The sequence below is a fragment of the Centroberyx gerrardi genome, chromosome 23 (assembly GCF_048128805.1).
Source record: "Centroberyx gerrardi isolate f3 chromosome 23, fCenGer3.hap1.cur.20231027, whole genome shotgun sequence".
NCBI classification, from domain to species: Eukaryota; Metazoa; Chordata; class Actinopteri; order Beryciformes; family Berycidae; genus Centroberyx; species Centroberyx gerrardi.
In genome coordinates this window covers 24,722,643-24,794,731 of record NC_136019.1, presented here as the reverse complement: position 1 = coordinate 24,794,731, position 72,089 = coordinate 24,722,643, and positions in this window count along the sequence as shown.

The window sequence follows — 72,089 nt, the reverse complement described above, 5'->3', positions numbered from 1 at the left end:
TAGATATCAAACTGTTCAGCTACTTCTTCTGCCACTCACAATGTCAATATCTAACTCATAGCTTTTATACTTTTTGAGTTAGGGACGTTTGTTCAACACTAGTGCAAAACTGTGTTTTACAGTACTTTTCTCTCCTTTGAACAGCCTTGTCTTGTACACTTTTCTAAACTGTCACTATTCCCACAATTTTCACACTACAGACATATATTTTACATCAAATTCTTTGGCTATTTCTTCTGTCACTCACAATGTAAATATCTAAGTGATAGCACTTGTAGTTTTTGAGTTAGGGACGTTTGTTCAACACTACTGCTTTACAGTCTTTTGACTACTTTAAACAGCTTTTTCTTTTTACACTTGCAGTATTTAAACTGTAGTACCTCCCACAATTTTCACACTACATACTTATATTATATATCAAACGCTTCACATACTTCTTCCGTGTATCACAATGTAAATATCTAAGTGATGGGATTTGTAGTTTTTGAGATATGGATGTTTGTTCGATACCAGTGCTATATTGTGTGTGCCTTTTTTGAACAGATTTTGTCTTTTAACCTTCAATCACTTCCACAACTTTAACATTACATACATATGTTATATATTAAACTCTTCAGCTACTTCTGCTCTCACTCACAATATAAATATATAAGCAATATGATGTATAGTTTTTGAGTTATTAACGTTTGTTCGACACTAGGGCTCCACTCTGTCACACTACTTTCTGTTCCACTGCTGCTCTCTTACACATGCAGCTCTTCTCCACTTGTCCTTTTTTCACTCTTCTCCATTTTAACATGTCTTTTACATATTTTCATACCTTTTTACTTGTTAGTATTATTACATTTTAGTACATTTCTAACATTACTACTTGTCACTGCCTTCTTACTCTTCCTACTTTTCATACTTACCTTCCAGCATTTCTCTCACTCACGTTGTTGGACACACACACTTCTCATTTTTTCACTCTTCTCCATTTTAACGTGTCTTTTACACATTTGCTCACCCTTTTCTTCTCACTATTTTTACATTTTAGTACATTTCTAACATCATTACTTATCACTTGGACACTCATTACAGCTCCTTCAAAGAAGTGTTTTAAACTGCCACATTTCCCACAGTTTTAACATTACATACACATATACTTTGGTTCAGCCGTTTCAATTTAAACAGACGATCCACGGTCAGTCATGTTAAGAAACACGCACACGGACACACCCACGCCCACACGTGCCTACACACACCACGTATGCCAGTTTGCACGCTCAGCAATCACACGCATTTTCTCCAGAAAATGCACCTTTCTAGTTATTATTATTATTATTATTATTATTAATCCGTACACTTTTTTGGCACCTATCTACTCCTTCATACTTTTAGCTAGAAACTCCGTTCAAACTTTAAAATGTTCAGCTTGTTTAGGACATAGGCGCGTGTATTCAACTTTTTGATATCTATTCTACTTTTTAAACTATTCTACTTTTTTCTACTTTTTTTTACAATGGAAGTCTATGGGCGGAATGTTAAAACCATGCCCTCTTTGAACTCTAACTACTCTTTCATACTTTAAGCTATTAACTCCATTCAAACTTTAAACGGGTCACCACTTTTAGTACTTTATCACTTTAATTCAGCTTTTTCATACCTTTTGTACTTTTTGAGTAATCGCAGTTTACGTTTTATACTTTTTTCAACCTTTATAATGGGACCCTATGGAGCTACGCTAGAGTGCGTGATGTCACAATTCACTCTAGCAGACTTTACAGGCTGCACTTTTTACTAAATTCACACATTTTAAAACTGTGACAGTTCACACAACTTTAATACTACATACACATATTATACATCAAACCCTTCAGCTGCTTCTGCTCTCACTCACAATGTCAATATATAAGCGATGCGATGTATACTTTTTGAGATATTAACGTTTGTTTGACACTAGTGTTCCAGTCTCTTTCACAGTAGTTTCTGCTGCTCTGCTGCTCTCTTACACATGCAGCTGTTCTGCTTATTTCACTCTTCTCCATTTCAACATATCTTTAACATATTTTCATACCTTTTTTACTTGTTAGTATTAATACATTTTAGTACATTTTTAACATTATTACTTGTCACTGCCTTCCTACTCTTCATACTACTAGTACCCTCCAGCTTTTCACATCAGCCTTCCTAACAGATAGTTTGTTCGCCTTCATAGTCTTCCTACCAACTACATGTTTTTATACCTTTTTGCTTCTTAGTATTGTTACATTTTAGTACATTTTAGTACATTTCCACTCTTTCACAGTAGTTTCTGCTGCTCTGCTGCTCTCTTACACATGCAGCTCTTCTGCTTATTTCACTCATCTCCTTTTCAACATGTCTTTTACATATTTTCATACCTTTTTGACTTCTTAGTATTATTACATTTTAGTACATTTCTAAAATTATTACTTGTCACTGCCTTCCTACTCTTCATACTACTAGTACCTTCCAGCTTTTCACATAAGCCTTCCTACTCTTCCTACCAGCTGCACATTTTTATACCTTTTTACTTCTTAGTATTGTTACATTTTAGTATATTTTAGTACATTTCCACTCTATTTCACAGTAGTTTCTGCTGCTCTCTTACACATGCAGCTCTTCTGCTTATTTCACTCTTCTCCATTTCAACATGTCTTTTACATACTTTCATACCTTTTTTACTTCTTAGTATTATTACATTTTAGTACATTTCTAACATTATTACTTGTCACTGCTTTCCTACTCTTCATACTACCAGTACCTTCCAGCTTTTCACATAAGCCTTCCTACTCTTCCTACCAACTGCACATTTTTATACCTTTTTTACTTATTAGTATTATTACATTTTAGTACAGTTCTAACATTATTACTTGTCACTGCCTTCTTACTCTTCCTACTTTTCATACTACTAGTACCTTGCAACATTTCTCTCACTCACGTTGTTGGACACACACTTCTCATTTTTTCAATCTTCTCCATTTTAATGTGTCTTTTACACATTTGCTCACCCTTTTCTTCTCACTATTTTTACATTTTAGTACATTTCTAACATCATTACTTATCACTTGGACACTCATTACAGCTCCTTCAAAGAAGTGTTTTAAACTGCCACATTTCCCACAGTTTTAACATTACATACACATATACTTTGGTTCAGCCGTTTTAATTTGAACAGAAAATACACGGTCAGTCATGTTAAGAAACACGCACATGGACACGCCCACACACACACGTGCCTACACACACCACATATGCTAGGTATTCGTTACTATGGGCTGTCGCGAGCAACAGTTTGCACGCTCAGCAATCACACGCATTTTCTCCAGAAAATGCACCGTTCTAGTTATTATTATTGTGTGATTGCTGACTCAGCAATCACAGGTATAATATTCCCACTATTTATTATTATTATTATTATTATTATTATTATTAATCCGTACACTTTTTTGGCACCTATCTACTCCTTCATACTTTTAGCTAGAAACTCCGTTCAAACTTTAAAATGTTCAGCTTGTTTAGGACATAGGCGCGTGTATTCAACTTTTTGATATCTATTCTACTTTTTAAACTATTCTACTTTTTTCTACTTTTTTTTACAATGGAAGTCTATGGGCGGAATGTTAAAACCATGCCCTCTTTGAACTCTAACTACTCTTTCATACTTTAAGCTATTAACTCCATTCAAACTTTAAACGGGTCACCACTTTTAGTACTTTATCACTTTAATTCAGCTTTTTGATACCTTTTGTACTTTTTGAGTAATCGCAGTTTACGTTTTATACTTTTTTCAACCTTTATAATGGGACCCTATGGAGCTACGCTAGAGTGCGTGATGTCACAATTCACTCTAGCAGACTTTACAGGCTGCACTTTTTACTAAATTCACACATTTTAAAACTGTGACAGTTCACACAACTTTAATACTACATACACATATTATACATCAAACCCTTCAGCTGCTTCTGCTCTCACTCACAATGTCAATATATAAGCGATGCGATGTATACTTTTTGAGATATTAACGTTTGTTTGACACTAGTGTTCCAGTCTCTTTCACAGTAGTTTCTGCTGCTCTGCTGCTCTCTTACACATGCAGCTCTTGTGCTTATTTCACTCATCTCCTTTTCAACATGTCTTTTACATATTTTCATACCTTTTTGACTTCTTAGTATTATTACATTTTAGTACATTTCTAAAATTATTACTTGTCACTGCCTTCCTACTCTTCATACTACTAGTACCTTCCAGCTTTTCACATAAGCCTTCCTACTCTTCCTACCAGCTGCACATTTTTATACCTTTTTACTTCTTAGTATTGTTACATTTTAGTATATTTTAGTACATTTCCACTCTATTTCACAGTAGTTTCTGCTGCTCTCTTACACATGCAGCTCTTCTGCTTATTTCACTCTTCTCCATTTCAACATGTCTTTTACATACTTTCATACCTTTTTTACTTGTTAGTATTATTACATTTTAGTACATTTCTAACATTATTACTTGTCACTGCTTTCCTACTCTTCATACTACCAGTACCTTCCAGCTTTTCACATAAGCCTTCCTACTCTTCCTACCAACTGCACATTTTTATACCTTTTTTACTTATTAGTATTATTACATTTTAGTACATTTCTAACATTATTACTTGTCACTGCCTTCTTACTCTTCCTACTTTTCATACTACTAGTACCTTCCAACATTTCTCTCACTCACGTTGTTGGACACACACTTCTCATTTTTTCAATCTTCTCCATTTTAATGTGTCTTTTACACATTTGCTCACCCTTTTCTTCTCACTATTTTTACATTTTAGTACATTTCTAACATCATTACTTATCACTTGGACACTCATTACAGCTCCTTCAAAGAAGTGTTTTAAACTGCCACATTTCCCACAGTTTTAACATTACATACACATATACTTTGGTTCAGCCGTTTTAATTTGAACAGAAAATACACGGTCAGTCATGTTAAGAAACACGCACACGGACACGCCCACACACACACGTGCCTACACACACCACATATGCTAGGTATTCATTACTATGGGCTGTCGCGAGCAACAGTTTGCACGCTCAGCAATCACACGCATTTTCTCCAGAAAATGCACCTTTCTAGTATTGCAGATAATATTCCCCACCGTACATTTCTTCGGCACCTAACTCCTTCCACATACTTTCACCTAGAGACTCCGTTCAAACTTTCCACTGTTCGGCTTCTTTAGGAGATGCGTGCTTGTATTTTTATAAGCAATCTGATTTCTACTTTTTAAAATATTCTACATTTTTCTATTTTTCTATTTTACAATGTAAGTCTATGGGAGGACTGTTCAAATGCTAGAGTGCGTGATGTCATCACGCACTTTAGCAGACTCTACAGACTGTAGAGGCTGTGATTGTCACTAAATATTCAATTTTCTTAAACGGTCATGACACCCACAACTTTCACACTACATCCACATATTAGATATCAAACTGTTCAGCTACTTCTTCTGCCACTCACAATGTCAATATCTAACCCATAGCTTTTATACTTTTTGAGTTAGGGCTGTTTGTTCAACACTAGTGCAAAACTGTGTTTTACAGTACTTTTCTCTCCTTTGAACAGCCTTGTTTGTACACTTTTCAAAACTGTCACTATTCCCACAATTTTCACACTACAGACATACATTTTACATCAAAGTCTTTGGCTATTTCTTCTGTCACTCACAATGTAAATATTTAAGTGATAGCACTTGTAGTTTTTGAGTTAGGGATGTTTGTTCAACACTACTGCTTTACAGTTTTTTGACTACTTTAAACAGCTTTTTCTTTTTACACTTGCAGTATTTAAACTGTAGTACTTCCCACAATTTTCACACTACATAATTATATTACATATCAAACTCTTCACATACTTCTTCTGTGTATCACAATGTAAATATCTAAGTGATGGGATTTGTAGTTCTTAAGATATGGATGTTTGTTCGACACCAGTGCTATATTGTGTGTGCCTTTTTTGAACAGACTTTGTCTTTTAACCTTCAATCACTTCCACAACTTTAACATTACATACATATGCTATATATTAAACTCTTCAGCTACTTCTGCTCTCACTCACAATGTAAATATATAAGCAATATGATGTATAGTTTGTGAGTTATTAACGTTTGTTCGACACTAGGGCTCCACTCTGTCACACTACTTTCTGTTCCACTGCTGCTCTCTTACACATGCAGCTCTTCTCCACTTGTCCTTTTTTCACTCTTCTCCATTTTAACATGTCTTTTACATATTTTCATACCTTTTTACTTGTTAGTATTATTACATTTTAGTACATTTCTAACATTACTACTTGTCACTGCCTTCTTACTCTTCCTACTTTTCATACTTACCTTCCAGCATTTCTCTCACTCACGTTGTTGGACACACACACTTCTCATTTTTTCACTCTTCTCCATTTTAACGTGTCTTTTACACATTTGCTCACCCTTTTCTTCTCACTATTTTTACATTTTAGTACATTTCTAACATCATTACTTATCACTTGGACACTCATTACAGCTCCTTCAAAGAAGTGTTTTAAACTGCCACATTTCCCACAGTTTTAACATTACATACACATATACTTTGGTTCAGCCGTTTCAATTTAAACAGACGATCCACGGTCAGTCATGTTAAGAAACACGCACACGGACACACCCACGCCCACACGTGCCTACACACACCACATATGCCACAGTTTGCACGCTCAGCAATCACACGCATTTTCTCCAGAAAATGCACCTTTCTAGTATTGCAGATAATATTCCCCACCGTACATTTCTTCAGCACCTAACTCCTTCCACATACTTTCACCTAGAGACTCCGTTCAAACTTTCCACTGTTCGGCTTCTTTAGGAGATGCGTGCTTGTATTTTTATAAGCAATCTGATTTCTACTTTTTAAAATATTCTACTTTTTTCTATTTTTCTATTTTACAATGTAAGTCTATGGGAGGACTGTTCAAATGCTAGAGTGCGTGATGTCATCACACACTCTAGCAGACTCTACAGACTGTAGAGGCTGTGATTTTCACTAAATATTCAATTTTCTTAAACGGTCATGACTCCCACAACTTTCACACTACATCCACATATTAGATATCAAACTGTTCAGCTACTTCTTCTGACACTCACAATGTAAATATCTAACTCATAGCTTTTATACTTTTTGAGTTAGGGACGTTTGTTCAACACTAGTGCAAAACTGTTTTACAGTACTTTTCTCTCCTTTGAACAGCCTTGTCTTGTACACTTTTCAAAACTGTCACTATTCCCACAATTTTTACACTACAGACATATATTTTACATCAAAGTCTTTGGCTATTTCTTCTGTCACTCACAATGTAAATATCTAAGTGATAGCACTTGTAGTTTTTGAGTTAGGGACGTTTGTTCAACACTACTGCTTTACAGTTTTTTGACTACTTTAAACAGATTTTTCTTTTTACACTTGCAGTATTTAAACTGTAGTACCTCCCACAATTTTCACACTACATAATTATATTACATATCAAACTCTTCACATACTTCTTCTGTGTATCACAATGTAAATATCTAAGTGATGGGATTTGTAGTTTTTGAGATATGGATGTTTGTTCGACACCAGTGCTTTTCCTTGTGTGCCTTTTTTGAACAGATTTTGTCTTTAACCTTCAATCACTTCCACAACTTTAACATTACATACATATGTTATATATTAAACTCTTCAGCTACTTCTGCTCTCACTCACAATGTAAATATATAAACAATATGATGTATAGTTTTTGAGTTATTAACGTTTGTTCAACACTAGGGCTCCACTCTGTCACACTACTTTCTGTTCCACTGCTGCTCTCTTACACATGCAGCTCTTCTCCACTTGTCCTTTTTTCACTCTTCTCCATTTTAACATGTCTTTTACATATTTTCATACTTGCCACTTTCTTACTTTCTGTTTTTTTCTACTGAATATATACCTACTCTTCATACCTGCTATTCATACTCCTTATTCCTTTCAGATTTTACAAAATAGTCTTCCTACTATCTCCTTCCACCTTTTACACATAAGCCTTCCTACATATTCTCTTACTTTTGTACTTGTTACTATTATGAAATTTTAGTACATTTCTAACATTATTACTTATCACTTTGACACTCATTACAGCTCCTTCACAGAAGTGTTTTAAACTGCCACATTTCCCACAGTTTTAACATTACATACACATATACTTTGGTTCAGCCGTTTCAATTTAAACAGACGATCCACGGTCAGTCATGTTAAGAAACACGCACACGGACACACCCACGCCCACACGTGCCTACACACACCACATATGCTAGGTATTCGTTACTATGGGCTGTCACGAGCAACCGTTTGCACGCTCAGCAATCACACGCATTTTCTCCAGAAAATGCAACTTTCTAGTTATTATTATTATTAATCCGTACACTTTTTTGGCACCTATCTACTCCTTCATACTTTTAGCTAGAAACTCCGTTCAAACTTTAAAATGTTCAGCTTGTTTAGGACATAGGCGCGTGTATTCAACTTTTTGATATCTATTCTACTTTTTAAACTATTCTACTTTTTTCTACTTTTTTTTACAATGGAAGTCTATGGGCGGAATGTTAAAACCATGCCCTCTTTGAACTCTAACTACTCTTTCATACTTTAAGCTATTAACTCCATTCAAACTTTAAACGGGTCACCACTTTTAGTACTTTATCACTTTAATTCAGCTTTTTCATACCTTTTGTACTTTTTGAGTAATCGCAGTTTACGTTTTATACTTTTTTCAACCTTTATAATGGGACCCTATGGAGCTACGCTAGAGTGCGTGATGTCACAATTCACTCTAGCTGACTTTACAGGCTGCACTTTTTACTAAATTCACACATTTTAAAACTGTGACAGTTCACACAATTTTAATACTACATACACATATTATACATCAAACCCTTCAGCTGCTTCTGCTCTCACTCACAATGTCAATATATAAGCGATGCGATGTATACTTTTTGAGATATTAACGTTTGTTTGACACTAGTGTTCCAGTCTTTTTCACAGTAGTTTCTGCTGCTCTGCTGCTCTCTTACACATGCAGCTGTTCTGCTTATTTCACTCTTCTTCATTTCAACGTGTCTTTTACATACTTTCATACCTTTTTTACTTGTTAGTATTATTACATTTTAGTACATTTCTAACATTATTACTTGTCACTGCCTTCCTACTCTTCATACTACCAGTACCTTCCAGCTTTTCACATAAGCCTTCCTACTAACAGAAAGTTTTTTTAGCCTTCGTAGTCTTCCTACCAACTACATATTTTTATACCTTTTTACTTCTTAGTACTGTTACATTTTAGTACATTTTAGAACATTCCCGCTCTATTTCACAGTATTTTCTGCTGCACTCCTCCTCTCTTACACATGCAGCACTTGTGCTTATTTCACTCTTCTTCATTTCAACATGTCTTTTACATATTTTCATACCTTTTTTACTTGTTAGTATTATTACATTTTAGTACATTTCTAACATTATTACTTGTCACTGCCTTCCTACTCTTCATACTACTAGTACCTTCCAGCTTTTCACATAAGCCTTCCTACTAACAAATAGTTTGTTAGCCTTCGTAGTCTTCCTACCAACTACATATTTTTATACCTTTTTACTTCTTAGTACTGTTACATTTTAGTACATTTTAGAACATTCCCACTCTATTTCACAGTATTTTCTGCTGCACTCCTCTCTTACACATGCAGCACTTGTGCTTATTTCACTCTTCTCCATTTCAACATGTCTTTTACATATTTTCATACCTTTTTTACTTGTTAGTATTATTACATTTTAGTACATTTCTAACATTATTACTTGTCACTGCCTTCCTACTCTTCATACTACTAGTACCTTCCAGCTTTTCACATAAGCCTTCCTACTAACAGATAGTTTGTTAGCCTTCGTAGTCTTCCTACCAACTACATATTTTTATACCTTTTTACTTCTTAGTACTGTTACATTTTAGTACATTTCTAACATTATTACTTGTCACTTTCGTATTTTCTGTTTTTTTCAACTGAATATATATCTACTCTTCATACCTGCTATTCATACTCCTTGTACCTTCCAGATTTTACAAAATAGTCTTCCTACTATCTCCTTCCACCTTTTACACATAAGCCTCCCTACATATTTTCTTACTTTTGTACTTGTTACTATTATGAAATTTTAGTACATTTCTAACATTATTACTTATCACTTTGACACTCATTACAGCTCCTTCACAGAAGTGTTTTAAACTGCCACATTTCTCACAGTTTTAACATTACATACACATATTATACTTTGGTTCAGCCGTTTCAATTTGAACAGACGATCCACGGTCAGTCATGTTAAGAAACACGCACACGCCCACGCCCACACGTGCCTACACACACCACATATGCTAGGTATTCGTTACTATGGGCTGTCACGAGCAACAGTTTGCACGCTCAGCAATCACACGCATTTTCTCCAGAAAATGCACCTTTCTAGTTATTATTATTATTATTATTATTATTAATCCGTACACTTTTTTGGCACCTATCTACTCCTTCATACTTTTAGCTAGAAACTCCGTTCAAACTTTAAAATGTTCAGCTTGTTTAGGACATAGGCGCGTGTATTCAACTTTTTGATATCTATTCTACTTTTTAAACTATTCTACTTTTTTCTACTTTTTTTTACAATGGAAGTCTATGGGCGGAATGTTAAAACCATGCCCTCTTTGAACTCTAACTACTCTTTCATACTTTAAGCTATTAACTCCATTCAAACTTTAAACGGGTCACCACTTTTAGTACTTTATCACTTTAATTCAGCTTTTTCATACCTTTTGTACTTTTTGAGTAATCGCAGTTTACGTTTTATACTTTTTTCAACCTTTATAATGGGACCCTATGGAGCTACGCTAGAGTGCGTGATGTCACAATTCACTCTAGCTGACTTTACAGGCTGCACTTTTTACTAAATTCACACATTTTAAAACTGTGACAGTTCACACAACTTTAATACTACATACACATATTATACATCAAACCCTTCAGCTGCTTCTGCTCTCACTCACAATGTCAATATATAAGCGATGCGATGTATACTTTTTGAGATATTAACGTTTGTTTGACACTAGTGTTCCAGTCTTTTTCACAGTAGTTTCTGCTGCTCTGCTGCTCTCTTACACATGCAGCTGTTCTGCTTATTTCACTCTTCTCCATTTCAACATGTCTTTTACATATTTTCATACCTTTTTTACTTCTTAGTATTATTACATTTTAGTACATTTCTAAAATTATTACTTGTCACTGCCTTCCTACTCTTCATACTACTAGTACCTTCCAGCTTTTCACATAAGCCTTCCTACTCTTCCTACCAGCTGCACATTTTTATACCTTTTTACTTCTTAGTAGTTACATTTTAGTATATTTTAGTACATTTCCACTCTATTTCACAGTAGTTTCTGCTGCTCTCTTACACATGCAGCTCTTCTGCTTATTTCACTCTTCTCCATTTCAACGTGTCTTTTACATACTTTCACACCTTTTTTACTTCTTAGTATTATTACATTTTAGTACATTTCTAACATTATTACTTGTCACTGCCTTCCTACTCTTCATACTACCAGTACCTTCCAGCTTTTCACATAAGCCTTCCTACTAACAGAAAGTTTTTTTAGCCTTCGTAGTCTTCCTACCAACTACATATTTTTATACCTTTTTACTTCTTAGTACTGTTACATTTTAGTACATTTTAGAACATTCCCACTCTTTTTACATTTTAGTACTTTTCTAACATTATTACTTGTCACTTTCTTACTTTCTGTTTTTTTCTACTGAATATATACCTACTCTTCATACTATTCATACTTCTTGTACCTTTCAGCTTTTAAATATAAGCCTTCCTACTTTTCCTACTGTTCATACTACTAGTACCTTCCAGCTTTTCACATAAGCCTTCCTACTAACAGATAGTTTGTTAGCCTTCGTAGTCTTCCTACCAACTACATATTTTTATACCTTTTTACTTCTTAGTACTGTTACATTTTAGTACATTTCTAACATTGTTAATTGTCACTTTCATATTTTCTGTTTTTTTCCACTGAATATATACCAACTTTTCATACCTGCTATTCATACTCCTTGTACCTTTCAGATTTTACAAAATACTACTATGTCCTTCCACATTTTACACATAAGCCTTCCTACATATTTTCTTACTTTTGTACTTGTTACTATTATGAAATTTTAGTACATTTCTAACATTATTACTTATCACTTTGACACTCATTACAGCTCCTTCACAGAAGTGTTTTAAACTGCCACATTTCTCACAGTTTTAACATTACATACACATATTATACTTTGCTTCAGCCGTTTCAGTTTGAACAGATGATCCACAGTCATGTTCAAAAACACGCGCACACACACACACACACACACACACACACACACACATACAGCTGCTGGTACGTACACATCCACCCGCACGCACACACACACACACACACACACACAGACAGAAATATGTGACATAGATACAGCCATAGGATAAGAAAGAGGGAAAGAGGAGAGTGATAGACCAGTCACAGACAGCCAACAGAAAGGGTGAGCTGTACCCACACTAAACTGCACCAGTGCCACAGTTTGCACTCTCCGCAATCACACGCATTTTCTCCAGAAAATGCACCTTTCTAGTTATTATTATTATTATTATTATTATTAATCCGTACACTTTTTTGGCACCTATCTACTCCTTCATACTTTTAGCTAGAAACTCCGTTCAAACTTTAAAATGTTCAGCTTGTTTAGGACATAGGCGCGTGTATTCAACTTTTTGATATCTATTCTACTTTTTAAACTATTCTACTTTTTTCTACTTTTTTTTACAATGGAAGTCTATGGGCGGAATGTTAAAACCATGCCCTCTTTGAACTCTAACTACTCTTTCATACTTTAAGCTATTAACTCCATTCAAACTTTAAACGGGTCACCACTTTTAGTACTTTATCACTTTAATTCAGCTTTTTCATACCTTTTGTACTTTTTGAGTAATCGCAGTTTACGTTTTATACTTTTTTCAACCTTTATAATGGGACCCTATGGAGCTACGCTAGAGTGCGTGATGTCACAATTCACTCTAGCTGACTTTACAGGCTGCACTTTTTACTAAATTCACACATTTTAAAACTGTGACAGTTCACACAACTTTAATACTACATACACATATTATACATCAAACCCTTCAGCTGCTTCTGCTCTCACTCACAATGTCAATATATAAGCGATGCGATGTATACTTTTTGAGATATTAACGTTTGTTTGACACTAGTGTTCCAGTCTTTTTCACAGTAGTTTCTGCTGCTCTGCTGCTCTCTTACACATGCAGCTGTTCTGCTTATTTCACTCTTCTCCATTTCAACATGTCTTTTACATATTTTCATACCTTTTTTACTTCTTAGTATTATTACATTTTAGTACATTTCTAAAATTATTACTTGTCACTGCCTTCCTACTCTTCATACTACTAGTACCTTCCAGCTTTTCACATAAGCCTTCCTACTCTTCCTACCAGCTGCACATTTTTATACCTTTTTACTTCTTAGTAGTTACATTTTAGTATATTTTAGTACATTTCCACTCTATTTCACAGTAGTTTCTGCTGCTCTCTTACACATGCAGCTCTTCTGCTTATTTCACTCTTCTCCATTTCAACGTGTCTTTTACATACTTTCACACCTTTTTTACTTCTTAGTATTATTACATTTTAGTACATTTCTAACATTATTACTTGTCACTGCCTTCCTACTCTTCATACTACCAGTACCTTCCAGCTTTTCACATAAGCCTTCCTACTAACAGAAAGTTTTTTTAGCCTTCGTAGTCTTCCTACCAACTACATATTTTTATACCTTTTTACTTCTTAGTACTGTTACATTTTAGTACATTTTAGAACATTCCCACTCTTTTTACATTTTAGTACTTTTCTAACATTATTACTTGTCACTTTCTTACTTTCTGTTTTTTTCTACTGAATATATACCTACTCTTCATACTATTCATACTTCTTGTATCTTTCAGCTTTTAAATATAAGCCTTCCTACTTTTCCTACTGTTCATACTACTAGTACCTTCCAGCTTTTCACATAAGCCTTCCTACTAACAGATAGTTTGTTAGCCTTCGTAGTCTTCCTACCAACTACATATTTTTATACCTTTTTACTTCTTAGTACTGTTACATTTTAGTACATTTCTAACATTGTTAATTGTCACTTTCATATTTTCTGTTTTTTTCCACTGAATATATACCAACTTTTCATACCTGCTATTCATACTCCTTGTACCTTTCAGATTTTACAAAATACTACTATGTCCTTCCACATTTTACACATAAGCCTTCCTACATATTTTCTTACTTTTGTACTTGTTACTATTATGAAATTTTAGTACATTTCTAACATTATTACTTATCACTTTGACACTCATTACAGCTCCTTCACAGAAGTGTTTTAAACTGCCACATTTCTCACAGTTTTAACATTACATACACATATTATACTTTGCTTCAGCCGTTTCAGTTTGAACAGATGATCCACAGTCATGTTCAAAAACACGCGCACACACACACACACACACACACACACACACACACATACAGCTGCTGGTACGTACACATCCACCCGCACGCACACACACACACACACACACACACAGACAGAAATATGTGACATAGATACAGCCATAGGATAAGAAAGAGGGAAAGAGGAGAGTGATAGACCAGTCACAGACAGCCAACAGAAAGGGTGAGCTGTACCCACACTAAACTGCACCAGTGCCACAGTTTGCACTCTCCGCAATCACACGCATTTTCTCCAGAAAATGCACCTTTCTAGTTATTATTATTATTATTATTATTAATCCGTACACTTTTTTGGCACCTATCTACTCCTTCATACTTTTAGCTAGAAACTCCGTTCAAACTTTAAAATGTTCAGCTTGTTTAGGACATAGGCGCGTGTATTCAACTTTTTGATATCTATTCTACTTTTTAAACTATTCTACTTTTTTCTACTTTTTTTTACAATGGAAGTCTATGGGCGGAATGTTAAAACCATGCCCTCTTTGAACTCTAACTACTCTTTCATACTTTAAGCTATTAACTCCATTCAAACTTTAAACGGGTCACCACTTTTAGTACTTTATCACTTTAATTCAGCTTTTTCATACCTTTTGTACTTTTTGAGTAATCGCAGTTTACGTTTTATACTTTTTTCAACCTTTATAATGGGACCCTATGGAGCTACGCTAGAGTGCGTGATGTCACAATTCACTCTAGCAGACTTTACAGGCTGCACTTTTTACTAAATTCACACATTTTAAAACTGACAGTTCACACAACTTTAATACTACATACACATATTATACATCAAACCCTTCAGCTGCTTCTGCTCTCACTCACAATGTCAATATATAAGCGATGCGATGTATACTTTTTGAGATATTAACGTTTGTTTGACACTAGTGTTCCAGTCTCTTTCACAGTAGTTTCTGCTGCTCTGCTGCTCTCTTACACATGCAGCTGTTCTGCTTATTTCACTCTTCTCCATTTCAACATATCTTTAACATATTTTCATACCTTTTTTACTTGTTAGTATTAATACATTTTAGTACATTTTTAACATTATTACTTGTCACTGCCTTCCTACTCTTCATACTACTAGTACCCTCCAGCTTTTCACATCAGCCTTCCTAACAGATAGTTTGTTCGCCTTCATAGTCTTCCTACCAACTACATGTTTTTATACCTTTTTGCTTCTTAGTATTGTTACATTTTAGTACATTTTAGTACATTTCCACTCTTTCACAGTAGTTTCTGCTGCTCTGCTGCTCTCTTACACATGCAGCTCTTCTGCTTATTTCACTCATCTCCTTTTCAACATGTCTTTTACATATTTTCATACCTTTTTGACTTCTTAGTATTATTACATTTTAGTACATTTCTAAAATTATTACTTGTCACTGCCTTCCTACTCTTCATACTACTAGTACCTTCCAGCTTTTCACATAAGCCTTCCTACTCTTCCTACCAGCTGCACATTTTTATACCTTTTTACTTCTTAGTATTGTTACATTTTAGTATATTTTAGTACATTTCCACTCTATTTCACAGTAGTTTCTGCTGCTCTCTTACACATGCAGCTCTTCTGCTTATTTCACTCTTCTCCATTTCAACATGTCTTTTACATACTTTCATACCTTTTTTACTTGTTAGTATTATTACATTTTAGTACATTTCTAACATTATTACTTGTCACTGCTTTCCTACTCTTCATACTACCAGTACCTTCCAGCTTTTCACATAAGCCTTCCTACTCTTCCTACCAACTGCACATTTTTATACCTTTTTTACTTATTAGTATTATTACATTTTAGTACATTTCTAACATTATTACTTGTCACTGCCTTCTTACTCTTCCTACTTTTCATACTACTAGTACCTTCCAACATTTCTCTCACTCACGTTGTTGGACACACACTTCTCATTTTTTCAATCTTCTCCATTTTAATGTGTCTTTTACACATTTGCTCACCCTTTTCTTCTCACTATTTTTACATTTTAGTACATTTCTAACATCATTACTTATCACTTGGACACTCATTACAGCTCCTTCAAAGAAGTGTTTTAAACTGCCACATTTCCCACAGTTTTAACATTACATACACATATACTTTGGTTCAGCCGTTTCAATTTAAACAGACGATCCACGGTCAGTCATGTTAAGAAACACGCACACGGACACGCCCACACACACACGTGCCTACACACACCACATATGCTAGGTATTCGTTACTATGGGCTGTCGCGAGCAACAGTTTGCACGCTCAGCAATCACACGCATTTTCTCCAGAAAATGCACCGTTCTAGTATTGCAGATAATATTCCCCACCGTACATTTCTTCGGCACCTAACTCCTTCCACATACTTTCACCTAGAGACTCCGTTCAAACTTTCCACTGTTCGGCTTCTTTAGGAGATGCGTGCTTGTATTTTTCTAAGCAATCTGATTTCTACTTTTTAAAATATTCTACTTTTTTCTATTTTTCTATTTTACAATGTAAGTCTATGGGAGGACTGTTCAAATGCTAGAGTGCGTGATGTCATCACGCACTCTAGCAGACTCTACAGACTGTAGAGGCTGTGATTGTCACTAAATATTCAATTTTCTTAAACGGTCATGACTCCCACAACTTTCACACTACATCCACATATTAGATATCAAACTGTTCAGCTACTTCTTCTGCCACTCACAATGTCAATATCTAACCCATAGCTTTTATACTTGTTGAGTTAGGGACGTTTGTTCAACACTAGTGCAAAACTGTGTTTTACAGCACTTTTCTCTCCTTTGAACAGCCTTGTCTTGTACACTTTTCAAAACTGTCACTATTCCCACAATTTTCACACTACAGACATATATTTTACATCAAATTCTTTGGCTATTTCTTCTGTCACTCACAATGTAAATATCTAAGTGATAGCACTTGTAGTTTTTCAGTTAGGGACGTTTGTTCAACACTACTGCTTTACAGTCTTTTGACTACTTTAAACAGCTTTGTCTTTTTACACTTGCAGTATTTAAACTGTAGTACCTCCCACAATTTTCACACTACGTACTTATATTATATATCAAACTCTTCACATACTTCTTCCATGTATCACAATGTAAATATCTAAGTGATGGGATTTGTAGTTTTTGAGATATGGACGTTTGTTCGATACCAGTGCTATATTGTGTGTGCCTTTTTTGAACAGATTTTGTCTTTTAACCTTCAATCACTTCCACAACTTTAACATTACATACATATGTTATATATTAAACTCTTCAGCTACTTCTGCTCTCACTCACAATGTAAATATATAAGCAATATGATGTATAGTTTTTGAGTTATTAACGTTTGTTCAACACTAGGGCTCCACTCTGTCACACTACTTTCTGTTCCACTGCTGCTGTCTTACACATGCAGCTCTTCTCCACTTGTCCTTTTTTCACTCTTCTCCATTTTAACATGTCTTTTACATATTTTCATACTTGCCACTTTCTTACTTTCTGTTTTTTTCTACTGAATATATACCTACTCTTCATACCTGCTATTCATACTCCTTATACCTTTCAGATTTTACAAAATAGTCTTCCTACTATCTCCTTCCACCTTTTACACATAAGCCTTCCTACATATTTTCTTACTTTTGTACTTGTTACTATTATGAAATTTTAGTACATTTCTAACATTAGTACTTATCACTTTAACACTCATTACAGCTCCTTCACAGAAGTGTTTTAAACTGCCACATTTCTCACAGTTTTAACATTACATACACATATTATACTTTGGTTCAGCCGTTTCAGTTTGAACAGACGATCCACAGTCATGTTCAAAAACACGCGCACACACACACACACACACACACACACAGACAGAAATATGTGACATAGATACAGCCATAGGATAAGAAAGAGGGAAAGAGGAGAGTGATAGACCAGTCACAGACAGCCAACAGAAAGGGTGAGCTGTACCCACACTAAACTGCACCAGTGCCACAGTTTGCACGCTCAGCAATCACACGCATTTTCTCCAGAAAATGCACCTTTCTAGTTATTATTCAACAACTTCTTTTTATTCTTCCAGACACTTTTTTAAACTTTAATGCGGCTTGAACCGTTTGAGCTATCGATGCGGTTCCAACTCTCAAACGTTCAGCATGTTCGGGAATAGCGTGCTTCTATTTTTATAAGCATTCCGATGTTTACTTTTTCCGCTATTTACATTTAAACGGGAATTTTTTTCCCAATAGAAATGAATTGCGGAATGTTCAGCTCACTAGAGTGCATGATGTCATCCCCACTCTAGCCGCTCTTCAGACTTCAGATGTTGTGATTTTGTACTAAATATTCAAATTTCTTAAACTGTTGTTATTCCCACAACTTTCACACTATATACACGTTACACATCAAACTGTTCAGCTACTCCTTCTGCCACTCACAATGTAAATATCAAAGTCATAGTTCAGCTTTTTCAGCTATGATTGTTTGTTCAACACTAGTGCAAAACTGTGTTTTACAGCCCCTTTCTATCTTTTAAACAGCTTTGTCATTTCCACATTCTCAAATTGTCACTATTCCCACAATTTTCATACTACATGCATATATTTTACAGCAAACTGTTCAGCTACTCCTTCTGCCACTCACAATGTAAATATCTAAGTAATAGCATTTGTAGTTTTTGAGCTGTGATGGTTTGTTCAACACTAGTGCTTTACAGTAATTTTGCCTACTTTAAACAGCTTTTTCTTTCTGCATATGCAGTATGCAGAAAGTTTTTTAGTAGTTTTTTAGTTAGGTACGTTTGTTCAACATTAGTGCTCCAATTCAACTTTTTCCACTTCATTTTACTACAGTTCAACTTCTTCAACTTTCTTTCAACTGTAATAATTCCCACAAATTTGAACAGTTCATTCACATATTACACATCAAACTGTTCAGCTGTTCCTGCTTTAACTTATGTGTAAATATCTAAGTGATAGCATTTGTAGTTTTTGAGTTAGGGACGTTTGTTCAACACTAGTGCTTTACAGTCATTTTGCCTACTTTAAATAGCTTTTTCTTCTTGCATATTCAGTATTTGAACTGTAGTAGTTTCCACTATTTTCACACTACATACATATATTATATATATAACTGTTCAGCTACTTCTTCTGTCACTGACAATGTAAATATCTAAGTGGTAGCATTTGTAGCTTTTGAGCTATGATGGTTTGTTCAACATTAGTTATTATTAGCTGTACTGTTTTTGGCTCTTATGAACAGATTTTTCCTGTTTACACATATTTGAACTGTCACAGTTTCCAGAATTTTAGCACTATGTGCATATATTACACATTAAAATGTTCAGCCAGTTCTGCTCTTTCTCACAATCTAAATGGTGGGATTTGTAGTTTTTGAATTATGAACGTTTGAGCTTTCCTAATGCTGCTGGCACTTCTCCACTTTCATACACACGTGTCTCTCTCTCTCTCTGTTAATACTGCTACTACTGCTACTTCTACTTCTAATACTACTACTACTGCTTCTAATACTGCTACTATTACTACTGCTACTACTTCTAATACTACTACTACTAATACTGCTACTATTACTACTGCTACTACTTCTAATACTACTACTAGCCTACTTCTAATACTGCTAATATTACTACTGCTACTACTTCTAATACTACTACTACTAATACTGCTACTATTACTACTGCTACTACTTCTAATACTACTACTAGCCTACTTCTAATACTGCTACTACTTCTAATGCTGCTACTATTACTACTGCTACTACTTCTAATACTACTACTATTACTACTGCTACTACTTCTAATACTACTACTACTAATACTGCTACTATTACTACTGCTACTACTTCTAATACTACTACTAGCCTACTTCTAATACTGCTAATATTACTACTGCTACTACTTCTAATACTACTACTACTAATACTGCTACTATTACTACTGCTACTACTTCTAATACTACTACTAGCCTACTTCTAATACTGCTACTACTTCTAATGCTGCTACTATTACTACTGCTACTACTTCTAATACTACTACTATTACTACTGCTACTACTTCTAATACTACTACTACTTCTAATACTGCTACTATTACAACTGCTACTACTTCTAATACTAGGTTACTACTAGGTTACTACTAGCCTACTTCTAATACTGCTACTACTTCGAATGCTGCTACTATTACTACTGCTACTACTTCTAATACTACTACTACTTCTAATACTGCTACTATTACAACTGCTACTACTTCTAACACTACTACTACTTCTAATACTGTTACTACTACTGCTACTAGCACTACTACTACTGTTACTACTACTACTATTTCTAATGCTGCTACTACTACTGCCACTACTACTGCTACTGCAGCTACTACTACTGCTACTACTACTACTTCTAATACTGCTACTACTTCTACTGCTACTACTTCTACTACTACTGCTACTACCTCTACTACTACTACTACTGCTACTGCTATCACTACTACTGCTAATAGTACTACTACTGCTACTTCTACTACTACTACTAGTTCTAATACTGCTACTTCTAACACTGCTACTACTACAACTGTTACTTCAGCAAAGTACTGCTTCAAACACCAGATCGAAATACTCAAAATGTACAGACATTTAAACTCTTTGTAATGAAATTCAACTGTCTTCAGCCTTCTCTTGCTGAAGCAAGCACACACATTTTCTTCAGAAAATTTAACCTTTTCTAGTTTAGTTTAACTAGCCAAAAATACACTGATTACGCAGTAACTAATTCATACGAAACTAATTTGTTAACGCTATGTTAGCGTTACATCTTCTAGTTAGTGTTAATCCTTGTAGGATTGCCCGCGCACGCAAACGTAACGTTAGCCACGGATAACTAGTCAAGCTAACATTAGCTAGTTTAGCCAACTCCCCACACATGCAGTCTTTGCTATTTTACTGGAATTTATGGACGTTACAAAGAATACAACACAATCACCCCTCCACATTAACAACATTAACGTTACCTCTTGCCGACATTGTCTAGTTTGACGTTAGCTAGTTAGCGTTAATTAGCTTAATGTTGCTCGCACATTTAAGCTAGCCATCAACTCGGTCATGTTAGCCCTTTGGAATTCGGTATTTTAAGATTCAAAACCAGCTGGAGTGTATGGTGAACAACAATATAAAGTTATTCTAAAATGCTGCTTCTGTTGAAATGCCAAATAATTGGTTTAATAGGTGATTAGGAGAAACTTACCCCAGTCTTTCGATGAGAAGAAAATGGCGCTGTGAAAATTCTTGTCGGTTTGAAACGAGAAGGAGGTGGGCGGGGCTTTCCAGAGTACTTCTTACACCATGTATTTTAACTACGAAAATTTTCACCAACACTGTGGGGCATCTTAGTCAAGCTGTTGTTGTAATAACTCTGAAAGAGTCCATGTACTTTGACACTGCATATTTTACACTGGGGAATTTACTGTGTAACACCTGCCTGTAGTAAACTCAGCCAATCAGAAGTCATGTAAAACTACACTGTAGTCATGGCCGGATTAACCATATGGGCAACTGGGCGAGTGCCCAGTTGCCTTGTCCCACAATGTCCCACAATGTGTCTCAGTGACTGCCCATGGTGCCTGCGGCTGCGGCAGGTGGGGGTAGGTGGGAGTCAGCTCAGCCAATCAGCAGCCATGTAACACTCAAATGTAGTCAGCTCAGCCAATCAGAAGACATGCAACACTAGACTGTAGTCAGCTCAGCCAGTCAGCAGCCATGTAACACTAGACTGTAGCCAGCTCAGCCAATCAGAAGTCATGTACCACTAGCCTGTAATCAGCTCAGCCAATCAGCAGCCATGTAACACTAGACTGTAGTAAGCTCAGTCAATCAGCAGCCATGTAACAATCAAATGTAGTCAGCCCAGCCTATCAGAAGTCATGTAACACCAGCCTGTAGTCAGCTCAGCCAATCAGCAGTCATGAAAAACTACACTGTAGTCAGCTCAGCCAATCAGCAGCCATATAACACTCAAATGTAGTCAGCTCAGCCAATGAGCAGCCATGTAACACTAACCTGCAGTCAGCACAGCCAGTCAGAAGTCAGGTAACACTAACCTGTTGTCAGCTCAGCCAATCAGCAGCTGTGTAACACTAGCCTGTAGTCAACTCTGCCAATCAGAAGTCATGTAACACTCAAATTTAGTGAGCTCAGCCAATCAGCAGTCATGTAACACCATACTGTAGTCAGCCCAGCCATTCAGCAGCCATGTAACACTCAAATATAGTCAGCTCAGCCAATCAGAAGTCATGTAACACTAGCCTGTAGTAAGCTCAGCTAATCAGCAATATTGTAACACTAGCCTGTCATCAGCACAGCCAATCAGAAGTAATGTAACACTCGCCTGTCCTCAGCTCAGCCAATCAAAAGTCATATAAGACTAGCCTGTAGTAAGTTCAATCAATCAGATCGCTCCTTTCCTCCTGCTGTGGTCCAATCAGATCCCTCCTTTCCTCTTGCTGTGGTCCAATCAGATCCCTCCTTTTATGCCACGGTCCAATCAGAGCTCTCCTTTCATCTTGCTGTGGTCCAATCAGATCGCTCCTTTCCTCCTGCTGTGGTCCAATCAGATCCCTCCTTTCCTCTTGCTGTGGTCCAATCAGATCCCTCCTTTTATCCCACGGTCCAATCAGAGCTCTCCTTTCATCTTGCTGTGGTCCAATCAGATCGCTCCTTTCCTCCTGCTGTGGTCCAATCAGATCCCTCCTTTCCTCTTGCTGTGGTCCAATCAGATCCCTCCTTTTATGCCACGGTCCAATCAGAGCTCTCCTTTCATCTTGCTGTGGTCCAATCAGATCGCTCCTTTCCTCCTGCTGTGTTCCAATCAGATCCTTCCTTTCCTCTTGCTGTGGTCCAATCAGATCCCTCCTTTTATGCCACGGTCCAATCAGAGCTCTCCTTTCATCTTGCTGTGGTCCAATCAGATCGCTCCTTTCCTCCTGCTGTGGTCCAATCAGATCCCTCCTTTCCTCTTGCTGTGGTCCAATCAGATCCCTCCTTTTATGCCACGGTCCAATCAGAGCTCTCCTTTCATTTTGCTGTGGTCCAATCAGATCGCTCATTTCCTCCTGCTGTGGTCCAATCAGATCCCTCCTTTCCTCTTGCTGTGGTCCAATCAGATCCCTCCTTTTATGCCACGGTCCAATCAGAGCTCTCCTTTCATCTTGCTGTGGTCCAATCAGATCGCTCCTTTCCTCCTGCTGTGGTCCAATCAGATCCCTCCTTTCCTCTTGCTGTGGTCCAATCAGATCCCTCCTTTTATGCCACGGTCCAATCAGAGCTCTCCTTTCATCTTGCTGTGGTCCAATCGATCGCTCCTTTCCTCCTGCTGTGGTCCAATCAGATCCCTCCTTTTATGCCACGGTCCAATCAGAGCTCTCCTTTCATCTTGCTGTCGTCCAATCAGATCGCTCATTTTCTCCTGCTGTGGTCCAATCAGAGCTCTCCTTTCATCTTGCTGTGGTCCAATCAGATCGCTCCTTTCCTCCTGCTGTGGTCCAATCAGATCCCTCCTTTCCTCTTGCTGTGGTCCAATCAGATCCCTCCTTTTATGCCACGGTCCAATCAGAGCTCTCCTTTCATCTTGCTGTGGTCCAATCAGATCGCTCCTTTCCTCCTGCTGTGGTCCAATCAGATCCCTCCTTTTATGCCACGGTCCAATCAGAGCTCTCCTTTCATCTTGCTGTCGTCCAATCAGATCGCTCCTTTTCTCCTGCTGTGGTCCAATCAGAGCTCTCCTTTCATCTTGCTGTGGTCCAATCAGATCGCTCCTTTCCTCCTGCTGTGGTCCAATCATATCCCTCCTTTCCTCTTGCTGTGGTCCAATCAGATCCCTCCTTTTATCCCACGGTCCAATCAGAGCTCTCCTTTCATCTTGCTGTGGTCCAATCAGATCGCTCCTTTCCTCCTGCTGTGGTCCAATCAGATCCCTCCTTTCCTCTTGCTGTGGTCCAATCAGATCCCTCCTTTTATGCCACGGTCCAATCAGAGCTCTCCTTTCATTTTGCTGTGGTCCAATCAGATCGCTCCTTTCCTCCTGCTGTGGTCCAATCAGATCCCTCCTTTCCTCTTTCTGTGGTCCAATCAGATCCCTCCTTTTATGCCACGGTCCAATCAGAGCTCTCCTTTCATCTTGCTGTGGTCCAATCAGATCCCTCCTTTCCTCCTGCTGTGTTCCAATCCGATCCCTCCTTTCCTCTTGCTGTGGTCCAATCAGAGCCCTCCTTTTATGCCACGGTCCAATCAGAGCTCTCCTTTCATCTTGCTGTGGTCCAATCAGATCGCTCCTTTCCTCCTGCTGTGGTCCAATCAGATCCCCCCTTTTATGCCACGGTCCAATCAGAGCTCTCCTTTCATCTTGCTGTCGTCCAATTAGATCGCTCCTTTTCTCCTGCTGTGGTCCAATCAGAGCTCTCCTTTCATCTTGCTGCGGTCCAATCAGATCGCTCCTTTCCTCCTGCTGTGGTCCAATCAGATCCCTCCTTTCCTCTTGCTGTGGTCCAATCAGATCCCTCCTTTTATCCCACGGTCCAATCAGAGCTCTCCTTTCATCTTGCTGTGGTCCAATCAGATCCCTCCTTTCCTCTTGCTGTGGTCCAATCAGATCCCTCCTTTTATGCCACGGTCCAATCAGAGCTCTCCTTTCATCTTGCTGTGGTCCAATCAGATCCCTCCTTTCCTCCTGCTGTGTTCCAATCAGATCCCTCCTTTCCTCTTGCTGTGGTCCAATCAGATCCCTCCTTTTATGCCACGGTCCAATCAGAGCTCTCCTTTCATCTTGCTGTGGTCCAATCAGATCACTCCTTTCCTCCTGCTGTGGTCCAATCAGATCCCCTCTTTTATGCCACGGTCCAATCAGAGCTCTCCTTTCATCTTGCTGTCATCCAATCAAATCGCTCCTTTCCTCCTGCTGTGGTCCAATCAGAGCTCTCCTTTCATCTTGCTGTGGTCCAATCAGATCGCTCCTTTCCTCCTGCTGTGGTCCAATCAGATCCCTCCTTTCCTCTTGCCGTGGTCCAATCAGATCCCTCCTTTTATGCCACGGTCCAATCAGAGCTCTCCTTTCATCTTGCTGTGGTCCAATCAGATCGCTCCTTTCCTCCTGCTGTGTTCCAATCAGATCCCTCCTTTCCTCTTGCTGTGGTCCAATCAGATCCCTCCTTTTATGCCACGGTCCAATCAGACCTCTCCTTTCATCTTGCTGTGGTCCAATCAGATCGCTCCTTTCCTCCTGCTGTGGTCCAATCAGATCCCTCCTTTTATGCCACGGTCCAATCAGAGCTCTCCTTTCATCTTGCTGTCGTCCAATCAGATCGCTCCTTTTCTCCTGCTGTGGTCCAATCAGAGCTCTCCTTTCATCTTGCTGTGGTCCAATCAGATCGCTCATTTCCTCCTGCTGTGGTCCAATCAGATCCCTCCTTTCCTCTTGCTGTGGTCCAATCAGATCCCTCCTTTTATCCCACGGTCCAATCAGAGCTCTCCTTTCATCTTGCTGTGGTCCAATCAGATCGCTCCTTTCCTCCTGCTGTGGTCCAATCAGATCCCTCCTTTCCTCTTGCTGTGGTCCAATCAGATCCCTCCTTTTATGCCACGGTCCAATCAGAGCTCTCCTTTCATCTTGCTGTGGTCCAATCAGATCGCTCCTTTCCTCCTGCTGTGGTCCAATCAGATCCCTCCTTTCCTCTTGCTGTGGTCCAATCAGATCCCTCCTTTTATGCCACGGTCCAATCAGAGCTCTCCTTTCATCTTGCTGTGGTCCAATCAGATCCCTCCTTTCCTCCTGCTGTGTTCCAATCAGATCCCTCCTTTCCTCTTGCTGTGGTCCAATCAGATCCCTCCTTTTATGCCACGGTCCAATCAGAGCTCTCCTTTCATCTTGCTGTGGTCCAATCAGATCACTCCTTTCCTCCTGCTGTGGTCCAATCAGATCCCCTCTTTTATGCCACGGTCCAATCAGAGCTCTCCTTTCATCTTGCTGTCATCCAATCAAATCGCTCCTTTCCTCCTGCTGTGGTCCAATCAGAGCTCTCCTTTCATCTTGCTGTGGTCCAATCAGATCGCTCCTTTCCTCCTGCTGTGGTCCAATCAGATCCCTCCTTTCCTCTTGCCGTGGTCCAATCAGATCCCTCCTTTTATGCCACGGTCCAATCAGAGCTCTCCTTTCATCTTGCTGTGGTCCAATCAGATCGCTCCTTTCCTCCTGCTGTGTTCCAATCAGATCCCTCCTTTCCTCTTGCTGTGGTCCAATCAGATCCCTCCTTTTATGCCACGGTCCAATCAGAGCTCTCCTTTCATCTTGCTGTGGTCCAATCAGATCGCTCCTTTCCTCCTGCTGTGGTCCAATCAGATCCCTCCTTTCCTCTTGCTGTGGTCCAATCAGATCCCTCCTTTTATGCCACGGTCCAATCAGAGCTCTCCTTTCATCTTGCTGTGGTCCAATCAGATCCCTCCTTTCCTCCTGCTGTGTTCCAATCAGATCCCTCCTTTCCTCTTGCTGTGGTCCAATCAGATCCCTCCTTTTATGCCACGGTCCAATCAGAGCTCTCCTTTCATCTTGCTGTGGTCCAATCAGATCACTCCTTTCCTCCTGCTGTGGTCCAATCAGATCCCCTCTTTTATGCCACGGTCCAATCAGAGCTCTCCTTTCATCTTGCTGTCATCCAATCAAATCGCTCCTTTCCTCCTGCTGTGGTCCAATCAGAGCTCTCCTTTCATCTTGCTGTGGTCCAATCAGATCGCTCCTTTCCTCCTGCTGTGGTCCAATCAGATCCCTCCTTTCCTCTTGCCGTGGTCCAATCAGATCCCTCCTTTTATGCCACGGTCCAATCAGAGCTCTCCTTTCATCTTGCTGTGGTCCAATCAGATCGCTCCTTTCCTCCTGCTGTGTTCCAATCAGATCCCTCCTTTCCTCTTGCTGTGGTCCAATCAGATCCCTCCTTTTATGCCACGGTCCAATCAGACCTCTCCTTTCATCTTGCTGTGGTCCAATCAGATCGCTCCTTTCCTCCTGCTGTGGTCCAATCAGATCCCTCCTTTTATGCCACGGTCCAATCAGAGCTCTCCTTTCATCTTGCTGTCGTCCAATCAGATCGCTCCTTTTCTCCTGCTGTGGTCCAATCAGAGCTCTCCTTTCATCTTGCTGTGGTCCAATCAGATCGCTCATTTCCTCCTGCTGTGGTCCAATCAGATCCCTCCTTTCCTCTTGCTGTGGTCCAATCAGATCCCTCCTTTTATCCCACGGTCCAATCAGAGCTCTCCTTTCATCTTGCTGTGGTCCAATCAGATCGCTCCTTTCCTCCTGCTGTGGTCCAATCAGATCCCTCCTTTCCTCTTGCTGTGGTCCAATCAGATCCCTCCTTTTATGCCACGGTCCAATCAGAGCTCTCCTTTCATCTTGCTGTGGTCCAATCAGATCGCTCCTTTCCTCCTGCTGTGGTCCAATCAGATCCCTCCTTTCCTCTTGCTGTGGTCCAATCAGATCCCTCCTTTTATGCCACGGTCCAATCAGAGCTCTCCTTTCATCTTGCTGTGGTCCAATCAGATCCCTCCTTTCCTCCTGCTGTGTTCCAATCAGATCCCTCCTTTCCTCTTGCTGTGGTCCAATCAGATCCCTCCTTTTATGCCACGGTCCAATCAGAGCTCTCCTTTCATCTTGCTGTGGTCCAATCAGATCGCTCCTTTCCTCCTGCTGTGGTCCAATCAGATCCCTCCTTTCCTCTTGCTGTGGTCCAATCAGATCCCTCCTTTTATGCCACGGTCCAATCAGAGCTCTCCTTTTATTTTGCTGTGTTCCAATCAGATCGCTCCTTTCCTCTTGCTGTCGTCCAATCAGATCCCTCCTTTCCTCTTGCTGTGGTCCAATCAGATCCCTCCTTTTATGCCACGGTCCAATCAGAGCTCTCCTTTCATCTTGCTGTGGTCCAATCAGATCGCTCATTTTCTCCTGCTGTGTTCCAATCAGATCCCTCCTTTCCTCTTGCTGTGGTCCAATCAGATCCCTCCTTTTATGCCACGGTCCAATCAGAGCTCTCCTTTCATCTTGCTGTGGTCCAATCAGATCCCTCCTTTCCTCCTGCTGTGTTCCAATCCGATCCCTCCTTTCCTCTTGCTGTGGTCCAATCAGAGCCCTCCTTTTATGCCACGGTCCAATCAGAGCTCTCCTTTCATCTTGCTGTGGTCCAATCAGATCGCTCCTTTCCTCCTGCTGTGGTCCAATCAGATCCCCCCTTTTATGCCACGGTCCAATCAGAGCTCTCCTTTCATCTTGCTGTCGTCCAATTAGATCGCTCCTTTTCTCCTGCTGTGGTCCAATCAGAGCTCTCCTTTCATCTTGCTGCGGTCCAATCAGATCGCTCCTTTCCTCCTGCTGTGGTCCAATCAGATCCCTCCTTTCCTCTTGCTGTGGTCCAATCAGATCCCTCCTTTTATCCCACGGTCCAATCAGAGCTCTCCTTTCATCTTGCTGTGGTCCAATCAGATCCCTCCTTTCCTCTTGCTGTGGTCCAATCAGATCCCTCCTTTTATGCCACGGTCCAATCAGAGCTCTCCTTTCATCTTGCTGTGGTCCAATCAGATCCCTCCTTTCCTCCTGCTGTGTTCCAATCAGATCCCTCCTTTCCTCTTGCTGTGGTCCAATCAGATCCCTCCTTTTATGCCACGGTCCAATCAGAGCTCTCCTTTCATCTTGCTGTGGTCCAATCAGATCACTCCTTTCCTCCTGCTGTGGTCCAATCAGATCCCCTCTTTTATGCCACGGTCCAATCAGAGCTCTCCTTTCATCTTGCTGTCGTCCAATCAAATCGCTCCTTTCCTCCTGCTGTGGTCCAATCAGAGCTCTCCTTTCATCTTGCTGTGGTCCAATCAGATCGCTCCTTTCCTCCTGCTGTGGTCCAATCAGATCCCTCCTTTCCTCTTGCTGTGGTCCAATCAGATCCCTCCTTTTATGCCACGGTCCAATCAGAGCTCTCCTTTCATCTTGCTGTGGTCCAATCAGATCGCTCCTTTCCTCCTGCTGTGATCCAATCAGATCCCTCCTTTCCTCTTGCTGTGGTCCAATCAGATCCCTCCTTTTATGCCACGGTCCAATCAGACCTCTCCTTTCATCTTGCTGTGGTCCAATCAGATCGCTCCTTTCCTCCTGCTGTGGTCCAATCAGATCCCTCCTTTTATGCCACGGTCCAATCAGAGCTCTCCTTTCATCTTGCTGTCGTCCAATCAGATCGCTCCTTTTCTCCTGCTGTGGTCCAATCAGAGCTCTCCTTTCATCTTGCTGTGGTCCAATCAGATTGCTCATTTCCTCCTGCTGTGGTCCAATCAGATCCCTCCTTTCCTCTTGCTGTGGTCCAATCAGATCCCTCCTTTTATCCCACGGTCCAATCAGAGCTCTCCTTTCATCTTGCTGTGGTCCAATCAGATCGCTCCTTTCCTCCTGCTGTGGTCCAATCAGATCCCTCCTTTCCTCTTGCTGTGGTCCAATCAGATCCCTCCTTTTATGCCACGGTCCAATCAGAGCTCTCCTTTCATCTTGCTGTGGTCCAATCAGATCGCTCCTTTCCTCCTGCTGTGGTCCAATCAGATCCCTCCTTTCCTCTTGCTGTGGTCCAATCAGATCCCTCCTTTTATGCCACGGTCCAATCAGAGCTCTCCTTTCATCTTGCTGTGGTCCAATCAGATCCCTCCTTTCCTCCTGCTGTGTTCCAATCAGATCCCTCCTTTCCTCTTGCTGTGGTCCAATCAGATCCCTCCTTTTATGCCACGGTCCAATCAGAGCTCTCCTTTCATCTTGCTGTGGTCCAATCAGATCGCTCCTTTCCTCCTGCTGTGGTCCAATCAGATCCCTCCTTTCCTCTTGCTGTGGTCCAATCAGATCCCTCCTTTTATGCCACGGTCCAATCAGAGCTCTCCTTTTATTTTGCTGTGTTCCAATCAGATCGCTCCTTTCCTCTTGCTGTCGTCCAATCAGATCCCTCCTTTCCTCTTGCTGTGGTCCAATCAGATCCCTCCTTTTATGCCACGGTCCAATCAGAGCTCTCCTTTCATCTTGCTGTGGTCCAATCAGATCGCTCATTTTCTCCTGCTGTGTTCCAATCAGATCCCTCCTTTCCTCTTGCTGTGGTCCAATCAGATCCCTCCTTTTATGCCACGGTCCAATCAGAGCTCTCCTTTCATCTTGCTGTCGTCCAATCAGATCGCTCCTTTCCTCCTGCTGTGTTCCAATCAGATCCCTCCTTTCCTCTTGCTGTGGTCCAATCAGATCCCTCCTTTTATGCCACGGTCCAATCAGAGCTCTCCGTTCATCTTGCTGTGGTCCAATCAGATCGCTCCTTTCCTACTGCTGTGGTCCAATCAGAGCTCTCCTTTCATCTTGCTGTGGTCCAATCAGATCGCTCCTTTCCTCCTGCTGTGGTCCAATCAGATCCCTCCTTTCCTCTTGCTGTGGTCCAATCAGATCCCTCCTTTTATGCCACGGTCCAATCAGAGCTCTCCTTTCATCTTGCTGTGGTCCAATCAGATCGCTCCTTTCCTCCTGCTGTGTTCCAATCAGATCCCTCCTTTCCTCTTGCTGTGGTCCAATCAGATCCCTCCTTTTATGCCACGGTCCAATCAGAGCTCTCCTTTCATCTTGCTGTGGTCCAATCAGATCGCTCCTGTCCTCCTGCTGTGGTCCAATCAGATCCCTCCTTTTATGCCACAGTCCAATCAGAGCTCTCCTTTCATCTTGCTGTCGTCCAATCAGATCGCTCCTTTTCTCCTGCTGTGGTCCAATCAGAGCTTTCCTTTCATCTTGCTGTGGTCCAATCAGATCGCTCCTTTCCTCCTGCTGTGGTCCAATCAGATCCCTCCTTTCCTCTTGCTGTGGTCCAATCAGATCCCTCCTTTTATCCCACGGTCCAATCAGAGCTCTCCTTTCATCTTGCTGTGGTCCAATCAGATCGCTCCTTTCCTCCTGCTGTGGTCCAATCAGATCCCTCCTTTCCTCTTGCTGTGGTCCAATCAGATCCCTCCTTTTATGCCACGGTCCAATCAGAGCTCTCCTTTCATCTTGCTGTGGTCCAATCAGATCGCTCCTTTCCTCCTGCTGTGTTCCAATCAGATCCCTCCTTTCCTCTTGCTGTGGTCCAATCAGATCCCTCCTTTTATGCCACGGTCCAATCAGAGCTCTCCTTTCATCTTGCTGTGGTCCAATCAGATAGCTCCTTTCCTCCTGCTGTGGTCCAATCAGATCCCTCCTTTTATGCCACGGTCCAATCAGAGCTCTCCTTTCATCTTGCTGTCGTCCAATCAGATCGCTCCTTTTCTCCTGCTGTGGTCCAATCAGAGCTCTCCTTTCATCTTGCTGTGGTCCAATCAGATCGGTCCTTTCCTCCTGCTGTGGTCCAATCAGATCCCTCCTTTCCTCTTGCTGTGGTCCAATCAGATCCCTCCTTTTATCCCACGGTCAATCAGAGCTCTCCTTTCATCTTGCTGTGGTCCAATCAGATCGCTCCTTTCCTCCTGCTGTGGTCCAATCAGATCCCTCCTTTCCTCTTGCTGTGGTCCAATCAGATCCCTCCTTTTCATGCCACGGTCCAATCAGAGCTCTCCTTTCATCTTGCTGTGGTCCAATCAGATCGCTCCTTTCCTCCTGCTGTGGTCCAATCAGATCCCTCCTTTCCTCTTGCTGTGGTCCAATCAGATCCCTCCTTTTATGCCACGGTCCAATCAGAGCTCTCCTTTCATCTTGCTGTGGTCCAATCAGATCGCTCCTTTCCTCCTGCTGTGGTCCAATCAGATCCCCCCTTTTATGCCACGGTCCAATCAGAGCTCTCCTTTCATCTTGCTGTCGTCCAATTAGATCGCTCCTTTTCTCCTGCTGTGGTCCAATCAGAGCTCTCCTTTCATCTTGCTGTGGTCCAATCAGATCGCTCCTTTCCTCCTGCTGTGGTCCAATCATATCCCTCCTTTCCTCTTGCTGTGGTCCAATCAGATCCCTCCTTTTATCCCACGGTCCAATCAGAGCTCTCCTTTCATCTTGCTGTGGTCCAATCAGATCGCTCCTTTCCTCCTGCTGTGGTCCAATCAGATCCCTCCTTTCCTCTTGCTGTGGTCCAATCAGATCCCTCCTTTTATGCCACGGTCCAATCAGAGCTCTCCTTTCATCTTGCTGTGGTCCAATCAGATCCCTCCTTTCCTCCTGCTGTGTTCCAATCCGATCCCTCCTTTCCTCTTGCTGTGGTCCAATCAGAGCCCTCCTTTTATGCCACGGTCCAATCAGAGCTCTCCTTTCATCTTGCTGTGGTCCAATCAGATCGCTCCTTTCCTCCTGCTGTGGTCCAATCAGATCCCTCCTTTCCTCTTGCTGTGGTCCAATCAGATCCCTCCTTTTATGCCACGGTCCAATCAGAGCTCTCCTTTCATCTTGCTGTGGTCCAATCAGATCCCTCCTTTCCTCCTGCTGTGTTCCAATCAGATCCCTCCTTTCCTCTTGCTGTGGTCCAATCAGATCCCTCCTTTTATGCCACGGTCCAATCAGAGCTCTCCTTTCATCTTGCTGTGGTCCAATCAGATCGCTCCTTTCCTCCTGCTGTGGTCCAATCAGATCCCTCCTTTCCTCTTGCTGTGGTCCAATCAGATCCCTCCTTTTATGCCACGGTCCAATCAGAGCTCTCCTTTTATTTTGCTGTGTTCCAATCAGATCGCTCCTTTCCTCTTGCTGTCGTCCAATCAGATCCCTCCTTTCCTCTTGCTGTGGTCCAATCAGATCCCTCCTTTTATGCCACGGTCCAATCAGAGCTCTCCTTTCATCTTGCTGTGGTCCAATCAGATCGCTCATTTTCTCCTGCTGTGTTCCAGTCAGATCCCTCCTTTCCTCTTGCTGTGGTCCAATCAGATCCCTCCTTTTATGCCACGGTCCAATCAGAGCTCTCCTTTCATCTTGCTGTGGTCCAATCAGATCCCTCCTTTCCTCCTGCTGTGTTCCAATCCGATCCCTCCTTTCCTCTTGCTGTGGTCCAATCAGAGCCCTCCTTTTATGCCACGGTCCAATCAGAGCTCTCCTTTCATCTTGCTGTGGTCCAATCAGATCGCTCCTTTCCTCCTGCTGTGGTCCAATCAGATCCCCCCTTTTATGCCACGGTCCAATCAGAGCTCTCCTTTCATCTTGCTGTCGTCCAATTAGATCGCTCCTTTTCTCCTGCTGTGGTCCAATCAGAGCTCTCCTTTCATCTTGCTGCGGTCCAATCAGATCGCTTCTTTCCTCCTGCTGTGGTCCAATCAGATCCCTCCTTTCCTCTTGCTGTGGTCCAATCAGATCCCTCCTTTTATCCCACGGTCCAATCAGAGCTCTCCTTTCATCTTGCTGTGGTCCAATCAGATCCCTCCTTTCCTCTTGCTGTGGTCCAATCAGATCCCTCCTTTTATGCCACGGTCCAATCAGAGCTCTCCTTTCATCTTGCTGTGGTCCAATCAGATCCCTCCTTTCCTCCTGCTGTGTTCCAATCAGATCCCTCCTTTCCTCTTGCTGTGGTCCAATCAGATCCCTCCTTTTATGCCACGGTCCAATCAGAGCTCTCCTTTCATCTTGCTGTGGTCCAATCAGATCACTCCTTTCCTCCTGCTGTGGTCCAATCAGATCCCCTCTTTTATGCCACGGTCCAATCAGAGCTCTCCTTTCATCTTGCTGTCGTCCAATCAAATCGCTCCTTTCCTCCTGCTGTGGTCCAATCAGAGCTCTCCTTTCATCTTGCTGTGGTCCAATCAGATTGCTCCTTTCCTCCTGCTGTGGTCCAATCAGATCCCTCCTTTCCTCTTGCTGTGGTCCAATCAGATCCCTCCTTTTATGCCACGGTCCAATCAGACCTCTCCTTTCATCTTGCTGTGGTCCAATCAGATCGCTCCTTTCCTCCTGCTGTGGTCCAATCAGATCCCTCCTTTTATGCCACGGTCCAATCAGAGCTCTCCTTTCATCTTGCTGTCGTCCAATCAGATCGCTCCTTTTCTCCTGCTGTGGTCCAATCAGAGCTCTCCTTTCATCTTGCTGTGGTCCAATCAGATTGCTCATTTCCTCCTGCTGTGGTCCAATCAGAGCTCTCCTTTCATCTTGCTGTGGTCCAATCAGATCGCTCCTTTCCTCCTGCTGTGGTCCAATCATATCCCTCCTTTCCTCTTGCTGTGGTCCAATCAGATCCCTCCTTTTATCCCACGGTCCAATCAGAGCTCTCCTTTCATCTTGCTGTGGTCCAATCAGATCGCTCCTTTCCTCCTGCTGTGGTCCAATCAGATCCCTCCTTTCCTCTTGCTGTGGTCCAATCAGATCCCTCCTTTTATGCCACGGTCCAATCAGAGCTCTCCTTTCATCTTGCTGTGGTCCAATCAGATCCCTCCTTTCCTCCTGCTGTGTTCCAATCCGATCCCTCCTTTCCTCTTGCTGTGGTCCAATCAGAGCCCTCCTTTTATGCCACGGTCCAATCAGAGCTCTCCTTTCATCTTGCTGTGGTCCAATCAGATCGCTCCTTTCCTCCTGCTGTGGTCCAATCAGATCCCTCCTTTTATGCCACGGTCCAATCAGAGCTCTCCTTTCATCTTGCTGTCGTCCAATTAGATCGCTCCTTTTCTCCTGCTGTGGTCCAATCAGAGCTCTCCTTTCATCTTGCTGCGGTCCAATCAGATCGCTCCTTTCCTCCTGCTGTGGTCCAATCAGATCCCTCCTTTCCTCTTGCTGTGGTCCAATCAGATCCCTCCTTTTATCCCACGGTCCAATCAGAGCTCTCCTTTCATCTTGCTGTGGTCCAATCAGATCCCTCCTTTCCTCTTGCTGTGGTCCAATCAGATCCCTCCTTTTATGCCACGGTCCAATCAGAGCTCTCCTTTCATCTTGCTGTGGTCCAATCAGATCCCTCCTTTCCTCCTGCTGTGTTCCAATCAGATCCCTCCTTTCCTCTTGCTGTGGTCCAATCAGATCCCTCCTTTTATGCCACGGTCCAATCAGAGCTCTCCTTTCATCTTGCTGTGGTCCAATCAGATCACTCCTTTCCTCCTGCTGTGGTCCAATCAGATCCCCTCTTTTATGCCACGGTCCAATCAGAGCTCTCCTTTCATCTTGCTGTCATCCAATCAAATCGCTCCTTTCCTCCTGCTGTGGTCCAATCAGAGCTCTCCTTTCATCTTGCTGTGGTCCAATCAGATCGCTCCTTTCCTCCTGCTGTGGTCCAATCAGATCCCTCCTTTCCTCTTGCCGTGGTCCAATCAGATCCCTCCTTTTATGCCACGGTCCAATCAGAGCTCTCCTTTCATCTTGCTGTGGTCCAATCAGATCGCTCCTTTCCTCCTGCTGTGTTCCAATCAGATCCCTCCTTTCCTCTTGCTGTGGTCCAATCAGATCCCTCCTTTTATGCCACGGTCCAATCAGACCTCTCCTTTCATCTTGCTGTGGTCCAATCAGATCGCTCCTTTCCTCCTGCTGTGGTCCAATCAGATCCCTCCTTTCCTCTTGCTGTGGTCCAATCAGATCCCTCCTTTTATGCCACGGTCCAATCAGAGCTCTCCTTTCATCTTGCTGTGGTCCAATCAGATCCCTCCTTTCCTCCTGCTGTGTTCCAATCAGATCCCTCCTTTCCTCTTGCTGTGGTCCAATCAGATCCCTCCTTTTATGCCACGGTCCAATCAGAGCTCTCCTTTCATCTTGCTGTGGTCCAATCAGATCGCTCCTTTCCTCCTGCTGTGGTCCAATCAGATCCCTCCTTTCCTCTTGCTGTGGTCCAATCAGATCCCTCCTTTTATGCCACGGTCCAATCAGAGCTCTCCTTTTATTTTGCTGTGTTCCAATCAGATCGCTCCTTTCCTCTTGCTGTCGTCCAATCAGATCCCTCCTTTCCTCTTGCTGTGGTCCAATCAGATCCCTCCTTTTATGCCACGGTCCAATCAGAGCTCTCCTTTCATCTTGCTGTGGTCCAATCAGATCGCTCATTTTCTCCTGCTGTGTTCCAATCAGATCCCTCCTTTCCTCTTGCTGTGGTCCAATCAGATCCCTCCTTTTATGCCACGGTCCAATCAGAGCTCTCCTTTCATCTTGCTGTGGTCCAATCAGATCCCTCCTTTCCTCCTGCTGTGTTCCAATCCGATCCCTCCTTTCCTCTTGCTGTGGTCCAATCAGAGCCCTCCTTTTATGCCACGGTCCAATCAGAGCTCTCCTTTCATCTTGCTGTGGTCCAATCAGATCGCTCCTTTCCTCCTGCTGTGGTCCAATCAGATCCCCCCTTTTATGCCACGGTCCAATCAGAGCTCTCCTTTCATCTTGCTGTCGTCCAATTAGATCGCTCCTTTTCTCCTGCTGTGGTCCAATCAGAGCTCTCCTTTCATCTTGCTGCGGTCCAATCAGATCGCTTCTTTCCTCCTGCTGTGGTCCAATCAGATCCCTCCTTTCCTCTTGCTGTGGTCCAATCAGATCCCTCCTTTTATCCCACGGTCCAATCAGAGCTCTCCTTTCATCTTGCTGTGGTCCAATCAGATCCCTCCTTTCCTCTTGCTGTGGTCCAATCAGATCCCTCCTTTTATGCCACGGTCCAATCAGAGCTCTCCTTTCATCTTGCTGTGGTCCAATCAGATCCCTCCTTTCCTCCTGCTGTGTTCCAATCAGATCCCTCCTTTCCTCTTGCTGTGGTCCAATCAGATCCCTCCTTTTATGCCACGGTCCAATCAGAGCTCTCCTTTCATCTTGCTGTGGTCCAATCAGATCACTCCTTTCCTCCTGCTGTGGTCCAATCAGATCCCCTCTTTTATGCCACGGTCCAATCAGAGCTCTCCTTTCATCTTGCTGTCGTCCAATCAAATCGCTCCTTTCCTCCTGCTGTGGTCCAATCAGAGCTCTCCTTTCATCTTGCTGTGGTCCAATCAGATTGCTCCTTTCCTCCTGCTGTGGTCCAATCAGATCCCTCCTTTCCTCTTGCTGTGGTCCAATCAGATCCCTCCTTTTATGCCACGGTCCAATCAGACCTCTCCTTTCATCTTGCTGTGGTCCAATCAGATCGCTCCTTTCCTCCTGCTGTGGTCCAATCAGATCCCTCCTTTTATGCCACGGTCCAATCAGAGCTCTCCTTTCATCTTGCTGTCGTCCAATCAGATCGCTCCTTTTCTCCTGCTGTGGTCCAATCAGAGCTCTCCTTTCATCTTGCTGTGGTCCAATCAGATTGCTCATTTCCTCCTGCTGTGGTCCAATCAGAGCTCTCCTTTCATCTTGCTGTGGTCCAATCAGATCGCTCCTTTCCTCCTGCTGTGGTCCAATCATATCCCTCCTTTCCTCTTGCTGTGGTCCAATCAGATCCCTCCTTTTATCCCACGGTCCAATCAGAGCTCTCCTTTCATCTTGCTGTGGTCCAATCAGATCGCTCCTTTCCTCCTGCTGTGGTCCAATCAGATCCCTCCTTTCCTCTTGCTGTGGTCCAATCAGATCCCTCCTTTTATGCCACGGTCCAATCAGAGCTCTCCTTTCATCTTGCTGTGGTCCAATCAGATCCCTCCTTTCCTCCTGCTGTGTTCCAATCCGATCCCTCCTTTCCTCTTGCTGTGGTCCAATCAGAGCCCTCCTTTTATGCCACGGTCCAATCAGAGCTCTCCTTTCATCTTGCTGTGGTCCAATCAGATCGCTCCTTTCCTCCTGCTGTGGTCCAATCAGATCCCTCCTTTTATGCCACGGTCCAATCAGAGCTCTCCTTTCATCTTGCTGTCGTCCAATTAGATCGCTCCTTTTCTCCTGCTGTGGTCCAATCAGAGCTCTCCTTTCATCTTGCTGCGGTCCAATCAGATCGCTCCTTTCCTCCTGCTGTGGTCCAATCAGATCCCTCCTTTCCTCTTGCTGTGGTCCAATCAGATCCCTCCTTTTATCCCACGGTCCAATCAGAGCTCTCTTTTCATCTTGCTGTGGTCCAATCAGATCCCTCCTTTCCTCTTGCTGTGGTCCAATCAGATCCCTCCTTTTATGCCACGGTCCAATCAGAGCTCTCCTTTCATCTTGCTGTGGTCCAATCAGATCCCTCCTTTCCTCCTGCTGTGTTCCAATCAGATCCCTCCTTTCCTCTTGCTGTGGTCCAATCAGATCCCTCCTTTTATGCCACGGTCCAATCAGAGCTCTCCTTTCATCTTGCTGTGGTCCAATCAGATCGCTCCTTTCCTCCTGCTGTGGTCCAATCAGATCCCTCCTTTCCTCTTGCTGTGGTCCAATCAGATCCCTCCTTTTATGCCACGGTCCAATCAGAGCTCTCCTTTTATTTTGCTGTGTTCCAATCAGATCGCTCCTTTCCTCTTGCTGTCGTCCAATCAGATCCCTCCTTTCCTCTTGCTGTGGTCCAATCAGATCCCTCCTTTTATGCCACGGTCCAATCAGAGCTCTCCTTTCATCTTGCTGTGGTCCAATCAGATCGCTCATTTTCTCCTGCTGTGTTCCAATCAGATCCCTCCTTTCCTCTTGCTGTGGTCCAATCAGATCCCTCCTTTTATGCCACGGTCCAATCAGAGCTCTCCTTTCATCTTGCTGCGGTCCAATCAGATCGCTCCTTTCCTCCTGCTGTGGTCCAATCAGATCCCTCCTTTCCTCTTGCTGTGGTCCAATCAGATCCCTCCTTTTATCCCACGGTCCAATCAGAGCTCTCCTTTCATCTTGCTGTGGTCCAATCAGATCCCTCCTTTCCTCTTGCTGTGGTCCAATCAGATCCCTCCTTTTATGCCACGGTCCAATCAGAGCTCTCCTTTCATCTTGCTGTGGTCCAATCAGATCCCTCCTTTCCTCCTGCTGTGTTCCAATCAGATCCCTCCTTTCCTCTTGCTGTGGTCCAATCAGATCCCTCCTTTTATGCCACGGTCCAATCAGAGCTCTCCTTTCATCTTGCTGTGGTCCAATCAGATCACTCCTTTCCTCCTGCTGTGGTCCAATCAGATCCCCTCTTTTATGCCACGGTCCAATCAGAGCTCTCCTTTCATCTTGCTGTCATCCAATCAAATCGCTCCTTTCCTCCTGCTGTGGTCCAATCAGAGCTCTCCTTTCATCTTGCTGTGGTCCAATCAGATCGCTCCTTTCCTCCTGCTGTGGTCCAATCAGATCCCTCCTTTCCTCTTGCCGTGGTCCAATCAGATCCCTCCTTTTATGCCACGGTCCAATCAGAGCTCTCCTTTCATCTTGCTGTGGTCCAATCAGATCGCTCCTTTCCTCCTGCTGTGTTCCAATCAGATCCCTCCTTTCCTCTTGCTGTGGTCCAATCAGATCCCTCCTTTTATGCCACGGTCCAATCAGACCTCTCCTTTCATCTTGCTGTGGTCCAATCAGATCGCTCCTTTCCTCCTGCTGTGGTCCAATCAGATCCCTCCTTTTATGCCACGGTCCAATCAGAGCTCTCCTTTCATCTTGCTGTCGTCCAATCAGATCGCTCCTTTTCTCCTGCTGTGGTCCAATCAGAGCTCTCCTTTCATCTTGCTGTGGTCCAATCAGATCGCTCATTTCCTCCTGCTGTGGTCCAATCAGATCCCTCCTTTCCTCTTGCTGTGGTCCAATCAGATCCCTCCTTTTATCCCACGGTCCAATCAGAGCTCTCCTTTCATCTTGCTGTGGTCCAATCAGATCGCTCCTTTCCTCCTGCTGTGGTCCAATCAGATCCCTCCTTTCCTCTTGCTGTGGTCCAATCAGATCCCTCCTTTTATGCCACGGTCCAATCAGAGCTCTCCTTTCATCTTGCTGTGGTCCAATCAGATCCCTCCTTTCCTCTTGCTGTGGTCCAATCAGATCCCTCCTTTTATGCCACGGTCCAATCAGAGCTCTCCTTTCATCTTGCTGTGGTCCAATCAGATCCCTCCTTTCCTCCTGCTGTGTTCCAATCAGATCCCTCCTTTCCTCTTGCTGTGGTCCAATCAGATCCCTCCTTTTATGCCACGGTCCAATCAGAGCTCTCCTTTCATCTTGCTGTGGTCCAATCAGATCACTCCTTTCCTCCTGCTGTGGTCCAATCAGATCCCCTCTTTTATGCCACGGTCCAATCAGAGCTCTCCTTTCATCTTGCTGTCATCCAATCAAATCGCTCCTTTCCTCCTGCTGTGGTCCAATCAGAGCTCTCCTTTCATCTTGCTGTGGTCCAATCAGATCGCTCCTTTCCTCCTGCTGTGGTCCAATCAGATCCCTCCTTTCCTCTTGCCGTGGTCCAATCAGATCCCTCCTTTTATGCCACGGTCCAATCAGAGCTCTCCTTTCATCTTGCTGTGGTCCAATCAGATCGCTCCTTTCCTCCTGCTGTGTTCCAATCAGATCCCTCCTTTCCTCTTGCTGTGGTCCAATCAGATCCCTCCTTTTATGCCACGGTCCAATCAGACCTCTCCTTTCATCTTGCTGTGGTCCAATCAGATCGCTCCTTTCCTCCTGCTGTGGTCCAATCAGATCCCTCCTTTTATGCCACGGTCCAATCAGAGCTCTCCTTTCATCTTGCTGTCGTCCAATCAGATCGCTCCTTTTCTCCTGCTGTGGTCCAATCAGAGCTCTCCTTTCATCTTGCTGTGGTCCAATCAGATCGCTCATTTCCTCCTGCTGTGGTCCAATCAGATCCCTCCTTTCCTCTTGCTGTGGTCCAATCAGATCCCTCCTTTTATCCCACGGTCCAATCAGAGCTCTCCTTTCATCTTGCTGTGGTCCAATCAGATCGCTCCTTTCCTCCTGCTGTGGTCCAATCAGATCCCTCCTTTCCTCTTGCTGTGGTCCAATCAGATCCCTCCTTTTATGCCACGGTCCAATCAGAGCTCTCCTTTCATCTTGCTGTGGTCCAATCAGATCGCTCCTTTCCTCCTGCTGTGGTCCAATCAGATCCCTCCTTTCCTCTTGCTGTGGTCCAATCAGATCCCTCCTTTTATGCCACGGTCCAATCAGAGCTCTCCTTTCATCTTGCTGTGGTCCAATCAGATCCCTCCTTTCCTCCTGCTGTGTTCCAATCAGATCCCTCCTTTCCTCTTGCTGTGGTCCAATCAGATCCCTCCTTTTATGCCACGGTCCAATCAGAGCTCTCCTTTCATCTTGCTGTGGTCCAATCAGATCGCTCCTTTCCTCCTGCTGTGGTCCAATCAGATCCCTCCTTTCCTCTTGCTGTGGTCCAATCAGATCCCTCCTTTTATGCCACGGTCCAATCAGAGCTCTCCTTTTATTTTGCTGTGTTCCAATCAGATCGCTCCTTTCCTCTTGCTGTCGTCCAATCAGATCCCTCCTTTCCTCTTGCTGTGGTCCAATCAGATCCCTCCTTTTATGCCACGGTCCAATCAGAGCTCTCCTTTCATCTTGCTGTGGTCCAATCAGATCGCTCATTTTCTCCTGCTGTGTTCCAATCAGATCCCTCCTTTCCTCTTGCTGTGGTCCAATCAGATCCCTCCTTTTATGCCACGGTCCAATCAGAGCTCTCCTTTCATCTTGCTGTGGTCCAATCAGATCCCTCCTTTCCTCCTGCTGTGTTCCAATCCGATCCCTCCTTTCCTCTTGCTGTGGTCCAATCAGAGCCCTCCTTTTATGCCACGGTCCAATCAGAGCTCTCCTTTCATCTTGCTGTGGTCCAATCAGATCGCTCCTTTCCTCCTGCTGTGGTCCAATCAGATCCCCCCTTTTATGCCACGGTCCAATCAGAGCTCTCCTTTCATCTTGCTGTCGTCCAATTAGATCGCTCCTTTTCTCCTGCTGTGGTCCAATCAGAGCTCTCCTTTCATCTTGCTGCGGTCCAATCAGATCGCTCCTTTCCTCCTGCTGTGGTCCAATCAGATCCCTCCTTTCCTCTTGCTGTGGTCCAATCAGATCCCTCCTTTTATCCCACGGTCCAATCAGAGCTCTCCTTTCATCTTGCTGTGGTCCAATCAGATCCCTCCTTTCCTCTTGCTGTGGTCCAATCAGATCCCTCCTTTTATGCCACGGTCCAATCAGAGCTCTCCTTTCATCTTGCTGTGGTCCAATCAGATCCCTCCTTTCCTCCTGCTGTGTTCCAATCAGATCCCTCCTTTCCTCTTGCTGTGGTCCAATCAGATCCCTCCTTTTATGCCACGGTCCAATCAGAGCTCTCCTTTCATCTTGCTGTGGTCCAATCAGATCACTCCTTTCCTCCTGCTGTGGTCCAATCAGATCCCCTCTTTTATGCCACGGTCCAATCAGAGCTCTCCTTTCATCTTGCTGTCGTCCAATCAAATCGCTCCTTTCCTCCTGCTGTGGTCCAATCAGAGCTCTCCTTTCATCTTGCTGTGGTCCAATCAGATCGCTCCTTTCCTCCTGCTGTGGTCCAATCAGATCCCTCCTTTCCTCTTGCTGTGGTCCAATCAGATCCCTCCTTTTATGCCACGGTCCAATCAGAGCTCTCCTTTCATCTTGCTGTGGTCCAATCAGATCGCTCCTTTCCTCCTGCTGTGATCCAATCAGATCCCTCCTTTCCTCTTGCTGTGGTCCAATCAGATCCCTCCTTTTATGCCACGGTCCAATCAGACCTCTCCTTTCATCTTGCTGTGGTCCAATCAGATCGCTCCTTTCCTCCTGCTGTGGTCCAATCAGATCCCTCCTTTTATGCCACGGTCCAATCAGAGCTCTCCTTTCATCTTGCTGTCGTCCAATCAGATCGCTCCTTTTCTCCTGCTGTGGTCCAATCAGAGCTCTCCTTTCATCTTGCTGTGGTCCAATCAGATTGCTCATTTCCTCCTGCTGTGGTCCAATCAGATCCCTCCTTTCCTCTTGCTGTGGTCCAATCAGATCCCTCCTTTTATCCCACGGTCCAATCAGAGCTCTCCTTTCATCTTGCTGTGGTCCAATCAGATCGCTCCTTTCCTCCTGCTGTGGTCCAATCAGATCCCTCCTTTCCTCTTGCTGTGGTCCAATCAGATCCCTCCTTTTATGCCACGGTCCAATCAGAGCTCTCCTTTCATCTTGCTGTGGTCCAATCAGATCGCTCCTTTCCTCCTGCTGTGGTCCAATCAGATCCCTCCTTTCCTCTTGCTGTGGTCCAATCAGATCCCTCCTTTTATGCCACGGTCCAATCAGAGCTCTCCTTTCATCTTGCTGTGGTCCAATCAGATCCCTCCTTTCCTCCTGCTGTGTTCCAATCAGATCCCTCCTTTCCTCTTGCTGTGGTCCAATCAGATCCCTCCTTTTATGCCACGGTCCAATCAGAGCTCTCCTTTCATCTTGCTGTGGTCCAATCAGATCGCTCCTTTCCTCCTGCTGTGGTCCAATCAGATCCCTCCTTTCCTCTTGCTGTGGTCCAATCAGATCCCTCCTTTTATGCCACGGTCCAATCAGAGCTCTCCTTTTATTTTGCTGTGTTCCAATCAGATCGCTCCTTTCCTCTTGCTGTCGTCCAATCAGATCCCTCCTTTCCTCTTGCTGTGGTCCAATCAGATCCCTCCTTTTATGCCACGGTCCAATCAGAGCTCTCCTTTCATCTTGCTGTGGTCCAATCAGATCGCTCATTTTCTCCTGCTGTGTTCCAATCAGATCCCTCCTTTCCTCTTGCTGTGGTCCAATCAGATCCCTCCTTTTATGCCACGGTCCAATCAGAGCTCTCCTTTCATCTTGCTGTCGTCCAATCAGATCGCTCCTTTCCTCCTGCTGTGTTCCAATCAGATCCCTCCTTTCCTCTTGCTGTGGTCCAATCAGATCCCTCCTTTTATGCCACGGTCCAATCAGAGCTCTCCGTTCATCTTGCTGTGGTCCAATCAGATCGCTCCTTTCCTACTGCTGTGGTCCAATCAGAGCTCTCCTTTCATCTTGCTGTGGTCCAATCAGATCGCTCCTTTCCTCCTGCTGTGGTCCAATCAGATCCCTCCTTTCCTCTTGCTGTGGTCCAATCAGATCCCTCCTTTTATGCCACGGTCCAATCAGAGCTCTCCTTTCATCTTGCTGTGGTCCAATCAGATCGCTCCTTTCCTCCTGCTGTGTTCCAATCAGATCCCTCCTTTCCTCTTGCTGTGGTCCAATCAGATCCCTCCTTTTATGCCACGGTCCAATCAGAGCTCTCCTTTCATCTTGCTGTGGTCCAATCAGATCGCTCCTGTCCTCCTGCTGTGGTCCAATCAGATCCCTCCTTTTATGCCACAGTCCAATCAGAGCTCTCCTTTCATCTTGCTGTCGTCCAATCAGATCGCTCCTTTTCTCCTGCTGTGGTCCAATCAGAGCTTTCCTTTCATCTTGCTGTGGTCCAATCAGATCGCTCCTTTCCTCCTGCTGTGGTCCAATCAGATCCCTCCTTTCCTCTTGCTGTGGTCCAATCAGATCCCTCCTTTTATCCCACGGTCCAATCAGAGCTCTCCTTTCATCTTGCTGTGGTCCAATCAGATCGCTCCTTTCCTCCTGCTGTGGTCCAATCAGATCCCTCCTTTCCTCTTGCTGTGGTCCAATCAGATCCCTCCTTTTATGCCACGGTCCAATCAGAGCTCTCCTTTCATCTTGCTGTGGTCCAATCAGATCGCTCCTTTCCTCCTGCTGTGTTCCAATCAGATCCCTCCTTTCCTCTTGCTGTGGTCCAATCAGATCCCTCCTTTTATGCCACGGTCCAATCAGAGCTCTCCTTTCATCTTGCTGTGGTCCAATCAGATAGCTCCTTTCCTCCTGCTGTGGTCCAATCAGATCCCTCCTTTTATGCCACGGTCCAATCAGAGCTCTCCTTTCATCTTGCTGTCGTCCAATCAGATCGCTCCTTTTCTCCTGCTGTGGTCCAATCAGAGCTCTCCTTTCATCTTGCTGTGGTCCAATCAGATCGGTCCTTTCCTCCTGCTGTGGTCCAATCAGATCCCTCCTTTCCTCTTGCTGTGGTCCAATCAGATCCCTCCTTTTATCCCACGGTCCAATCAGAGCTCTCCTTTCATCTTGCTGTGGTCCAATCAGATCGCTCCTTTCCTCCTGCTGTGGTCCAATCAGATCCCTCCTTTCCTCTTGCTGTGGTCCAATCAGATCCCTCCTTTTCATGCCACGGTCCAATCAGAGCTCTCCTTTCATCTTGCTGTGGTCCAATCAGATCGCTCCTTTCCTCCTGCTGTGGTCCAATCAGATCCCTCCTTTCCTCTTGCTGTGGTCCAATCAGATCCCTCCTTTTATGCCACGGTCCAATCAGAGCTCTCCTTTCATCTTGCTGTGGTCCAATCAGATCGCTCCTTTCCTCCTGCTGTGGTCCAATCAGATCCCCCCTTTTATGCCACGGTCCAATCAGAGCTCTCCTTTCATCTTGCTGTCGTCCAATTAGATCGCTCCTTTTCTCCTGCTGTGGTCCAATCAGAGCTCTCCTTTCATCTTGCTGTGGTCCAATCAGATCGCTCCTTTCCTCCTGCTGTGGTCCAATCATATCCCTCCTTTCCTCTTGCTGTGGTCCAATCAGATCCCTCCTTTTATCCCACGGTCCAATCAGAGCTCTCCTTTCATCTTGCTGTGGTCCAATCAGATCGCTCCTTTCCTCCTGCTGTGGTCCAATCAGATCCCTCCTTTCCTCTTGCTGTGGTCCAATCAGATCCCTCCTTTTATGCCACGGTCCAATCAGAGCTCTCCTTTCATCTTGCTGTGGTCCAATCAGATCCCTCCTTTCCTCCTGCTGTGTTCCAATCCGATCCCTCCTTTCCTCTTGCTGTGGTCCAATCAGAGCCCTCCTTTTATGCCACGGTCCAATCAGAGCTCTCCTTTCATCTTGCTGTGGTCCAATCAGATCGCTCCTTTCCTCCTGCTGTGGTCCAATCAGATCCCTCCTTTCCTCTTGCTGTGGTCCAATCAGATCCCTCCTTTTATGCCACGGTCCAATCAGAGCTCTCCTTTCATCTTGCTGTGGTCCAATCAGATCCCTCCTTTCCTCCTGCTGTGTTCCAATCAGATCCCTCCTTTCCTCTTGCTGTGGTCCAATCAGATCCCTCCTTTTATGCCACGGTCCAATCAGAGCTCTCCTTTCATCTTGCTGTGGTCCAATCAGATCGCTCCTTTCCTCCTGCTGTGGTCCAATCAGATCCCTCCTTTCCTCTTGCTGTGGTCCAATCAGATCCCTCCTTTTATGCCACGGTCCAATCAGAGCTCTCCTTTTATTTTGCTGTGTTCCAATCAGATCGCTCCTTTCCTCTTGCTGTCGTCCAATCAGATCCCTCCTTTCCTCTTGCTGTGGTCCAATCAGATCCCTCCTTTTATGCCACGGTCCAATCAGAGCTCTCCTTTCATCTTGCTGTGGTCCAATCAGATCGCTCATTTTCTCCTGCTGTGTTCCAATCAGATCCCTCCTTTCCTCTTGCTGTGGTCCAATCAGATCCCTCCTTTTATGCCACGGTCCAATCAGAGCTCTCCTTTCATCTTGCTGTGGTCCAATCAGATCCCTCCTTTCCTCCTGCTGTGTTCCAATCCGATCCCTCCTTTCCTCTTGCTGTGGTCCAATCAGAGCCCTCCTTTTATGCCACGGTCCAATCAGAGCTCTCCTTTCATCTTGCTGTGGTCCAATCAGATCGCTCCTTTCCTCCTGCTGTGGTCCAATCAGATCCCCCCTTTTATGCCACGGTCCAATCAGAGCTCTCCTTTCATCTTGCTGTCGTCCAATTAGATCGCTCCTTTTCTCCTGCTGTGGTCCAATCAGAGCTCTCCTTTCATCTTGCTGCGGTCCAATCAGATCGCTTCTTTCCTCCTGCTGTGGTCCAATCAGATCCCTCCTTTCCTCTTGCTGTGGTCCAATCAGATCCCTCCTTTTATCCCACGGTCCAATCAGAGCTCTCCTTTCATCTTGCTGTGGTCCAATCAGATCCCTCCTTTCCTCTTGCTGTGGTCCAATCAGATCCCTCCTTTTATGCCACGGTCCAATCAGAGCTCTCCTTTCATCTTGCTGTGGTCCAATCAGATCCCTCCTTTCCTCCTGCTGTGTTCCAATCAGATCCCTCCTTTCCTCTTGCTGTGGTCCAATCAGATCCCTCCTTTTATGCCACGGTCCAATCAGAGCTCTCCTTTCATCTTGCTGTGGTCCAATCAGATCACTCCTTTCCTCCTGCTGTGGTCCAATCAGATCCCCTCTTTTATGCCACGGTCCAATCAGAGCTCTCCTTTCATCTTGCTGTCGTCCAATCAAATCGCTCCTTTCCTCCTGCTGTGGTCCAATCAGAGCTCTCCTTTCATCTTGCTGTGGTCCAATCAGATTGCTCCTTTCCTCCTGCTGTGGTCCAATCAGATCCCTCCTTTCCTCTTGCTGTGGTCCAATCAGATCCCTCCTTTTATGCCACGGTCCAATCAGACCTCTCCTTTCATCTTGCTGTGGTCCAATCAGATCGCTCCTTTCCTCCTGCTGTGGTCCAATCAGATCCCTCCTTTTATGCCACGGTCCAATCAGAGCTCTCCTTTCATCTTGCTGTCGTCCAATCAGATCGCTCCTTTTCTCCTGCTGTGGTCCAATCAGAGCTCTCCTTTCATCTTGCTGTGGTCCAATCAGATTGCTCATTTCCTCCTGCTGTGGTCCAATCAGAGCTCTCCTTTCATCTTGCTGTGGTCCAATCAGATCGCTCCTTTCCTCCTGCTGTGGTCCAATCATATCCCTCCTTTCCTCTTGCTGTGGTCCAATCAGATCCCTCCTTTTATCCCACGGTCCAATCAGAGCTCTCCTTTCATCTTGCTGTGGTCCAATCAGATCGCTCCTTTCCTCCTGCTGTGGTCCAATCAGATCCCTCCTTTCCTCTTGCTGTGGTCCAATCAGATCCCTCCTTTTATGCCACGGTCCAATCAGAGCTCTCCTTTCATCTTGCTGTGGTCCAATCAGATCCCTCCTTTCCTCCTGCTGTGTTCCAATCCGATCCCTCCTTTCCTCTTGCTGTGGTCCAATCAGAGCCCTCCTTTTATGCCACGGTCCAATCAGAGCTCTCCTTTCATCTTGCTGTGGTCCAATCAGATCGCTCCTTTCCTCCTGCTGTGGTCCAATCAGATCCCTCCTTTTATGCCACGGTCCAATCAGAGCTCTCCTTTCATCTTGCTGTCGTCCAATTAGATCGCTCCTTTTCTCCTGCTGTGGTCCAATCAGAGCTCTCCTTTCATCTTGCTGCGGTCCAATCAGATCGCTCCTTTCCTCCTGCTGTGGTCCAATCAGATCCCTCCTTTCCTCTTGCTGTGGTCCAATCAGATCCCTCCTTTTATCCCACGGTCCAATCAGAGCTCTCTTTTCATCTTGCTGTGGTCCAATCAGATCCCTCCTTTCCTCTTGCTGTGGTCCAATCAGATCCCTCCTTTTATGCCACGGTCCAATCAGAGCTCTCCTTTCATCTTGCTGTGGTCCAATCAGATCCCTCCTTTCCTCCTGCTGTGTTCCAATCAGATCCCTCCTTTCCTCTTGCTGTGGTCCAATCAGATCCCTCCTTTTATGCCACGGTCCAATCAGAGCTCTCCTTTCATCTTGCTGTGGTCCAATCAGATCGCTCCTTTCCTCCTGCTGTGGTCCAATCAGATCCCTCCTTTCCTCTTGCTGTGGTCCAATCAGATCCCTCCTTTTATGCCACGGTCCAATCAGAGCTCTCCTTTTATTTTGCTGTGTTCCAATCAGATCGCTCCTTTCCTCTTGCTGTCGTCCAATCAGATCCCTCCTTTCCTCTTGCTGTGGTCCAATCAGATCCCTCCTTTTATGCCACGGTCCAATCAGAGCTCTCCTTTCATCTTGCTGTGGTCCAATCAGATCGCTCATTTTCTCCTGCTGTGTTCCAATCAGATCCCTCCTTTCCTCTTGCTGTGGTCCAATCAGATCCCTCCTTTTATGCCACGGTCCAATCAGAGCTCTCCTTTCATCTTGCTGTCGTCCAATCAGATCGCTCCTTTCCTCCTGCTGTGTTCCAATCAGATCCCTCCTTTCCTCTTGCTGTGGTCCAATCAGATCCCTCCTTTTATGCCACGGTCCAATCAGAGCTCTCCGTTCATCTTGCTGTGGTCCAATCAGATCGCTCCTTTCCTACTGCTGTGGTCCAATCAGAGCTCTCCTTTCATCTTGCTGTGGTCCAATCAGATCGCTCCTTTCCTCCTGCTGTGGTCCAATCAGATCCCTCCTTTCCTCTTGCTGTGGTCCAATCAGATCCCTCCTTTTATGCCACGGTCCAATCAGAGCTCTCCTTTCATCTTGCTGTGGTCCAATCAGATCGCTCCTTTCCTCCTGCTGTGTTCCAATCAGATCCCTCCTTTCCTCTTGCTGTGGTCCAATCAGATCCCTCCTTTTATGCCACGGTCCAATCAGAGCTCTCCTTTCATCTTGCTGTGGTCCAATCAGATCGCTCCTGTCCTCCTGCTGTGGTCCAATCAGATCCCTCCTTTTATGCCACAGTCCAATCAGAGCTCTCCTTTCATCTTGCTGTCGTCCAATCAGATCGCTCCTTTTCTCCTGCTGTGGTCCAATCAGAGCTTTCCTTTCATCTTGCTGTGGTCCAATCAGATCGCTCCTTTCCTCCTGCTGTGGTCCAATCAGATCCCTCCTTTCCTCTTGCTGTGGTCCAATCAGATCCCTCCTTTTATCCCACGGTCCAATCAGAGCTCTCCTTTCATCTTGCTGTGGTCCAATCAGATCGCTCCTTTCCTCCTGCTGTGGTCCAATCAGATCCCTCCTTTCCTCTTGCTGTGGTCCAATCAGATCCCTCCTTTTATGCCACGGTCCAATCAGAGCTCTCCTTTCATCTTGCTGTGGTCCAATCAGATCGCTCCTTTCCTCCTGCTGTGTTCCAATCAGATCCCTCCTTTCCTCTTGCTGTGGTCCAATCAGATCCCTCCTTTTATGCCACGGTCCAATCAGAGCTCTCCTTTCATCTTGCTGTGGTCCAATCAGATAGCTCCTTTCCTCCTGCTGTGGTCCAATCAGATCCCTCCTTTTATGCCACGGTCCAATCAGAGCTCTCCTTTCATCTTGCTGTCGTCCAATCAGATCGCTCCTTTTCTCCTGCTGTGGTCCAATCAGAGCTCTCCTTTCATCTTGCTGTGGTCCAATCAGATCGGTCCTTTCCTCCTGCTGTGGTCCAATCAGATCCCTCCTTTCCTCTTGCTGTGGTCCAATCAGATCCCTCCTTTTATCCCACGGTCCAATCAGAGCTCTCCTTTCATCTTGCTGTGGTCCAATCAGATCGCTCCTTTCCTCCTGCTGTGGTCCAATCAGATCCCTCCTTTCCTCTTGCTGTGGTCCAATCAGATCCCTCCTTTTCATGCCACGGTCCAATCAGAGCTCTCCTTTCATCTTGCTGTGGTCCAATCAGATCGCTCCTTTCCTCCTGCTGTGGTCCAATCAGATCCCTCCTTTCCTCTTGCTGTGGTCCAATCAGATCCCTCCTTTTATGCCACGGTCCAATCAGAGCTCTCCTTTCATCTTGCTGTGGTCCAATCAGATCGCTCCTTTCCTCCTGCTGTGGTCCAATCAGATCCCCCCTTTTATGCCACGGTCCAATCAGAGCTCTCCTTTCATCTTGCTGTCGTCCAATTAGATCGCTCCTTTTCTCCTGCTGTGGTCCAATCAGAGCTCTCCTTTCATCTTGCTGTGGTCCAATCAGATCGCTCCTTTCCTCCTGCTGTGGTCCAATCATATCCCTCCTTTCCTCTTGCTGTGGTCCAATCAGATCCCTCCTTTTATCCCACGGTCCAATCAGAGCTCTCCTTTCATCTTGCTGTGGTCCAATCAGATCGCTCCTTTCCTCCTGCTGTGGTCCAATCAGATCCCTCCTTTCCTCTTGCTGTGGTCCAATCAGATCCCTCCTTTTATGCCACGGTCCAATCAGAGCTCTCCTTTCATCTTGCTGTGGTCCAATCAGATCCCTCCTTTCCTCCTGCTGTGTTCCAATCCGATCCCTCCTTTCCTCTTGCTGTGGTCCAATCAGAGCCCTCCTTTTATGCCACGGTCCAATCAGAGCTCTCCTTTCATCTTGCTGTGGTCCAATCAGATCGCTCCTTTCCTCCTGCTGTGGTCCAATCAGATCCCTCCTTTCCTCTTGCTGTGGTCCAATCAGATCCCTCCTTTTATGCCACGGTCCAATCAGAGCTCTCCTTTCATCTTGCTGTGGTCCAATCAGATCCCTCCTTTCCTCCTGCTGTGTTCCAATCAGATCCCTCCTTTCCTCTTGCTGTGGTCCAATCAGATCCCTCCTTTTATGCCACGGTCCAATCAGAGCTCTCCTTTCATCTTGCTGTGGTCCAATCAGATCGCTCCTTTCCTCCTGCTGTGGTCCAATCAGATCCCTCCTTTCCTCTTGCTGTGGTCCAATCAGATCCCTCCTTTTATGCCACGGTCCAATCAGAGCTCTCCTTTTATTTTGCTGTGTTCCAATCAGATCGCTCCTTTCCTCTTGCTGTCGTCCAATCAGATCCCTCCTTTCCTCTTGCTGTGGTCCAATCAGATCCCTCCTTTTATGCCACGGTCCAATCAGAGCTCTCCTTTCATCTTGCTGTGGTCCAATCAGATCGCTCATTTTCTCCTGCTGTGTTCCAATCAGATCCCTCCTTTCCTCTTGCTGTGGTCCAATCAGATCCCTCCTTTTATGCCACGGTCCAATCAGAGCTCTCCTTTCATCTTGCTGTGGTCCAATCAGATCCCTCCTTTCCTCCTGCTGTGTTCCAATCCGATCCCTCCTTTCCTCTTGCTGTGGTCCAATCAGAGCCCTCCTTTTATGCCACGGTCCAATCAGAGCTCTCCTTTCATCTTGCTGTGGTCCAATCAGATCGCTCCTTTCCTCCTGCTGTGGTCCAATCAGATCCCCCCTTTTATGCCACGGTCCAATCAGAGCTCTCCTTTCATCTTGCTGTCGTCCAATTAGATCGCTCCTTTTCTCCTGCTGTGGTCCAATCAGAGCTCTCCTTTCATCTTGCTGCGGTCCAATCAGATCGCTTCTTTCCTCCTGCTGTGGTCCAATCAGATCCCTCCTTTCCTCTTGCTGTGGTCCAATCAGATCCCTCCTTTTATCCCACGGTCCAATCAGAGCTCTCCTTTCATCTTGCTGTGGTCCAATCAGATCCCTCCTTTCCTCTTGCTGTGGTCCAATCAGATCCCTCCTTTTATGCCACGGTCCAATCAGAGCTCTCCTTTCATCTTGCTGTGGTCCAATCAGATCCCTCCTTTCCTCCTGCTGTGTTCCAATCAGATCCCTCCTTTCCTCTTGCTGTGGTCCAATCAGATCCCTCCTTTTATGCCACGGTCCAATCAGAGCTCTCCTTTCATCTTGCTGTGGTCCAATCAGATCACTCCTTTCCTCCTGCTGTGGTCCAATCAGATCCCCTCTTTTATGCCACGGTCCAATCAGAGCTCTCCTTTCATCTTGCTGTCGTCCAATCAAATCGCTCCTTTCCTCCTGCTGTGGTCCAATCAGAGCTCTCCTTTCATCTTGCTGTGGTCCAATCAGATTGCTCCTTTCCTCCTGCTGTGGTCCAATCAGATCCCTCCTTTCCTCTTGCTGTGGTCCAATCAGATCCCTCCTTTTATGCCACGGTCCAATCAGACCTCTCCTTTCATCTTGCTGTGGTCCAATCAGATCGCTCCTTTCCTCCTGCTGTGGTCCAATCAGATCCCTCCTTTTATGCCACGGTCCAATCAGAGCTCTCCTTTCATCTTGCTGTCGTCCAATCAGATCGCTCCTTTTCTCCTGCTGTGGTCCAATCAGAGCTCTCCTTTCATCTTGCTGTGGTCCAATCAGATTGCTCATTTCCTCCTGCTGTGGTCCAATCAGAGCTCTCCTTTCATCTTGCTGTGGTCCAATCAGATCGCTCCTTTCCTCCTGCTGTGGTCCAATCATATCCCTCCTTTCCTCTTGCTGTGGTCCAATCAGATCCCTCCTTTTATCCCACGGTCCAATCAGAGCTCTCCTTTCATCTTGCTGTGGTCCAATCAGATCGCTCCTTTCCTCCTGCTGTGGTCCAATCAGATCCCTCCTTTCCTCTTGCTGTGGTCCAATCAGATCCCTCCTTTTATGCCACGGTCCAATCAGAGCTCTCCTTTCATCTTGCTGTGGTCCAATCAGATCCCTCCTTTCCTCCTGCTGTGTTCCAATCCGATCCCTCCTTTCCTCTTGCTGTGGTCCAATCAGAGCCCTCCTTTTATGCCACGGTCCAATCAGAGCTCTCCTTTCATCTTGCTGTGGTCCAATCAGATCGCTCCTTTCCTCCTGCTGTGGTCCAATCAGATCCCTCCTTTTATGCCACGGTCCAATCAGAGCTCTCCTTTCATCTTGCTGTCGTCCAATTAGATCGCTCCTTTTCTCCTGCTGTGGTCCAATCAGAGCTCTCCTTTCATCTTGCTGCGGTCCAATCAGATCGCTCCTTTCCTCCTGCTGTGGTCCAATCAGATCCCTCCTTTCCTCTTGCTGTGGTCCAATCAGATCCCTCCTTTTATCCCACGGTCCAATCAGAGCTCTCTTTTCATCTTGCTGTGGTCCAATCAGATCCCTCCTTTCCTCTTGCTGTGGTCCAATCAGATCCCTCCTTTTATGCCACGGTCCAATCAGAGCTCTCCTTTCATCTTGCTGTGGTCCAATCAGATCCCTCCTTTCCTCCTGCTGTGTTCCAATCAGATCCCTCCTTTCCTCTTGCTGTGGTCCAATCAGATCCCTCCTTTTATGCCACGGTCCAATCAGAGCTCTCCTTTCATCTTGCTGTGGTCCAATCAGATCACTCCTTTCCTCCTGCTGTGGTCCAATCAGATCCCCTCTTTTATGCCACGGTCCAATCAGAGCTCTCCTTTCATCTTGCTGTCATCCAATCAAATCGCTCCTTTCCTCCTGCTGTGGTCCAATCAGAGCTCTCCTTTCATCTTGCTGTGGTCCAATCAGATCGCTCCTTTCCTCCTGCTGTGGTCCAATCAGATCCCTCCTTTCCTCTTGCTGTGGTCCAATCAGATCCCTCCTTTTATGCCACGGTCCAATCAGAGCTCTCCTTTCATCTTGCTGTGGTCCAATCAGATCGCTCCTTTCCTCCTGCTGTGGTCCAATCAGATCCCTCCTTTTATGCCACGGTCCAATCAGAGCTCTCCTTTCATCTTGCTGTCGTCCAATCAGATCGCTCCTTTTCTCCTGCTGTGGTCCAATCAGAGCTCTCCTTTCATCTTGCTGTGGTCCAATCAGATCGCTCATTTCCTCCTGCTGTGGTCCAATCAGATCCCTCCTTTCCTCTTGCTGTGGTCCAATCAGATCCCTCCTTTTATCCCACGGTCCAATCAGAGCTCTCCTTTCATCTTGCTGTGGTCCAATCAGATCGCTCCTTTCCTCCTGCTGTGGTCCAATCAGATCCCTCCTTTCCTCTTGCTGTGGTCCAATCAGATCCCTCCTTTTATGCCACGGTCCAATCAGAGCTCTCCTTTCATCTTGCTGTGGTCCAATCAGATCGCTCCTTTCCTCCTGCTGTGGTCCAATCAGATCCCTCCTTTCCTCTTGCTGTGGTCCAATCAGATCCCTCCTTTTATGCCACGGTCCAATCAGAGCTCTCCTTTCATCTTGCTGTGGTCCAATCAGATCCCTCCTTTCCTCCTGCTGTGTTCCAATCAGATCCCTCCTTTCCTCTTGCTGTGGTCCAATCAGATCCCTCCTTTTATGCCACGGTCCAATCAGAGCTCTCCTTTCATCTTGCTGTGGTCCAATCAGATCGCTCCTTTCCTCCTGCTGTGGTCCAATCAGATCCCTCCTTTCCTCTTGCTGTGGTCCAATCAGATCCCTCCTTTTATGCCACGGTCCAATCAGAGCTCTCCTTTTATTTTGCTGTGTTCCAATCAGATCCCTCCTTTCCTCTTGCTGTCGTCCAATCAGATCCCTCCTTTCCTCTTGCTGTGGTCCAATCAGATCCCTCCTTTTATGCCACGGTCCAATCAGAGCTCTCCTTTCATCTTGCTGTGGTCCAATCAGATCGCTCATTTTCTCCTGCTGTGTTCCAATCAGATCCCTCCTTTCCTCTTGCTGTGGTCCAATCAGATCCCTCCTTTTATGCCACGGTCCAATCAGAGCTCTCCTTTCATCTTGCTGTGGTCCAATCAGATCCCTCCTTTCCTCCTGCTGTGTTCCAATCCGATCCCTCCTTTCCTCTTGCTGTGGTCCAATCAGATCCCTCCTTTTATGCCACGGTCCAATCAGAGCTCTCCTTTCATCTTGCTGTGGTCCAATCAGATCGCTCCTTTCCTCCTGCTGTGGTCCAATCATATCCCTCCTTTCCTCTTGCTGTGGTCCAATCAGATCCCTCCTTTTATCCCACGGTCCAATCAGAGCTCTCCTTTCATCTTGCTGTGGTCCAATCAGATCGCTCCTTTCCTCCTGCTGTGGTCCAATCAGATCACTTCAGAAAATGGTGTTTCTCCCTCCAAACAGCCTTTAAACCCAAAAAACGCTCTTTCTACCTTCTTCCCCATTTTTGAGGTTTAAAGGCTGTTTGGAGCTACTAACGCCGTTTTCGGTGTCTAAAGGCTGTTCGTACGTAGAAACAGCGTTTTTGGGGTTTAAAGGCTGTTTGGACGGAGAAACGCCGTTTTCGGTGACTAAAGGCTGTTCGGAGGTAGAAACAGCGTTTTTGGGGTTTAAAGGCTGTTTGGAGGGAGAAACGACGTTTTCGGTGACTAAAGGCTGTTTGGAGCTACAAACGCCGTTTTCGGTGTCTAAAGGCTGTTCGGAGGTAGAAACAGCGTTTTTGGGGTTTAAAGGGTTAGGGCTAACCTAACCTCCCTCCAAACGGCCTTTAAACCCTAAAAACGCTGTTTCTACCTCCTGTTTGGAGGTAGAAACAGCATTTTTAGGGTTTTAGTTACCGAAAACGTCGTTTCTCCCTCCAAACAGCATTTAAACCCCAAAAATGCTGTTTCTCCCTCCAAACAGCCTTTAAACCACAAAAACGCTGTTTTTACCTCCGAACAGCCTTTAGACACAGAAAACGTCGTTTGTACCTCCAAACAGCCTTTAAACCCCAAAAACGTTGTTTCTCCCTCCAAACAGCCTTTAAACCACAAAAACGATGTTTTTACCTCCGAACAGCCTTTAGACACAGAAAACGTCGTTTGTACCTCCAAACAGCCTTTAAACCCAAAAAACGCTGTTTCTACCTCCGAACAGCCTTTAGACACAGAAAACGGAGACCCCTGGCTGAATAAAATCAGACATTTAGTGTGGTCAATACCAGACAGCTTTCAGAGCTGGGTCAGAGGTCAAATCTGTTCTGTATATTTAGCCTGGTCTTTCAGGCTAGCATGATCTGATTTACTGAAGTGACACCTCAATTTAAAGCTCAGATTCAGACCTTTTCATAGAGTCCAACATTGTTCATTTTAAACCTTCTGGTGGCTAGCAGCACACTGATGAATTATGGTTATATTCAACTGTCTTTAAAAGGCCTGCAGCCAACAGGTTTTATATTCTAACTTATCCTCCTGTATTTCTGGTAAACCTGCTTCAAATCAAACATGTTGTACATCAAATTAAAGCTTAGGTTCTCTTCGGTTCTCTTCTTTCCAACAATTGTTGGCTTTCCATCATAGCACAACCTGCCTGCTTAAAATCAGACATTTAGTGTGGTCAATACCAGACAGCTTTCAGAGCTGGGTCAGAGGTCAAATCTTTTCTGTATATTTAGCCTGGTCTTACAGGCTAGCATGACTGATTTACTGAAGTGACACCTCAATTTAAAGCTCAGATTCAGACCTTTTCATAGAGTCCAACATTGTTCATTTTAAACCTTCTGGTGGCTAGCAGCACACTGATGAATTATGGTTATATTCAACTGTCTTTAAAAGGCCTGCAGCCAACTGGTTTTATATTCTAACTTATCCTCCTGTATTTCTGGTAAACCTGCTTCAAATCAAACATGTTGCACATCAAATTAAAGCTTAGGTTCTCTTCTTTCCATCAATTTTCGGCTTTCCATCATAGCACAACCTGGCTGCTTAAAATCAGACATTTAGTGTGGTCAATACCACACAGCTTTCAGAGCTTGGTCAGAGGTCAAATCTGTTCTGTATATTTAGCCTGGTGTTTCAGGCTAGCATGATCTGATTTACTGAAGTGACACCTCAATTTAAAGCTCAGATTCAGACCTTTTCATAGAGTCCAACATCGTTCATTTTAAACCTTCTGGTGGCTAGCAGCACACTGATGAATTATGGTTATATTCAGCTGTTTTCAAAAGGCCTGCAGCCAACTGGTTTTCTATTCTAACTTATCCTCCTGTATTTCTGGTAAACCTGCTTCAAATCAAACATGTTGCACATCAAATTAAAGCTTAGGTTCTCTTCTTTCCAACAATTGTTGGCTTTCCATCATAGCACAACCTGGCTGCTTAAAATCAGACATTTAGTGTGGTCAATACCACACAGCTTTCAGAGCTGGGTCAGAGGTCAAATCTGTTCTGTATATTTAGCCTGGTCTTTCAGGCTAGCATGATCTGATTTACTGGAGTGACACCTCAATTTAAAGCTCAGATTCAGACCTTTTCATAGACTCCAACATTGTTCATTTTAAACCTTCTGGTGGCTAGCAGCACACTGATGAATTATGGTTATATTCAGCTGTTTTCAAAAGGCCTGCAGCCAACTGGTTTTATATTCTAACTTATCCTCCTGTATTTCTGGTAAACCTGCTTCAAATCAAACATGTTGCACATCAAATTAAAGCTTAGGTTCTCTTCTTTCCAACAATTGTTGGCTTTCCATCCTATCACAAGCTGGCTGCTTAAAATCAGACATTTAGTGTGGTCAATACCACACAGCTTTCAGAGCTGGGTCAGAGGTCAAATCTGTTCTGTATATTTAGCCTGGGCTTTCAGGCCAGCATGATCTGATTTACTGGAGTGACACCTCAATTTAAAGCTCAGATTCAGACCTTTTCATAGACTCCAACATTGTTCATTTTAAACCTTCTGGTGGCTAGCAGCACACTGATGAATTATGGTTATATTCAGCTGTTTTTAAAAGGCCTGCAGCCAACTGGTTTTATATTCTAACTTATCCTCCTGTATTTCTGGTAAACCTGCTTCAAATTAAACATGTTGCACATCAAATTAAAGCTTAGGTTCTCTTCTTTCCAACAATTGTTGGCTTTCCATCATAGCACAACCTGGCTGCTTAAAATCAGACATTTAGTGTGGTCAATACCACACAGCTTTCAGAGCTGGGTCAGAGGTCAAATCTGTTCTGTATATTTAGCCTGGGCTTTCAGGCTAGCATGATCTGATTTACTGGAGTGACACCTCAATTTAAAGCTCAGATTCAGACCTTTTCATAGACTCCAACATTGTTCATTTTAAACCTTCTGGTGGCTAGCAGCACACTGATGAATTATGGTTATATTCAGCTGTTTTTAAAAGGCCTGCAGCCAACAGGTTTTATATTCTAACTTATCCTCCTGTATTTCTGGTAAAACTGCTTCAAATCAAACATGTTGCACATCAAATTAAAGCTTAGGTTCTCTTCTTTCCATCAATTGTTGGCTTTCCATCATAGCACAACCTGGCTGCTTAAAATCAGACATTTAGTGTGGTCAATACCACACAGCTTTCAGAGCTGGGTCAGAGGTCAAATCTGTTCTGTATATTTAGCCTGGTCTTTCAGGCTAGCATGATCTGATTTACTGGAGTGATACCTCCATGTAAACCTCAGATTCAGACCTTTTCATAGACTCCAACATTGTTCATTTTAAACCTTCTGGTGGCTAGCAGCACACTGATGAATTATGGTTATATTCAGCTGTTTTCAAAAGGCCTGCAGCCAACTGGTTTTATATTCTAACTTATCCTCCTGTATTTCTGGTAAACCTGCTTCAAATCAAACATGTTGCACATCAAATTAAAGCTTAGGTTCTCTTCTTTCCAACAATTGTTGGCTTTCCATCCTATCACAACCTGGCTGCTTAAAATCAGACATTTAGTGTGGTCAATACCACACAGCTTTCAGAGCTGGGTCAGAGGTCAAATCTGTTCTGTATATTTAGCCTGGGCTTTCAGGCTAGCATGATCTGATTTACTGGAGTGACACCTCAATTTAAAGCTCAGATTCAGACCTTTTCATAGACTCCAACATTGTTCATTTTAAACCTTCTGGTGGCTAGCAGCACACTGATGAATTATGGTTATATTCAGCTGTTTTTAAAAGGCCTGCAGCCAACTGGTTTTATATTCTAACTTATCCTCCTGTATTTCTGGTAAACCTGCTTCAAATTAAACATGTTGCACATCAAATTAAAGCTTAGGTTCTCTTCTTTCCAACAATTGTTGGCTTTCCATCATAGCACAACCTGGCTGCTTAAAATCAGACATTTAGTGTGGTCAATACCACACAGCTTTCAGAGCTGGGTCAGAGGTCAAATCTGTTCTGTATATTTAGCCTGGGCTTTCAGGCTAGCATGATCTGATTTACTGGAGTGACACCTCAATTTAAAGCTCAGATTCAGACCTTTTCATAGACTCCAACATTGTTCATTTTAAACCTTCTGGTGGCTAGCAGCACACTGATGAATTATGGTTATATTCAGCTGTTTTTAAAAGGCCTGCAGCCAACTGGTTTTATATTCTAACTTATCCTCCTGTATTTCTGGTAAACCTGCTTCAAATCAAACATGTTGCACATCAAATTAAAGCTTAGGTTCTCTTCTTTCCAACAATTGTTGGCTTTCCATCATAGCACAACCTGGCTGCTTAAAATCAGACATTTAGTGTGGTCAATACCACACAGCTTTCAGAGCTGGGTCAGAGGTCAAATCTGTTCTGTATATTTAGCCTGGTCTTTCAGGCTAGCATGATCTGATTTACTGGAGTGACACCTCAATTTAAAGCTCAGATTCAGACCTTTTCATAGACTCCAACATTGTTCATTTTAAACCTTCTGGTGGCTAGCAGCACACTGATGAATTATGGTTATATTCAGCTGTTTTCAAAAGGCCTGCAGCCAACTGGTTTTATATTCTACCTTATCCTCCTGTATTTCTGGTAAACCTGCTTCAAATCAAACATGTTGCACATCAAATTAAAGCTTAGGTTCTCTTCTTTCCAACAATTGTTGGCTTTCCATCATAGCACAACCTGGCTGCTTAAAATCAGACATTTAGTGTGGTCAATACCACACAGCTTTCAGAGCTGGGTCAGAGGTCAAATCTGTTCTGTATATTTAGCCTGGTCTTTCAGGCTAGCATGATCTGATTTACTGGAGTGACACCTCAATTTAAAGCTCAGATTCAGACCTTTTCATAGACTCCAACATTGTTCATTTTAAACCTTCTGGTGGCTAGCAGCACACTGATGAATTATGGTTACATTCAGCTGTTTTCAAAAGGCCTGCAGCCAACAGGTTTTCTATTCTAACTTATCCTCCTGTATTTCTGGTAAACCTGCTTCAAATCAAACATGTTGCACATCAAATTAAAGCTTAGGTTCTCTTCTTTCCAACAATTGTTGGCTTTCCATCATAGCACAAGCTGGCTGCTTAAAATCAGACATTTAGTATGGTCAATACCACACAGCTTTCAGAGCTGGGTCAGAGGTCAAATCTGTTCTGTATATTTAGCCTGGTCTTTCAGGCTAGCATGATCTGATTTACTGGAGTGACACCTCAATTTAAAGCTCAGATTCAGACCTTTTCATAGACTCCAACATTGTTCATTTTAAACCTTCTGGTGGCTAGCAGCACACTGATGAATTATGGTTATATTCAGCTGTTTTCAAAAGGCCTGCAGCCAACTGGTTTTATATTCTAACTTATCCTCCTGTATTTCTGGTAAACCTGCTTCAAATCAAACATGTTGCACATCAAATTAAAGCTTAGGTTCTCTTCTTTCCAACAATTGTTGGCTTTCCATCCTATCACAACCTGGCTGCTTAAAATCAGACATTTAGTGTGGTCAATACCACACAGCTTTCAGAGCTGGGTCAGAGGTCAAATCTGTTCTGTATATTTAGCCTGGGCTTTCAGGCTAGCATGATCTGATTTACTGGAGTGACACCTCAATTTAAAGCTCAGATTCAGACCTTTTCATAGACTCCAACATTGTTCATTTTAAACCTTCTGGTGGCTAGCAGCACACTGATGAATTATGGTTATATTCAGCTGTTTTTAAAAGGCCTGCAGCCAACTGGTTTTATATTCTAACTTATCCTCCTGTATTTCTGGTAAACCTGCTTCAAATCAAACATGTTGCACATCAAATTAAAGCTTAGGTTCTCTTCTTTCCAACAATTGTTGGCTTTCCATCATAGCACAACCTGGCTGCTTAAAATCAGACATTTAGTGTGGTCAATACCACACAGCTTTCAGAGCTGGGTCAGAGGTCAAATCTGTTCTGTATATTTAGCCTGGTCTTTCAGGCTAGCATGATCTGATTTACTGGAGTGACACCTCAATTTAAAGCTCAGATTCAGACCTTTTCATAGACTCCAACATTGTTCATTTTAAACCTTCTGGTGGCTAGCAGCACACTGATGAATTATGGTTATATTCAGCTGTTTTCAAAAGGCCTGCAGCCAACTGGTTTTATATTCTAACTTATCCTCCTGTATTTCTGGTAAACCTGCTTCAAATCAAACATGTTGCACATCAAATTAAAGCTTAGGTTCTCTTCTTTCCAACAATTTTTGGCTTTCCATCATAGCACAACCTGGCTGCTTAAAATCAGACATTTAGTGTGGTCAATACCACACAGCTTTCAGAGCTGGGTCAGAGGTCAAATCTGTTCTGTATATTTAGCCTGGTCTTTCAGGCTAGCATGATCTGATTTACTGGAGTGACACCTCAATTTAAAGCTCAGATTCAGACCTTTTCATAGACTCCAACATTGTTCATTTTAAACCTTCTGGTGGCTAGCAGCACACTGATGAATTATGGTTATATTCAGCTGTTTTCAAAAGGCCTGCAGCCAACTGGTTTTATATTCTAACTTATCCTCCTGTATTTCTGGTAAACCTGCTTCAAATCAAACATGTTGCACATCAAATTAAAGCTTAGGTTCTCTTCTTTCCAACAATTGTTGGCTTTCCATCCTATCACAACCTGGCTGCTTAAAATCAGACATTTAGTGTGGTCAATACCACACAGCTTTCAGAGCTGGGACAGAGGTCAAATCTGTTCTGTATATTTAGCCTGGGCTTTCAGGCTAGCATGATCTGATTTACTGGAGTGACACCTCAATTTAAAGCTCAGATTCAGACCTTTTCATAGACTCCAACATTGTTCATTTTAACCCTTCTGGTGGCTAGCAGCACACTGATGAATTATGGTTACATTCAGCTGTTTTCAAAAGGCCTGCAGCCAACTGGTTTTATATTCTAACTTATCCTCCTGTATTTCTGGTAAACCTGCTTCAAATCAAACATGTTGCACATCAAATTAAAGCTTAGGTTCTCTTCTTTCCAACAATTGTTGGCTTTCCATCCTATCACAACCTGGCTGCTTAAAATCAGACATTTAGTGTGGTCAATACCACACAGCTTTCAGAGCTGGGTCAGAGGTCAAATCTGTTCTGTATATTTAGCCTGGGCTTTCAGGCTAGCATGATCTGATTTACTGGAGTGACACCTCAATTTAAAGCTCAGATTCAGACCTTTTCATAGACTCCAACATTGTTCATTTTAAACCTTCTGGTGGCTAGCAGCACACTGATGAATTATGGTTATATTCAGCTGTTTTCAAAAGGCCTGCAGCCAACTGGTTTTATATTCTACCTTATCCTCCTGTATTTCTGGTAAACCTGCTTCAAATCAAACATGTTGCACATCAAATTAAAGCTTAGGTTCTCTTCTTTCCAACAATTGTTGGCTTTCCATCATAGCACAAGCTGGCTGCTTAAAATCAGACATTTAGTATGGTCAATACCACACAGCTTTCAGAGCTTGGTCAGAGGTCAAATCTGTTCTGTATATTTAGCCTGGTCCTTCAGGCTAGCATGATCTGATTTATTGGAGTGACACCTCAATTTAAAGCTAAGATTCAGACCTTTTCATAGAGTCCAACATTGTTGATTTTACCCCTTCTGGTGGCTAGCAGCACACTGATGAATTATGGTTACATTCAGCTGTTTTCAAAAGGCCTGCAGCCAACTGGTTTTATATTCTAACTTATCCTCCTGTATTTCTGGTAAACCTGCTTCAAATCAAACATGTTGCACATCAAATTAAAGCTTAGGTTCTCTTCTTTCCAACAATTGTTTGCTTTCCATCATAGCACAAGCTGGCTGCTTAAAATCAGACATTTAGTGTGGTCAATACCACACAGCTTTCAGAGCTGGGTCAGAGGTCAAATCTGTTCTGTATATTTAGCCTGGTCTTTCAGGCTAGCATGATCTGATTTACTGGAGTGATACCTCCATGTAAACCTCAGATTCAGACCTTTTCATAGAGTCCAACATTGTTGATTTTAACCCTTCTGGTGGCTAGCAGCACACTGATGAATTATGGTTACATTCAGCTGTTTTCAAAAGGCCTGCAGCCAACTGGTTTTCTATTCTAACTTATCCTCCTGTATTTCTGGTAAACCTGCTTCAAATCAAACATGTTGCACATCAAATTAAAGCTTAGGTTCTCTTCTTTCCAACAATTGTTGGCTTTCCATCATAGCACAAGCTGGCTGCTTAAAATCAGACATTTAGTATGGTCAATACCACATAGCTTTCAGAGCTGGGTCAGAGGTCAAATCTGTTTTGTATATTTAGCCTGGTCCTTCAGGCTAGCATGATCTGATTTACTGGAGTGACACCTCAATTTAAAGCTAAGATTCAGACCTTTTCATAGAGTCCAACATTGTTGAGTTTACCCCTTCTGGTGGCTAGCAGCACACTGATGAATTATGGTTACATTCAGCTGTTTTCAAAAGGCCTGCAGCCAACAGGTTTTCTATTCTAACTTATCCTCCTGTATTTCTGGTAAACCTGCTTCAAATCAAACATGTTGCACATCAAATTAAAGCTTAGGTTCTCTTCTTTCCAACAATTGTTGGCTTTCCATCATAGCACAACCTGGCTGCTTAAAATCAGACATTTAGTATGGTCAATACCACACAGCTTTCAGAGCTGGGTCAGAGGTCAAATCTGTTCTGTATATTTAGCCTGGTCTTTCAGGCTAGCATGATCTGATTTACTTGAGTGACACCTCAATTTAAAGCTCAGATTCAGACCTTTTCATAGAGTCCAACATTGTTGATTTTACCCCTTCTGGTGGCTTGCAGCACACTGATGAATTATGGTTACATTCAGCTGTTTTCAAAAGGCCTGCAGCCAGCAGGTTTTATATTCTACCTTATCCTCCTGTATTTCTGGTAAACCTGCTTCAAATCAAACATGTTGCACATCAAATTAAAGCTTAGGTTCTCTTCTTTCCATCAATTCTTGGCTTTCCATCATAGCACAACCTGGCTGCTTAAAATCAGACATTTAGTGTGGTCAATACCACACAGCTTTCAGAGCTGGGTCAGAGGTCAAATCTGTTCTGTATATTTAGCCTGGTCTTTCAGGCTAGCATGATCTGATTTACTGGAGTGACACCTCAATTTAAAGCTCAGATTCAGACCTTTTCATAGAGTCCAACATTGTTGATTTTACCCTTTCTGGTGGCTAGCAGCACACTGATGAATTATGGTTACATTCAGCTGTTTTCAAAAGGCCTGCAGCCAACTGGTTTTATATTCTACCTTATCCTCCTGTATTTCTGGTAAACCTGCTTCAAATCAAACATGTTGCACATCAAATTAAAGCTTAGGTTCTCTTCTTTCCATCAATTGTTGGCTTTCCATCATAGCACAACCTGGCTGCTTAAAATCAGACATTTAGTGTGGTCAATACCACACAGCTTTCAGAGCTGGGTCAGAGGTCAAATCTGTTCTGTATATTTAGCCTGGTCTTTCAGGCTAGCATGATCTGATTTACTGGAGTGATACCTCCATGTAAACCTAAGATTCAGACCTTTTCATAGAGTCCAACATTGTTGATTTTAACCCTTCTGGTGGCTAGCAGCACACTGATGAATTATGGTTACATTCAGCTGTTTTCAAAAGGCCTGCAGCCAACTGGTTTTATATTCTACCTTATCCTCCTGTATTTCTGGTAAACCTGCTTCAAATCAAACATGTTGCACATCAAATTAAAGCTTAGGTTCTCTTCTTTCCAACAATTGTTGGCTTTCCATCATAGCACAAGCTGGCTGCTTAAAATCAGACATTTAGTATGGTCAATACCACACAGCTTTCAGAGCTGGGTCAGAGGTCAAATCTGTTCTGTATATTTAGCCTGGTCCTTCAGGCTAGCATGATCTGATTTACTGGAGTGACACCTCAATTTAAAGCTAAGATTCAGACCTTTTCATAGAGTCCAACATTGTTGAGTTTACCCCTTCTGGTGGCTAGCAGCACACTGATGAATTATGGTTACATTCAGCTGTTTTCAAAAGGCCTGCAGCCAACAGGTTTTCTATTCTAACTTATCCTCCTGTATTTCTGGTAAACCTGCTTCAAATCAAACATGTTGCACATCAAATTAAAGCTTAGGTTCTCTTCTTTCCAACAATTGTTGGCTTTCCATCATAGCACAACCTGGCTGCTTAAAATCAGACATTTAGTATGGTCAATACCACACAGCTTTCAGAGCTGGGTCAGAGGTCAAATCTGTTCTGTATATTTAGCCTGGTCTTTCAGGTTAGCATGATCTGATTTACTTGAGTGACACCTCAATTTAAAGCTCAGATTCAGACCTTTTCATAGAGTCCAACATTGTTGATTTTAACCCTTCTGGTGGCTAGCAGCACACTGATGAATTATGGTTACATTCAGCTGTTTTCAAAAGGCCTGCAGCCAACAGGTTTTATATTCTACCTTATCCTCCTGTATTTCTGGTAAACCTGCTTCAAATCAAACATGTTGCACATCAAATTAAAGCTTAGGTTCTCTTCTTTCCATCAATTGTTGGCTTTCCATCCTATCACAACCTGGCTGCTTAAAATCAGACATTTAGTGTGGTCAATACCACACAGCTTTCAGAGCTGGGTCAGAGGTCAAATCTGTTCTGTATATTTAGCCTGGTCTTTCAGGCTAGCATGATCTGATTTACTGGAGTGACACCTCAATTTAAAGCTCAGATTCAGACCTTTTCATAGAGTCCAACATTGTTGATTTTACCCTTTCTGGTGGCTAGCAGCACACTGATGAATTATGGTTACATTCAGCTGTTTTCAAAAGGCCTGCAGCCAACTGGTTTTCTATTCTAACTTATCCTCCTGTATTTCTGGTAAACCTGCTTCAAATCAAACATGTTGCACATCAAATTAAAGCTTAGGTTCTCTTCTTTCCATCAATTGTTGGCTTTCCATCATAGCACAACCTGGCTGCTTAAAATCAGACATTTAGTGTGGTCAATACCACACAGCTTTCAGAGCTGGGTCAGAGGTCAAATCTGTTCTGTATATTTAGCCTGGTCTTTCAGGCTAGCATGATCTGATTTACTGGAGTGATACCTCCATGTAAACCTAAGATTCAGACCTTTTCATAGAGTCCAACATTGTTGATTTTAACCCTTCTGGTGGCTAGCAGCACACTGATGAATTATGGTTACATTCAGCTGTTTTCAAAAGGCCTGCAGCCAACTGGTTTTATATTCTACCTTATCCTCCTGTATTTCTGGTAAACCTGCTTCAAATCAAACATGTTGCACATCAAATTAAAGCTTAGGTTCTCTTCTTTCCAACAATTGTTGGCTTTCCATCATAGCACAAGCTGGCTGCTTAAAATCAGACATTTAGTGTGGTCAATACCACACAGCTTTCAGAGCTGGGTCAGAGGTCAAATCTGTTCTGTATATTTAGCCTGGTCTTTCAGGCTAGCATGATCTGATTTACTGGAGTGACACCTCAATTTAAAGCTTAGATTCAGAGCTTTTCATAGAGTCCAACATTGTTGATTTTACCCCTTCTGGTGGCTAGCAGCACACTGATGAATTATGGTTACATTCAGCTGTTTTCAAAAGGCCTGCAGCCAACAGGTTTTATATTCTACCTTATCCTCCTGTATTTCTGGTAAACCTGCTTCAAATCAAACATGTTGCACATCAAATTAAAGCTTAGGTTCTCTTCTTTCCATCAATTGTTGGCTTTCCATCCTATCACAACCTGGCTGCTTAAAATCAGACATTTAGTGTGGTCAATACCACACAGCTTTCAGAGCTGGGTCAGAGGTCAAATCTGTTCTGTATATTTAGCCTGGTCTTTCAGGCTAGCATGATCTGATTTACTGGAGTGATACCTCCATGTAAACCTCAGATTCAGACCTTTTCATAGAGTCCAACATTGTTGATTTTAACCCTTCTGGTGGCTAGCAGCACACTGATGAATTATGGTTACATTCAGCTGTTTTCAAAAGGCCTGCAGCCAACTGGTTTTCTATTCTAACTTATCCTCCTGTATTTCTGGTAAACCTGCTTCAAATCAAACATGTTGCACATCAAATTAAAGCTTAGGTTCTCTTCTTTCCAACAATTGTTGGCTTTCCATCATAGCACAAGCTGGCTGCTTAAAATCAGACATTTAGTATGGTCAATACCACATAGCTTTCAGAGCTGGGTCAGAGGTCAAATCTGTTTTGTATATTTAGCCTGGTCCTTCAGGCTAGCATGATCTGATTTACTGGAGTGACACCTCAATTTAAAGCTCAGATTCAGACCTTTTCATAGAGTCCAACATTGTTGAGTTTACCCCTTCTGGTGGCTAGCAGCACACTGATGAATTATGGTTACATTCAGCTGTTTTCAAAAGGCCTGCAGCCAACAGGTTTTCTATTCTAACTTATCCTCCTGTATTTCTGGTAAACCTGCTTCAAATCAAACATGTTGCACATCAAATTAAAGCTTAGGTTCTCTTCTTTCCAACAATTGTTGGCTTTCCATCATAGCACAACCTGGCTGCTTAAAATCAGACATTTAGTATGGTCAATACCACACAGCTTTCAGAGCTGGGTCAGAGGTCAAATCTGTTCTGTATATTTAGCCTGGTCTTTCAGGCTAGCATGATCTGATTTACTTGAGTGACACCTCAATTTAAAGCTCAGATTCAGACCTTTTCATAGAGTCCAACATTGTTGATTTTACCCCTTCTGGTGGCTTGCAGCACACTGATGAATTATGGTTACATTCAGCTGTTTTCAAAAGGCCTGCAGCCAGCAGGTTTTATATTCTACCTTATCCTCCTGTATTTCTGGTAAACCTGCTTCAAATCAAACATGTTGCACATCAAATTAAAGCTTAGGTTCTCTTCTTTCCATCAATTCTTGGCTTTCCATCATAGCACAACCTGGCTGCTTAAAATCAGACATTTAGTGTGGTCAATACCACACAGCTTTCAGAGCTGGGTCAGAGGTCAAATCTGTTCTGTATATTTAGCCTGGTCTTTCAGGCTAGCATGATCTGATTTACTGGAGTGACACCTCAATTTAAAGCTCAGATTCAGACCTTTTCATAGAGTCCAACATTGTTGATTTTACCCTTTCTGGTGGCTAGCAGCACACTGATGAATTATGGTTACATTCAGCTGTTTTCAAAAGGCCTGCAGCCAACTGGTTTTATATTCTACCTTATCCTCCTGTATTTCTGGTAAACCTGCTTCAAATCAAACATGTTGCACATCAAATTAAAGCTTAGGTTCTCTTCTTTCCATCAATTGTTGGCTTTCCATCATAGCACAACCTGGCTGCTTAAAATCAGACATTTAGTGTGGTCAATACCACACAGCTTTCAGAGCTGGGTCAGAGGTCAAATCTGTTCTGTATATTTAGCCTGGTCTTTCAGGCTAGCATGATCTGATTTACTGGAGTGATACCTCCATGTAAACCTAAGATTCAGACCTTTTCATAGAGTCCAACATTGTTGATTTTAACCCTTCTGGTGGCTAGCAGCACACTGATGAATTATGGTTACATTCAGCTGTTTTCAAAAGGCCTGCAGCCAACTGGTTTTATATTCTACCTTATCCTCCTGTATTTCTGGTAAACCTGCTTCAAATCAAACATGTTGCACATCAAATTAAAGCTTAGGTTCTCTTCTTTCCAACAATTGTTGGCTTTCCATCATAGCACAAGCTGGCTGCTTAAAATCAGACATTTAGTATGGTCAATACCACACAGCTTTCAGAGCTGGGTCAGAGGTCAAATCTGTTCTGTATATTTAGCCTGGTCCTTCAGGCTAGCATGATCTGATTTACTGGAGTGACACCTCAATTTAAAGCTAAGATTCAGACCTTTTCATAGAGTCCAACATTGTTGAGTTTACCCCTTCTGGTGGCTAGCAGCACACTGATGAATTATGGTTACATTCAGCTGTTTTCAAAAGGCCTGCAGCCAACAGGTTTTCTATTCTAACTTATCCTCCTGTATTTCTGGTAAACCTGCTTCAAATCAAACATGTTGCACATCAAATTAAAGCTTAGGTTCTCTTCTTTCCAACAATTGTTGGCTTTCCATCATAGCACAACCTGGCTGCTTAAAATCAGACATTTAGTATGGTCAATACCACACAGCTTTCAGAGCTGGGTCAGAGGTCAAATCTGTTCTGTATATTTAGCCTGGTCTTTCAGGCTAGCATGATCTGATTTACTGGAGTGACACCTCAATTTAAAGCTTAGATTCAGAGCTTTTCATAGAGTCCAACATTGTTGATTTTACCCCTTCTGGTGGCTAGCAGCACACTGATGAATTATGGTTACATTCAGCTGTTTTCAAAAGGCCTGCAGCCAACAGGTTTTATATTCTACCTTATCCTCCTGTATTTCTGGTAAACCTGCTTCAAATCAAACATGTTGCACATCAAATTAAAGCTTAGGTTCTCTTCTTTCCATCAATTGTTGGCTTTCCATCCTATCACAACCTGGCTGCTTAAAATCAGACATTTAGTGTGGTCAATACCACACAGCTTTCAGAGCTGGGTCAGAGGTCAAATCTGTTCTGTATATTTAGCCTGGTCTTTCAGGCTAGCATGATCTGATTTACTGGAGTGATACCTCCATGTAAACCTCAGATTCAGACCTTTTCATAGAGTCCAACATTGTTGATTTTAACCCTTCTGGTGGCTAGCAGCACACTGATGAATTATGGTTACATTCAGCTGTTTTCAAAAGGCCTGCAGCCAACTGGTTTTCTATTCTAACTTATCCTCCTGTATTTCTGGTAAACCTGCTTCAAATCAAACATGTTGCACATCAAATTAAAGCTTAGGTTCTCTTCTTTCCAACAATTGTTGGCTTTCCATCATAGCACAAGCTGGCTGCTTAAAATCAGACATTTAGTATGGTCAATACCACATAGCTTTCAGAGCTGGGTCAGAGGTCAAATCTGTTTTGTATATTTAGCCTGGTCCTTCAGGCTAGCATGATCTGATTTACTGGAGTGACACCTCAATTTAAAGCTCAGATTCAGACCTTTTCATAGAGTCCAACATTGTTGAGTTTACCCCTTCTGGTGGCTAGCAGCACACTGATGAATTATGGTTACATTCAGCTGTTTTCAAAAGGCCTGCAGCCAACAGGTTTTCTATTCTAACTTATCCTCCTGTATTTCTGGTAAACCTGCTTCAAATCAAACATGTTGCACATCAAATTAAAGCTTAGGTTCTCTTCTTTCCAACAATTGTTGGCTTTCCATCATAGCACAACCTGGCTGCTTAAAATCAGACATTTAGTATGGTCAATACCACACAGCTTTCAGAGCTGGGTCAGAGGTCAAATCTGTTCTGTATATTTAGCCTGGTCTTTCAGGCTAGCATGATCTGATTTACTTGAGTGACACCTCAATTTAAAGCTCAGATTCAGACCTTTTCATAGAGTCCAACATTGTTGATTTTACCCCTTCTGGTGGCTTGCAGCACACTGATGAATTATGGTTACATTCAGCTGTTTTCAAAAGGCCTGCAGCCAGCAGGTTTTATATTCTACCTTATCCTCCTGTATTTCTGGTAAACCTGCTTCAAATCAAACATGTTGCACATCAAATTAAAGCTTAGGTTCTCTTCTTTCCAACAATTCTTGGCTTTCCATCATAGCACAACCTGGCTGCTTAAAATCAGACATTTAGTGTGGTCAATACCACACAGCTTTCAGAGCTGGGTCAGAGGTCAAATCTGTTCTGTATATTTAGCCTGGTCTTTCAGGCTAGCATGATCTGATTTACTGGAGTGACACCTCAATTTAAAGCTCAGATTCAGACCTTTTCATAGAGTCCAACATTGTTGATTTTACCCTTTCTGGTGGCTAGCAGCACACTGATGAATTATGGTTACATTCAGCTGTTTTCAAAAGGCCTGCAGCCAACTGGTTTTATATTCTACCTTATCCTCCTGTATTTCTGGTAAACCTGCTTCAAATCAAACATGTTGCACATCAAATTAAAGCTTAGGTTCTCTTCTTTCCATCAATTGTTGGCTTTCCATCATAGCACAACCTGGCTGCTTAAAATCAGACATTTAGTGTGGTCAATACCACACAGCTTTCAGAGCTGGGTCAGAGGTCAAATCTGTTCTGTATATTTAGCCTGGTCT